General features: G+C 42.7%; 8 protein-coding genes across 12 annotated transcripts; 5 read left to right on the top strand and 3 right to left on the bottom strand.

Moving 5' to 3' along the window:
• Window positions 1-1,062: 1,062 nt before the first annotated feature.
• Window positions 1,063-7,785, bottom strand: LOC127778133 (auxin response factor 16). 3 transcript variants are annotated; one of them, XM_052304790.1, is made up of 13 exons: window positions 7,169-7,785; window positions 6,805-6,917; window positions 6,618-6,713; window positions 6,464-6,520; window positions 6,223-6,378; window positions 6,037-6,121; window positions 5,706-5,796; window positions 5,463-5,627; window positions 5,178-5,373; window positions 4,792-4,930; window positions 2,655-4,342; window positions 1,764-1,954; window positions 1,063-1,679 (listed from the first exon to the last, which is right to left on the bottom strand). In XM_052304790.1, exons 1-13 carry the CDS (start codon window positions 7,212-7,214, stop codon window positions 1,535-1,537), a joined length of 3,168 nt encoding a protein of 1,055 aa, XP_052160750.1. In that variant the 5' UTR covers window positions 7,215-7,785; the 3' UTR covers window positions 1,063-1,534. The 3 variants fall into 3 exon arrangements, with proteins under 3 accessions (XP_052160750.1, XP_052160751.1, XP_052160752.1); XM_052304791.1 differs by lacking the exons at window positions 6,805-6,917; window positions 7,169-7,785 and having other exon boundaries at window positions 6,464-6,516; window positions 6,618-6,710; XM_052304792.1 differs by lacking the exons at window positions 6,464-6,520; window positions 6,618-6,713; window positions 6,805-6,917; window positions 7,169-7,785 and having other exon boundaries at window positions 6,037-6,138; window positions 6,223-6,359.
• Window positions 7,786-20,766: 12,981 nt separating this feature from the next.
• On the top strand, window positions 20,767-24,097 carry LOC127777731 (3-oxoacyl-[acyl-carrier-protein] synthase I, chloroplastic-like). Its single transcript, XM_052304351.1, has 7 exons — window positions 20,767-21,300; window positions 21,956-22,387; window positions 22,473-22,646; window positions 23,037-23,150; window positions 23,234-23,335; window positions 23,444-23,510; window positions 23,593-24,097. The coding sequence occupies exons 1-7, from the start codon at window positions 20,860-20,862 to the stop codon at window positions 23,658-23,660; spliced, it is 1,398 nt and encodes a 465-aa protein (XP_052160311.1). The 5' UTR covers window positions 20,767-20,859; the 3' UTR covers window positions 23,661-24,097.
• Window positions 24,098-25,575: 1,478 nt separating this feature from the next.
• On the top strand, window positions 25,576-29,445 carry LOC127777721 (uncharacterized). Its single transcript, XM_052304334.1, has 4 exons — window positions 25,576-25,923; window positions 27,033-28,551; window positions 28,764-28,850; window positions 28,953-29,445. The coding sequence occupies exons 1-4, from the start codon at window positions 25,576-25,578 to the stop codon at window positions 29,000-29,002; spliced, it is 2,004 nt and encodes a 667-aa protein (XP_052160294.1). The 3' UTR covers window positions 29,003-29,445.
• Window positions 29,446-30,600: 1,155 nt separating this feature from the next.
• LOC127775521 (putative peroxiredoxin Q, chloroplastic) lies at window positions 30,601-32,788 on the top strand. Of its 2 annotated transcripts, XM_052301772.1 has the most exons (3): window positions 30,603-30,929; window positions 31,074-31,301; window positions 32,351-32,788. In XM_052301772.1, exons 1-3 carry the CDS (start codon window positions 30,723-30,725, stop codon window positions 32,567-32,569), a joined length of 654 nt encoding a protein of 217 aa, XP_052157732.1. In that variant the 5' UTR covers window positions 30,603-30,722; the 3' UTR covers window positions 32,570-32,788. The 2 variants fall into 2 exon arrangements, with proteins under 2 accessions (XP_052157731.1, XP_052157732.1); XM_052301771.1 differs by having other exon boundaries at window positions 30,601-31,301.
• Window positions 32,789-34,527: 1,739 nt separating this feature from the next.
• Window positions 34,528-35,928, top strand: LOC127777500 (uncharacterized). The gene has a single exon (XM_052304101.1). It carries the CDS (start codon window positions 34,707-34,709, stop codon window positions 35,328-35,330), a length of 624 nt encoding a protein of 207 aa, XP_052160061.1. The 5' UTR covers window positions 34,528-34,706; the 3' UTR covers window positions 35,331-35,928.
• Window positions 35,929-38,221: 2,293 nt separating this feature from the next.
• LOC127776305 (adrenodoxin-like protein 1, mitochondrial) lies at window positions 38,222-42,229 on the bottom strand. The gene is made up of 5 exons (XM_052302663.1): window positions 42,160-42,229; window positions 41,506-41,570; window positions 41,017-41,084; window positions 40,270-40,438; window positions 38,222-38,323 (listed from the first exon to the last, which is right to left on the bottom strand). The coding sequence occupies exons 1-5, from the start codon at window positions 42,212-42,214 to the stop codon at window positions 38,222-38,224; spliced, it is 459 nt and encodes a 152-aa protein (XP_052158623.1). The 5' UTR covers window positions 42,215-42,229.
• Window positions 42,230-42,596: 367 nt separating this feature from the next.
• On the top strand, window positions 42,597-46,459 carry LOC127776500 (nucleolar GTP-binding protein 1-like). Of its 2 annotated transcripts, none has more exons than XM_052302894.1 (3): window positions 42,597-42,740; window positions 43,929-46,020; window positions 46,112-46,459. In XM_052302894.1, the coding sequence occupies exon 2, from the start codon at window positions 43,953-43,955 to the stop codon at window positions 45,981-45,983; it is 2,031 nt and encodes a 676-aa protein (XP_052158854.1). In that variant the 5' UTR covers window positions 42,597-42,740; window positions 43,929-43,952; the 3' UTR covers window positions 45,984-46,020; window positions 46,112-46,459. The 2 variants fall into 2 exon arrangements, with proteins under 2 accessions (XP_052158854.1, XP_052158855.1); XM_052302895.1 differs by having other exon boundaries at window positions 42,597-42,744.
• Window positions 46,460-47,153: 694 nt separating this feature from the next.
• Window positions 47,154-49,537, bottom strand: LOC127776501 (uncharacterized). The gene is made up of 6 exons (XM_052302896.1): window positions 49,323-49,537; window positions 49,105-49,207; window positions 48,882-48,967; window positions 48,727-48,789; window positions 48,390-48,632; window positions 47,154-47,516 (listed from the first exon to the last, which is right to left on the bottom strand). Exons 1-6 carry the CDS (start codon window positions 49,434-49,436, stop codon window positions 47,421-47,423), a joined length of 705 nt encoding a protein of 234 aa, XP_052158856.1. The 5' UTR covers window positions 49,437-49,537; the 3' UTR covers window positions 47,154-47,420.
• Window positions 49,538-62,082: the final 12,545 nt, after the last annotated feature.

Below are 62,082 nucleotides of genomic sequence, written 5' to 3'. Positions count from 1 at the left end.
TACCGATGTGCTAGTATTATTTTATCACGTCAGTTTGATTTATATCTTAAAAATAAGTTTTGGAAAAAAATATTTTTAAAATTAAAATTAAGAAGGCTAAAAAATAAAAAAGTTGTTTGGGTGGGTAAGGGTGTTCGGTGTTCCGGAGGGGTAGGTTACCGGGTGGTGCGGCTGCGACAGGGTTGGGGTCGGATCGGGTCGGGTCTGGTCGGGGGTCGGACTAGATGGTTCTGGAACGTTGTGGAACGGTGCCGCTGCGCCGGACCACCTGATCCGACGACGGTCGCCTGCTGTGCACCACAGGTCCATTTGGAGGAGGTTTTTTATAGGCTTTTATTCAGACTATTGATCGGATTATCCGTTTGATTCTATAGAGATAGTTTAAATGAAATTAAGTATTCAAAAAATAAGTTTAATATGTAGCTTAAAACACGCAATAGAAGAAATTTCAAGGCACAGAGCAAATAATATGTTTCAATACTTCAATAAATGAGCTGAAAAGGATATAGGGCCTTTGGGACCTGAGTAGAGCGTTTGGTTTGCTACCATGCCAAAATATTGGTACTACCAAAATCTAGGCATGTTTTGGTAGTGCTAAAATTTTGGTTTTTTTTTTTTTTTGCTATTGGTATATTTTGGCAGCAAACCAAACACTAACAAAATACTATTCAAAGTGACAAACAATTTGGTAGGGTACATTTTGGCTTCAAACCAAAATGGCCTGAGAATTTGCAATAAAAGAATTGGATGGATCCATCACTAGTTCAGTACATGAACTCGCTAAGATTTGTGCAATTTATATGAAAATGGGTTGGCTTCGTTTGAATTTTTGGAAGTTTGCATTAGCACAAATCTTAAAGCACATATAAATGGCTTAGATTTGGTTTAGAGTACTGGTTCAAGCAAAATCATCTTTTAGTATAGCTATCTTTGGGTAAATTCGGATTCAATTATAAACCAGGATGTGAACACTGAGCACCCTCAACTGGGGACTCATCAACATTGGAATGAACAGAAATCGCTGCACATCTCTCGGGAAAAGAAAAAGGAAAAGGAAAACGATAGCCAAAAGTGCTGCACTATATATGTACTGTTTCTTCAGACAATAGAACGCCTTTGGCCATACAACTTTTTACTTCTGTAGTGGAAACACCAATAGAATCATCCGAGTATTACATTGGGAGATACAACAGCATGTATATACGGTCAGATTGTTTATGAACTTGTAAGATTACAATGAACAAGTCCCAGATAAACATAGGTAGCTTATGAAACTGAAAATCAGTTCTGTATGCCAAAAAGAAAAGAAGAAATTAATCTGACTATGAGGATAGGTTGCCAGTTTTAGTGTGAACAAAATGTCAAGAGCTCCATAACAAGGCGGTTCACTGAACATCCTCCGCCTAATCGAAGCATTTTGATCAATTTGTCAGTGAGTTGGCTCTAGATCCCTAGGTGTGTATTTGATCCTTGAGTCTCTCAAGTATCCTTAAAAAGAATGGTAAGGATAATTTAGTATTTACTGTCAGGAACCTCAACCTCTCCATGCATTTGCATCATCAGAGGCACTACAGGCCTGTGTTTGTGGAGGGACGCCACCAAGGTCACCATCCAAGCTCATCTGTTGTACTTCAGCAGCTGAGAGTATTTTGATGCTCTTCACACAGCCCACAAATTCCCTGCATATCAAATTTTCTAAATCATCAGGAGGGGCTAGCTATAGAATTGTATTGGATCCAAGAGGAGGGAAGGGAAGCACTTACTCCCAAGGGTCGTCGCCGACAAGAAGGATATCATTCTCATGATCAACATAGACTAGCTTCCAATCCATCCTATATGGATCTTCAAGTTGACCTTGGATACCAAACATGCATGCAAGATCATGCCTAAGTTCATCATAATCTCGATATCTTGTGATATCAATTGATCTCCCCACAGAACCACGCTTTTGAACCTTCATGAAGATAGTTTGCCACATAAGAGGACAGTTTGAGAATAAAGGATAATAGTTGGATCGTTAAGCCATTGTTTGGCATAGAAATTTGGAATAAATGATGATGCTCCAGAACATGAGCAGGAATGCAGGATATTTAGTTCTCGCTAAACCTGACCAACATATGTTCCCCCAAAAAACATGACCAACATAGACATGAAAGGCAGCAAAAATATCACAAACAACGTTTAACATTTCTGGAGTTACATTATTAGTATGTGCCAACTGATGTCAGGAATCATTGGTGGGTCATCTAGCTACATGTTACCCTATAGTTTGTGTCTGAGAAATGCTAGTCAATGCCACGCTCATCTGTGGGTCAGGGCCCACTTGTCATGTTCAAATTGGTTGTCAATTTTTTAAATCACAAACGATAGAATGACACATGTATCCGAAAATTCATTGGTCCTATTCAACGACGTTGATAGTTCACAAAAAAAAGATGCAGGCGATATCTAACTTAGTGATTAATTGATTACTAACAAGAACAATTCAGGTTTTCTAACTTAGCCCTCTGATCTTGAATCAAGCAAAACTTTCTCAAGCTAGACATGTATGCACCCAATAAGGTAGCTTTTGATATGTGCATTTTCACAATTTTGAAAGATCGCAGACAAATGTAGGTCCAGAATAAATGTGTCCTCAAAAGAACTGTACCAACCTTAGTGAAAGTTCTCATCCGTTGTGTTTGATTATTCCACAAACCTTGGCTTGGCATTCCGGCATCAGTAACAGCAACGTCACTTGAACATCCAGGCTTAAAGGACATGTCAGGCACACCAAATGACTGGGAACTGAATGCAGCAGATGATAGCTCATTCTCGACATCCCTGTGATCCCTTTGTCCAGAAGTCAGAGTGCACATGCCCTTTCCTGAAGCCATACCTCTTGACAACAGGGCATCTGGCATCAATGCGTCCACATTTTCCGCAATAAGAAAGTTATCTCTTGGATCAACTTGAACATTGTTATCCAAACAAACTGGAGGGAAGGAAAAACCTTCTCGTGGGCTCTCGTCTAAACAAAAGGAGGTAGCAGATGATGCATCAAGTTGATCAGAAACTGGATGTCGGTTATGTATAGGGACTGTTTCTTTGCTCTGTATGTCATTCTTAATTCGATTATCTGGCTTGCTTTGAATTTCCTGAAGTAAGTTGTCAATTTGTGGTGTTGCCACCATGTCAGTTAAATTTCTGCTTCCTTGGTTTGCCCTACTCAGCGAATTTATTGGAGAAATACGGCTGGCGGATGGAGCAGTTGAACTGGATGGATCCCCACTCTCAGCAAGTGCCGAATGTGATCTGACAAGTTGCTGGGGCGTCAAAGATCCTGTCATGTGGTTTAAAGGATCTTGCTGCAACGGTGATTGCTTGAGTTGACCAATAGAATCAGACCCACCAAATTGATGTTGCAAAATTTGTTGCTGTAGAATTTCCTGGCTTTTCTGAGACAATTGTTGAATCAACTGGGACTGATGTTGTGGGTTCAGCTGAGATAGCATGTTTTGTTGTTGAATCTTTTGAAGCAGCTGCAGCTGTACTTCTGGTTGTGACAGTTGTTGCAGTTGCAGTTGCTGTTGCTGTTGCTGACTCTGTAGGAGGGCCTGCTGATATTCGGCTGCTTGCTGGACTTGAGATGTCTGAGTTAGTGTGGGCTGCTGCAAAGAACCTGCAATTGGTAATCCTGTCAACCCTTGGCGATGAGTAGGTGACTTGGGTAAACCTAACTGTTGTAGCTGCGATGAAGATGGTGGGAAAATCTGGTTTAACATTTGTGCTTGTGAGGCAACCTGCCCACCTGAAGTCTGTTCTTTCAGCTTGTGCTGTTCCACTGAATGCAGACTTGAAGCAGCCTTCAACTGCTGTGCCGGTTGTGACTGCTGCCGCTGGAGATGTTCTTGCTGCTGCTGCAAGTGAATGGCGTTCTGCTGCAGCAACTGGGCTTGATGTTGCTGTAAAACCACAGAACTTTGCTGCGATGGCTGGACCTGCTGCTGTTGTGATAGTTGGTGTGGCTGCTGTTGATGTTGAGACATTACAGGGTGATCCACTTTTGAGCCAACCTGTAAATTAGGTAAAACCATATTTTGTGCCTGTGTGTTCAATCTTTTTGTTGGGTCCTCGTTGCTACTACCCATCACATCCTGCATAGCCAATGCATTGGAGTTCAAGTACGGTGATTGCACTGTTTGGGACGCAGCTGTTAGCATCTGAGGATTCTGTTGCATAGCCATCCATTGGACTAGGCTCAGACCTGGAAATAATGAACTTTGCACATCTTTCAGGGCAAAGTCATCAGCAAGCCATGGCATGGCTCTTTTGAAAGCACTCTCAACTTCATTTTCATCATCTGCAAGTTTTAGCAATTTTCATGTGAGGACCAAACTAATCTTAAGAAAATGCAAGCAAAATTTGCAAGGAAGTTAACTTGTACACAGGTAACAAACAACAAATCCACAGTTCTTGCTGATTATTAATATTTCAAGTTTATACACAATCAAGAAGCAACTACATTTAAGAGAATTGAAGTGTGTTTATGCGCTTTGGCTAGAACCTCTTGCTGTTAACAGATGCATCAAGTTCATATGCATGCAAGAAGCAAACCATTTTTAGTATAATGCGTATGCACGTTGGTGAAAATGCAGTGTTCTTTACAAGCTTAATGAGTTCAGCAAGAAGAGAATGACTGTATGATTGAAGCACTAATTCCCAAAGATCAAAATGATCTGCATATTACACTATTCCCTAAATAGTAATACTAGCTAATATATATATAATGTTGAGTGGAAGTATCTGTACCTGGCATTCCTGGCTGCTTAGGAAGTTTTGGCCTGAAAAATGGTGGTGGACAAATATAAAAAGGTGTTGCGACTGGTTCAATCTCCCATATTGAAACACGAGTGCGCCTCTCAGATGCTGTTGATTCATCCCAACCAACCTAACTTAGAAAGAGGAGGTGAAGTCAGGGAAGGTTTTGTATAATATGCTAAACAAACTTGCAAACAACAATTCTATAGGGTGTTAGGCAATCTTATTTCAAAGATTTCTTCAAAATGAGGTTGAATTTTCTAATTTAATACAAATAATTAATCCAGATATTTTGTTATTTCTTACAGATCATAGATGAGAATGAGATGTATGAATGTGACACATTGCAGAACTAAAAGAAGAAAAGAGTAGCGCACCTGAAGGTTTCGCCAATGAGAGTTCTTCCAGCGCACTGGATCCAAGTCACCAATACCTGTGATTGTTCCCATATATCTTCGAACCCCTGAATCCTCTGTCTCAAACAGCATTCTGAACCGCATTCCAAGAGATACTTGTGTATACAAAGCCTTGTTATATTTCGCTAAAGGAATGACAAATTCTGATGGACTTGCCCTATCAGAATAACAACAATGAGTTCATAGTCCCAAAGGGTAGCAGAGAGTGCATTGGGATAATGGGATATCAAGTAAGAACTATAATACCTTGGATTGTAGAAAATAGTAAATGGGCTACTGTTTGCAGCAGCATGTGCTGCAGCAGCTAGAATCCCAATGTGCATGCTATCACTTGATAGAACTGATGACGATAGAGCTGGTTGGGGTCTGGTAGCACGGCGTATGCCTAATAGAAGCTGAGATTTCTCATCCCTGCAAACAAAAGATGTAGAATCAATATTTCTTGAAACGATTTAGACAAATCGATGCACTTGAATTTCAGTGTGCTACCTTATAAACAGAACTGAATCACCAGCTAGAAGCCTTTTGGTGCTGACAAAGACGCTCCAACCAGTTGTCAGAAGGTGCCTCTTTGGTTGACCTGCGTGTCCATGTGAAGGTACAGTAGTATACAGGTAAGTACAGAATGCAATTGATTGATCGGCCACCATGTCCCAGGACAGAGACATCCTTAGCAGTTCAAAGAAAAAGCAGGAAAACTAGATGCAAAGTGCTAACTAAGTGTAAGTAATGGGTCTGTCAAAAAAAATGTGGCAATGAAATAAATATAAAACCAAGTCAATGTACAGATATTCTCTGAGCAGTTAGCAGTTTGGCATACCTCGGTAAATGTGTCGAAATTTCCATGAAATATCATGCAGATCCTTGGCGATGAGCTCTTGTGCTGGTGGTTGCATGGTAAAGTCCTATCGAACATGTTATCCTGGTAAGGCAGGTATTCACTGCATCTGATAAATGCATAGTTCCATCAAAATTACTGCAAGGGTTATGAAGAAACTCTGCATACTAGTGGTGGAAATATCTTCTCCGCCGCACGACGTGGCACTGAAAATCCACCATGGGTACTTGTGTCGCTCGCCGTCAGCGTTTTGCAAAAGAACTCCGCTGGTTGCTTGTTTTGCTTCAGGCCCAGTTCAGATGCCAGCATTGCATCTCGATCATACTAAAACACATCCAGAAAACATATTTCAATTTCACGGAGATAAATAGTGTGTTCCCATAATCAAATAGATCATCATCTTACATACTTTATTGACTGGTTGAAGTGTCATCTGAGCATAAACTTCATCAGTTTCAGAATCTGCCTGAACAATAAAAAACATGTTGCGCGCACCCAATTAGCAAAGATGAAAAAGGAAAAACACAACTATAGCATCAAAGTGGAAAGTACTATGCACATACATGTAAGGTGAGACTCAGAAGTTTGCAGATCAGCTTAGACGGAAGAGAGGGATAACCAGGGATGTTGTCCAGCTCCTTGTGCATGGAAGCAGCAACCTAAACAAAGGCATACCAGAAAACAAGAAAATTTTCAGAAACTTGTCACGATTCAGCACATTTCAGACAGTAAGATGACAAAATTGTTCACCTGCTCGCTATGACCCTGAGGGAAGTACACGACGAGACTGCCCACCGGCGGCAGCGACACAAGAGGCCCGGCACAAGCATGCCATAGCTCCGAATTGATGGCTTTCTTCTCCCCTGCTTTGCAAAACCCATGCTCAGTTGTTACAGCAGTGTATCCAACCTCACACTACACAGCACACGCTAATGCGATAAGATTCATAGGGAGGAGGAGGAGGAGGCCATGAGCAAGGTTTCACTGCAAATGTGCGCTGCGGCAACGATGATGGCCATGAATTCGGCAAATGCTCAAGCAAAACGACCTGAATTTTTCTGAACAATGCAAAGGAAGCAAGCACATGAGCAAAGAGCAAAAGGATTCTTCTCACCTTCCCCTGGGGCGGGAGACACACCGGATGATCCCTGATCCTTCATCCCGGCGAGATCCCGATCCAAATCTCTCCTCCGGATACACGAATATCCGCCTCCTCCACCTTTTACCAACTTAGCCAGTGGCAGCAGCAGCAGCTAGGATAGGAGAGCTCTCCCCCTTTCCGCCTAAAGTAGGCGGCACGAGGCGGCGGCGAGTATAATATTCGGCACCAGGGGAGCGCCACTGCGAAGGGAGCAAAGCGTGGCCAAGCCTGACGAGCCCTCGCCACCGCCGCCGCCGCCGTGCCGACGCGACAGGTTCTCGCCCACGCGGCCTCCGCTCATCACACGCCGCCGCCGCCGCCTCCCACGAGCATCAGCGGACAGTACACCCAGCCTCTCACTCCGGCCACCGGCCGCCGTCGGGAACAGCGCGCGGCGGCGTGCCGGGTGGGAAGGATGGTTCGGAGAGAGAGAGTAGAGAGAGGAGGAGGACGACGACGACGACGAAGCAAGTGGAGGAGGAAGCCGAGGAGGGAGACAAGATGGTGGGGTTTAAAAAACCCGGGGAGACGAGACGAGCGCCGCGGCGCGCGCGGCGTGCGTGGGGGCGCGCCGCAGCGGCGGGGGCGGAGCAAAGCGCAGTAAAAAAAAAAATGGCCGCGCCCGCGCCGCGCGCGCGCGCGTCGCGGTTGGTTGGTCGCTGCCGATTCGGCGGCACGGCCGCGCACGTAGACGTAGGCGGATCGCGACGCGACGGGGTGGTGTAGTACTGGTGTTCACCTAGAGCGACGCGTGCCGAGGGGTGCCGTGCCGTGGCGCGCCGCGCCGCGACGGCGAAGGCGAACGCGCGCGCACGTCACGGCTTTGGCACGGCGAAAGCGTGACGGGAACGCAGGTGTCGTGCGTGTTCGTGTTGCTAGTTTGTTACCGTGTTTAGCGATGAAATTTTGGGCGTGGAAGGGGAAGGAGGTGTTTTGTGGAGTGGAGTACTAATTAGGGAGGAACAGCAAGGTGGACAGGGCCACGTGGTACACCCTGCAACGGCACATGGTTGAGATGAGATGGAGAGCGGTCGCCTGTTACTGTTGGCCTTAAAAACTCTCTAGGTGAGTGTTGGTCCATTTCGGGGCAGGACTTCAGGATGCATGCATCCATGTATGTGAGAGTCATTACCAAGTGACCAACTGAGCATGAGAGCGACACCACACTATGCATTTTTTTTCATTCAAGTTAAGCTTCTAGATGACAGGATAACTTCTTGATAGGGTTATATTAATCAAGTAAGGGCATGTTTAAATACTCTATTAAAATTTTATAGACTGTCACATCGAATATTTAAATACATATATAGGTTAAATATATGGATTAAATATAAACGAAAAAATAACTAATTATAAATTATGAGACGAATCTTTTAAGCCTAATTGCGCTATGATTTAACAATGTGGTGCTACAGTAAATATTTGCTAATGATGGATTGATTAGGCTTAATAAATTCGTCTCGTGGTTTATAGGCGGATTCTATAATTTGTTTTGTTATTAGACTACGTTTAATACTTTAAATGTGTATCCGTATATTCAATGTGACACGCTAAAAATTTGCACCCATGTATCTAAACACAACCTAAACAAATACATTGGTAATAAGCTGCTAACTTAGGAGTTATTATATTAGGACTAGTACCATATAGTAGTGCATGTTGATGGATTGATTGTTGGTGCAGTGAAGTGGTGTAAGAGATGGAGATCGTCTGTTTTTTGGATCGACGCCCGTGGGATCCGGCCGGGGGCGCGGGCGCGGCGCCGGTGCGGCCCAGCCCCGTCGCCCTCGGAAGCCGGAACCACCACCGCCACCGCCTCGCGGTCGCGGGCCATCCACGGATCCGCTCCAGTCAACGACTCCGACGGCGATACGCACCCCCCCCCCCCCCCCCCCCCCCCCCAACACACACACACACACGCGCGACGCAAACTCACGCATCCCACCCCACCACCAGCTTGCTTGCCCGCGCGGGGTCGCGGCCACGCGACCGCGGCGGCGGCTGGCTATCGCGAGGAGTTTGGCGGACGCGCGACGGATGCCCCCGCACGCGGCCGGCGGCCTCACGTGCACGCGCAGGAAGCCGTGCAGGGGCCCGTGCGCCGATGCGTCTGCCGCTTTCCGCTAGCGCCGCATACATGTGCGCGGGGGTAGCTCGGTTTTTTTGTTGCCTCCTTTCCCTTTTGGCTAAGGGAGTGAGAGATGGGCTGCTGCTACTGGGAAGGCAATTTGACCCGTTTACCTATTTATCCGTAGGTAAAAACCCTCATAGAGTTAGATTTGTTTTTTTATTTAGTACTCATAGGATTTTTATTAGGTAAAAACTATACTCAAAGAGCATACGGGCATGGATAGTTACTACCTATACCCACTTCGTCCGTTTACTCGAAAAACCAACTAACATGTGGGCTCTTAGTCAAATAAGTATAAATATCACCATCTAGGATCGGTGAACTTGTAATGCTTGTGTTGTTGAACTTCATATAATTGTACACTTTCTTTAAATTGTGATAATGTCTCAATGCTTATGGAGACTTATGGTTGAACTGTTGAACTCTAAGTTGAACTGTAAGTCTGTGACGGGTAAACGAGTATGTGCCTGTGGGCAACCAGCATGGACAATGTTACCTGCCCGTCATGTAGTAACGAACATGTCCGCATACATGAATTACCTCACGGGCACGTGTATGAGTAGTCACTACCCATACCCATCGTGTCCGACTGCCATCCCTAGTGCAGAGTGGAGTCATATACAAATTACACCTCCACTACAAAATCGAGCTGTTGCAGAGACACGCGCGGATCAACTTGTGCTAGTAACAGCTCGAGTTCTGCCGTTGTTTGAATCTCGATTATTGGTGATCGATTCATCGGAGTATAAGTTGTTCGTAATTGAAGTCATGCATGTGACTCGTTGACCTTGCTGCATTTTTTATGTATATAAAATAATAAAAACAAAAAGATGTCTGTCATGGATGGTGTCTGTATACTACTCGTATCTATCGGTGATCAAAGTATATATATATGTTGATCGATCGATTGCACTACTGGAAAAGATTAACCGGCCGGGTCGGCACGAAACCTTCTTCGACAATGTGCAAAATAATGTACAGTTTCAGCCACAGCACGTACCACATTCTCTCCTTAATTAACTTGGTGTGTGTGAAGTTTAAAGCATGCAAGCACGAAGAATGCAAGTAGATTATAGGACGAAGTACTAATCATTGATCCCGTAAATTGGCCATAGGTACATACATTCATACACACGCCAGCTTAATGACAACAAATATAAGCAGGGCCGTAGTAATTAAACATCTCCTTCCTCCAAGCTTCCCATCACATGGATGCATGTATTCTGCACAAACCTAAAAGCCAAGCCAAGCCTAGCCTAGCTGGAAAACAGATAAGTACACAGTTTAGCATATCTTAGTACTGCCACTAAATGGAAAAGGTTAAGACTAATTAACCCCCGGTTCTTGGGCCAGCAAACCATGCGTGCGTACGTACGTCGTACGTATATATTGGTACTAATTGCGCTTGCATCCTCATTAGCAGCACTAATCCCCATCTGCATTTGTTAATCTCTCTGTTGCTCAATGCCAGCTGATCAATGAACTAGCAAAAGCCCGACAAACTGCCAAACGTTTTTAGCTAGCTAATTAACCACGCACCATTAAGGCTTGTAGTGGAATCTGCGTACAAACAGACGACAGCACTCCAGCCGAAAGCTAGGCCGCCCTGTCGAGTGCCGACCAAATTAAGCTCGATCAAATTGTTAATCTAGGTAGTACCGTACCTAATTAATCTGACCACAAAACAACAGAGATGATGACCAAACAGCTATAGAGTGAAGGGTCAAGACTGCACACATGCAACGATTCCTACCACTGATCACAACGCACGTCCGAGGATTTTGTCATGCTCTATACGTACACAATGCTAGTTTTACAATTTACAGCTAAGAGTACTCCAAATTAACGCTAAATAGTATGGTGTCTCTTAACTCCGCTAGAAATGGGCAAAAACTCTACTACCCAAAGTAGAGCATAATACTGACACATTTGTCCGTCATGCATGTCTAATTTAATTTATGTCCTTTTACGATACAGTAGAACGGTAACATAAACGAAATGTACTAAATTTGAATTTCGAAACTTAATTAGCTTTATAATTGATTTTGGGTTTTTTTTAATTTCAATCATACCTATTTTCTAGCTTTGGTTTTTGAACCGCTAAACAAAAATATAGAAGTTTTTACACTTAATATAGGGTGAATAGTTAAAGTGATCCTCCAAGTTTCATACAAGGATCAATTTAGTCCTTAATATTTCAATCTGTCTATATTAGTCCTTCAAGTTTTTATTTTAATTCAAATTTATCCTTGAACCCACATAACCAACAACTCTCTTAATAAATGACACTTATACCCCCCTCATTCACATATATAAGAGAAAAAATTGCATGCTATGAATTCTTTTTATAGATAATGCATAGCAATTTATGTAAAACAAAAACAAATTATGTACTTGCAAGTGTATTCGATAGCTAGCCATTAGGCTCAAGTTCATGTGCACATGTTGAAATAATGGGAAGTATATATGCAATGTTGTTTATTTATTTTGGTTTTCTTTTTTCTAGTGTATAGTTGTATACAAATTAAGGGCAAAATGGACATTTTCTAATATAATTGTTGACTAGAAATGGCCATATGGCATATTAAGTGTGCCCAAGGATGATTTTAGGCCAAAACAAATACTTAGAGGACCTATGTAGACAAAATGAAACTTGAAGGACTAAATTGAGCTTTCGGTAAAACTTGAGGAACTAAATTAACTATTCACCCTAAAATATTTGTATTCTTTTCCTTCATATTTCTCTACAGCTTATCAGTCGTAACTCAACTAATTAGAGCTACAGTTTATTGTAGAAATTTAGAAAATATGAGATCGAAGGGATCCTCTGACTTGTGCATTTGATATTTTTTTTAATGGAAGGTATAATTGCTATGGATTTGGATCAGGCGTAGTAACTGTAGTCCACCTCTAGCTATTAGATTTGAATCCAATGGTCAAAATATGTCCGGGTACTGTAGATCAATGTAGTAAAATTGTCGAGTACATTTACCTTACTAGCATCAATCATAGCTAACGATCTAGTCCGTTCATCAACAAAATGGGAAGCTCCTTTTAGGTTAATTTGCAGTTCCTATTAAAACTGCGTGTAATCCCAATTCAGTTGCTAGCTACTGCAAGCTTTACGCAGTAGGCACCCGATGGAGTCAAGCGTCAGAGACAACAAGAGTACACACATGCAATGATTCCTACGCTTGATAGCCGCGCACGTCCGAGGATCCTGTCTCCTGCTCTTCCCGCGCCGTGCGTGACACCAGCGAGAACGCCGGCGGCGCGACGGGACAGCGTGGACACCATGTCTCTCCATCCACCGTGGCCGGCGCGAGGCCACCGGCCGCTAACCGCGTACTTCCTCTGTCTTAAAATAAACCAACCTAATATGATATACAGCATATATGAGATTTGTTTATTTTGAAACCTCTCCGTATATAGCATACATGAGATTGGTTTATTCTGGAACGGATGGAGGACGTGAGTTGCGACATGGTTGGATTTGCGAGGTGCGAGCCGTGCGAGTAGAGGAGGGGGGCCGGTCTAGCGGCGGTAGAGCAGGGACCCGGCAACGGCATGTGCCGCTGCCCTTGCTCGCCATGGACGCCATGTGCCCCCCGCTTTGCTAGCTTCCTCGATCGCTTGCTTGCTCGCACATCGCGTCGTCGTTCGCGTTGGACCACGGCCTGATTAATTAAGCAGCAGTGGTTACATTAGATTATTAAGCGGCGTCATGTGTTCTTATACAAGCCGTGATTTGGGTTGGTAGCTTGGAAGTGATCGATGGCAGCTGCAATCTGATACGGATCAGTAGTATTTTTGGCCCTGGACTCGAGCTACTGAATGGATCAGGTAGGGGCCCAAAGCGTCAGGCAGGCCGTGTTCAGGTTCAGGTTAATTCAGGCCGTGTCTAGCTCCAGGTGCATGCATGCGATCAGCGTGTGACAGGGCTGTAGATTTGGACCTGGGATCAGCGAAAGCCAGCGACATCTCAACAACCACTTGGGCACTGCGGATTTTGGGGTTACGTCATGCTACTACTACTGAAATCTCTGGATCTTCACTGTCAGATTCATAACACTTTTCATTAAAGTATACTAACACGCAGAGATCTGATGCTGTCGACTTGACCAAAAGAAAATGAAAGAAAGTAGTTAGAGTTTACAGTGGCACAGTACAGTGTGTGTGCTGGGCAACTGATGCGAAATGAAAGCTCAAGGCTGTTTAGTACTACCTCCGTTTTTTTAAATAGATGACGCCATTGATTTTTTTTCACATATTTGACCATTCGTCTTATTCAAAAAATTTACATAATTATAATTTATTTTGTTATGAGTTGTTTAATTACTCATAGTACTTTAAGTGTGATTTATATCTTATACATTTGCATAAAATTTTTGAATAAGACGAATAGTCAAACATGTGAGAAAAAGTTAACGGCGTCATCTATTAAAAAACGGAGTGAGTAGTTACAGGTCCCCAGCTCGAGCTGCCAGGAGTAGTAGCTAATCTTGAGATCTCACGTTCCATCTCGTGCTGTCCAAATCGACCTACCTATAGCTCAGAGGTGGTTGATCGAGTGAATGCATCCATGACATGGCCATATGTATGATTCTTTACCTACTGTGCACAAGCTGCAATCACACAAAGTTCAGGGTTTACACTTCAGAGTGCTCCAAATACATACGCCTAGATCGATGCAGGCAGGCGTCTAGATCTCGATCGGTCCTGTCCTTGATGCCCAAATGAATGGATTATGGATGTCTGTCCTTTAATTGCACAACTACTAGTAGACTGTACTACATCTGTTAGGGCGTGTTCAGATGCCCCTTCTCCTAACTAGAGATGGCAACGGGGACCCATAACCCGAGACCCGATGGGTTTTTACTTCATTAGGAGGCAAATGTGTTCCAAATAATGTACCCATGGGTCTGTTATCGGGCAGAAACTTCACCCATCAGGTGGGCCGGGTCCTAGAACGTTTTCTACCCACCCGAACCCATTAACTCGTGGATGAAAAATACCCATAGGCCTCAGCCCAGCAAATATGTGCAGCCCAAGGCCCAACAACAACCCTAGGTATAAAAACCTCCTACCCACTTCCTCTCTCTCTCACTCCCTCTCCCTCCCCTGTAGCCTGTAGGGTGGATAGCCGACTGCTGCCCGCGCCACCTACGTCGCCGCACGCCGAGCCCGCGCTCCCACGCGCCCGCGCAGAGCTCGCCCACGCTACCCCGCCGCCGCACTCCACCACCGCACGTGCCGCACGCCATCCTCACGCCGCTGCATGTAGTACAGTCCCACGTGTCGCCATCCCGTGGGCCGTGGCCGGGGGAAGCTAGCTGGCGCGCGCACACGACGCTGCTGTCCTCGCCGCGCGCACAGAGGCCACGGCCGACGCCCGACGCAAGCCGAGGTGCCGAGGCCACAACCGCGTCGTCATCTCTCACCCCCTTGGCCTCTGTGTGACTGTGTGAACACTTGAACTCCAAAACATGTATATGTGGCTGTTGTTGACTATTTAGGCTGTAATGTTGTGTGCCATTGAATTGGTTGGAATGTTGCTGGATTGAGAGTTTGAGACTAGATGATGGATGTATCTTGAGAGTTTGAAACTTAATGGGTTATATTATATCATTGTTCAAATTATCAGTTAATTTGTTGGTTGTGCAATGTGGCCGGATGGTTTGTTTATGTGCCCTTTAATCCTAGTTTGTAAAAATCTTTGCTATGGTGCTACACTGGTGTCTAACTAATGGATTGGTGTGCTCAATTTGATAGCTCCAATGGGTATGGGTACCCAATGGGTACCCGTCACCCGTGCGGGTGTGGGTATGGGGGAATTTTTCACCCGTGAGCGGGTGTGGGTAATAGAGCAGGCGCATTTCATTTCAATGGGTGTGGGTATGGGGCATGCGAACCCGATGGGTACGCACCCGTTGTCATCTCTACTCCCAACCCCTCTACCTTATTTTTCATGCGTACGCTTTTCAAACTATTAAATGGTGTGTTTTTTCTGAAAGTTTCTATACAAAAGTTGCTTAAAAAAATCAAATTTTTTGAATTTTTTTTAACTAATACTTAATTAATCATGTACTAATAGATTGCTCTGTTTTTTATGTGGGAGGGTAAGGTTCCCAACCATAGCCAACGAACACAGCCTTAAACGTGTCTGGATTTGTCGCGCACATTCAGATTCAGATGTTAGAATTCGTGGGCTTTCAGATCTCATCGGCTAGGGCAGGCCCAGTCAACTTTGGTTCTCTCAGTGTAGGCAAATAGTCCATTTTTGCCTCCTCAACTATTGACCCAGTCTAGTTTTCGTCCCTTCAAATAACAAAATCAGATAACTTTCCCAAAAAAGAAGAAACAAAACCAGATCAATTTACATGTACGATTTTGATGGCCGCTTCGTCATACCTGTCTACGGATCACGTTCACTGTTCATATGATCTTCATATACTTTAGCGCTTAGAGCAAGACTAATAATTCAACAAACGGCTTATTTTATATATCCTTATAACTTATCTTTCAGCTTACTCATGTAGTGGTTAACTTTTTACTATAAATATATGGTCCATCTGCCTGTCTCATATATTTTTTTTGTTCATGTTCCTAAGCCGGCTGTAAATTTACAGCCTGCTTTACATCTCTCTCCTCTCATCTCTCATCCATCTCAGCATTTAGTCTTCTTACAGCTCTCTATTATGTTTGTTCTTATATGGTATTATAGCAAAAGAAAAAAAATAATAGGATTAAGATAAGGTCGACGTGCCCCGTAAATGCCACGTAGGACGAAACACGGTCAAAACCATGCAGAGAGGTAAATTGATTCAGTTTTAAGAGTTGAAGTAGCCTTGCATCTGGTTTTAGACCGGGGCGATTGTTGAGTGACGCAAAAGGGACTTTGCCCTTCGTGAAATGAAAGGAAACAAGTTCCCCAGCCGTCCTTTTTGGTCCGTGAAATGAACTCGGGCCTTCTGAATTCTGAACTCCCGTTCGTAGGCCCATTCGGCCGCTATGTTCGTTTTTAGCTGTTGCCAAAAAGTTCTTATTTTACCGTACAAAAAGTTTTTATTTTGTCAATGCGTTATTTTGGTTGATTAAGTTAGATTAAAGCTACGCAAATTACATTTTTTTCATAGCACTTCATCTCATATTTTCCTGAACGAAAAATTATTTCAACTTGGTCATGAAAAAGGTACTGTAGTAGATAGGGAAAGGAGTTCAAACCTGATCGTGAATTTAAAAAAAGGTTACACTTTCTCATAACAAACATTGCATCGTTCTAAATACGAAGAAATGTTGCACTACAGAAGGATTTGATTCTCAGCCGATCTCAGTCAACACTCAACCCAACATGATTCAGCGACCGAAATTCCTGGTCACGAAAGACTGAAAGAGGTACATTAATTAGTACAAAATTTATGCCATATTTGAAACATGCGTGGATTTCCTATTCCGCTTGGAATTGACGACGAATCGCCAGCAATTATAAATAAATATACAGTTGCCAAAACAGAAAAAATGTACTATTTCTTCATCTCTGAATCTCTGGTATCCCATAAACAAGCAGTACATGGTTCACGTGCTGCAGATTCGAATAATACCAGCTATACATGCATACTACATACATAGGCTGTGTTTAGTTGGATCCAAAGTTTAAATTTTGGTTAAAATTGGAGATGATGTGACTGAAAAGTTGTGTGTGTATGACAGGTTGATGTGATAGAAAAGGACTGAAGTTTGGATCTAAACTTTTGGATTTAAACACAGCCATATTTCTGAGGCCGTTCCAAAGTTTTTTTTCCAAACTTTCAACTTTCCATCACATCAAACATTTCATACACACAACTTTTCAGTCACATCGTTTCAATTTCAACCAAACTTCCAAATTTCAGTGTAACCTAGACACCGCCAAAGTTCTGATCTCCAGTTTTATTTTTGTTGGATTCGCTGGTCCATGGCGTCATTCAAAAGGCATAATTTCTTGGTGGTTTGGTTCCCTGGACCGATCTTATGACCGATTCACTGAACATTTAACTGAACATATGGTGCAATTAGTGTCAGTACTTCTGAACAATTAAGCGTTCAGTTAGCTGTTGATTTGGTGTAAAGGGATTGGGCGAACCATGAGGTCCCTGCAAGCTGCTAATCAAGTCGACAGTGGTCAATGTACTGCTGTTAACTAGTCGGCTGTGTCAATGACTCGATGTACTGATGTACTGATGTTACTATTACTGTAGTACTTTGACAACCTAAAGTGGACAATTTAGTGCTAGCACCTTTCTGGAGAAAAACGTGAAAATAGCTTTTGTACTATTAAGCATTGAGTTTGGCTGATGAAGTCTATGTGTGAAATCATTATCATGATTTTTATTTTGTGATAAAATAATTGGGTGTTGTGATGATTAATGTGATTGCAAAATTGGTGTTTCTGTTTGAAGTGCACAGGTGGTGTGACTTGGAGCTTCATGGCCGGCCTGACAGCACGAGGGTGATTAGACCCATCGTGACGGTCGGATCGACAAACTTTTGATTACAGTTGAATTCAGAGTGAATTATCTTTTCACAATAATTCTTCAACGTTTATGGTTTCTAATTGTCTCATATGCGTATCATATATTGTGTTTTTGTTAATATAAGTAAATTAAGGTTGTTTTTATATCTATGTTGCCAACTCCCTTTTTTCTCGTTTTCTCGTGTATGTTTTCTTAACTATTAAACTGTGTGTGTTTTTTTAAAAAAAAATCATATGAAAATTGCTTAAAAAACATGCTAATCTATTTTTCAAGTTTTTTAAATTATATGCTAATCCATCCTATCGTTTTGTATTCCCGGAGTAATGAGTTCACAATCCATACTCTCGAACACAACCTAAGTTAAGAAAGAACTTGCGCTTGAATATAACTTTTTTTTTCATCTGTATGCTTTGCTTGAGGTCATGAGAACATTGATGGTGATCGATGGGAATTGATGGGAGAAGTTGATGCCTAGATGATAAGGAGATCATGCATGAGGTCAGTACTGCTTTGAGGGTTAGTTTTGTTTCGAAAAAGATTTGCTTTTTGGTAATCCTACCACTGACCCTTATAGTAGGATTGGTTTTGTTTTGATCCTACAACATGTAGTAGGATTGGTTTTGTTTTGATCCTACAACATGTAGTAACAGTGAACAACGGTGGTTTTGTTTTGATCCTACAACATGTAACAGTGAACAACGATCTTGCAAAACCATAGCGAAGGTGAGAGAGAAAATGGAGCAGTACGTTATATAAGTGTTGTTGGTTTGGATACTATATTGTCTATGATGTAAAGTGGATAATTTTACGTTAGCACATTTTTAAGAAGCAAACGTGAAAATACTTTGGCACATAATAGTACTGATTAGCTTAAGTATTTGGTTGACTTGTAAGATTATTTGTAAGAGAGAGGAAGGAAATGTGATAGACTCATAATCATTTGGATATCTTTTGGAAAAACCAATTGTTTGGAGGAGAGATATGTTGATCTATGAAGATTAGTAGATTAAAAATAATCATCTATCTTGGTCTTGTCTAAATTGTAAACGACATGGTCAAAGAGGAGGCTACGGCTCTGTTAGCAAGTTTGGGTTCCCAACCCAATCAGTATTTACAGAAAACGGGGTGATCTATTAGCACGTGATTAATTAAGTATTTGATAAATTTTTTAAAAAATGGATCAATATGATTTTTTAAGCAACTTTCGTATATAAACTTTTTGCAAAAAAAATACACCGTTTAGCAGTTTGAAAAGCGTGCGCGCGAAAAACGAGGGTAGAGAGTTGGGAACCAGCTCTTGCAAATAGAGCCTACGACTAAAAGACGATCACTATAATAAATGAGGAAAAAACAACAGGTCAACACATGATATATGACCGTAGAGGTCGACGATTGCCATAGGCTTGTCGAAGGCATGACATGGGTAGCTCAAAGGTGTATGCCGTATGAGATCCAAATCTAATTAACTGGTCTTGAGTTGATTCTATCGAAGTCTACTTAGGTAGAGTGGTAGAGCAGTGGACGAACATATTGATGATGATAACAAAGTGCAAGGACGGAGGTGTCACTATATATAGGCAATTGTAAATTTTTGGGAATTGACATAGGCAAGAATTGCAGTTGAAACTAACGGTGATAATCTAGACAAGAATAGGCACCAATGACCTATACTACAAGCAACTACTATAAGAACGAAAAATACCATATGTGATCTAAACTATAGCTATGCAGTGGTTTTATATGTGTTATTATTATTTTTTACAATTATCAATATTAGACTTAAGACATATGTAAATTGATAAATTATTATTAGGGTACTAATGACAAGATGACTAATATAAGAAAAAAAAATAGAGACCGACGATAATAATTAGAAGAAATATGATATTAGAATAAGGTGAAACATTGGCTCCCACAAATACACTCATGATAGTAACTTCTTTTACAAATCCTCTATCATAATGGCACTATCATTATATGCACTTATATGTGGGATAATAAAAGTGCGGGACTCATGTATCAGTGACAGTAAGGATAGTATCATTGGGTGTGTTCGGTAGCTGTTTCTGTGGTAGCGCTTGGTTGTGTTACCTGCTGCCGCAGCTCTGCCAGCCGAACAAGCCCATTATGACAGAAGATCCTCAACCGCAATAATCTCTAATTTGTGTGGGTAATTTGGATCCATACCATTATAATTTTGTAAAGTTTGAGATATGCCATCGGTATCTCAATGACATGTAGGACCCATATGAGTCAATGACATGTGGGTCAGGATGGTATATATCAAATTTTGATTTTGCTATATCTCACTCGAAAGATTTTTTCTTATCTCTCACTCGATTTTCTCACTCAAATTTACAGTGCATTTTCTTGTAAGTTACAGTGTAATTTATGAAACTTACACTGTAACTTTTGTAAGTTACACTGTGATTTTTGAATCTTCGCATGTAAATTTTAAATTATGTATTGGATTTGGTCTTTTTCTTGAGGATATGGTAATTTAGTGTCCATTATGGTGTTTCTTAATTGCTTTTTGCCTTTTATTATATCTATCGGATTTTAATCCAAAGATTAAAAATCTGTGTGATACGATTATAAAAATCTTTCGAAAGATGTATAGGTACTCCCATCAAATTTTGTAAAATTATAATGGCATAGTTACAATTTTTTCCAAGTGTTTGTTTGTTTCAACTTTGAACAACACACTTAAAACACCAGTAATTGACTAGTAAACCCCTCATTCACCACCCGAACAACGCAAGGCATCGAAGAATCCGCCCCAATTTCTCGCAAAACTCAACGGCCCCCTCCGCTCCGCCTCCGTTACCTCCAAAGCCCCCCAAACCCCAACCCTCCCCCCCAAATTGTGGGCCCCACCCCCGCCCCCACCCTCCATACATACATACTCCCCACACACCCACACGCACGCCAGCCGAGCCCAGACCTCCACCATCGCCACCACCTCCGCCTCGTTTCCATCGCCACCACCTCCTCCCGCCGCCGCCGCCGCCACCGCCGCGATGCAGAGCCTCCTCCTCCCCACCTTCGCCGCGGCCTCCGCCGCCCCCCCGCGGCGGGGGCGCGTGCCTCCCGCCGGTCGCGCCTCGGTCTCCGTGCGCGCGTCCGCGTCCGCGGCGGCGGTGGCGCCGAGGAGGGAGACGGATCCGAGGAAGAGGGTGGTGATCACGGGGATGGGGCTGGTGTCCGTGTTCGGGAACGACGTCGACGCCTACTACGACCGCCTCCTCGCCGGGGAGAGCGGGATTGGCCCCATCGACCGCTTCGACGCCTCCAACTTCCCCACCCGCTTCGCCGGCCAGATCCGGGGCTTCTCCTCCGAGGGCTACATCGACGGCAAGAACGACCGCCGCCTCGACGACTGCCTCCGCTACTGCATCGTCAGCGGCAAGAAGGCCCTCGAGTCCGCCGGCCTCGCCCTCGGCTCCAAATCCATGGACAAGGTATTTTTCAAATGCACTAGTATCTTTTGCTTCCTCATGTTCTCACATCCTGTTAAAAGTTCTTAGCTAGTGGAGGTACGAGATTCCGATTCGTAGAAAGTGTCTCCTGTGGTTTAGCACTTTTGATAGATCAGATCAGCAGCTGATTCTTTTATGAAATGGTGGTGGGATTTTTTTCCCCATTTCTGTGATAGTATCTGAGTGAGTATAGTAGAGAGTCCTAGTATCGACTCGACAAGTGGAGTAGGCATTATTGCAATCCTGGTGTGTGTATATTTCTATTTAATTATCATAAAGAAGGTTGTTGAGGGTCCATGTATTTCTGTTGGCCATGGAAGGTTATAGGGGGCGTATCTGTTTTAAATTGCTGTCAAGTATCAATGCAATGCAGATGGATTCATTTCAAGTTTAAAAAGATTAGTTCAACACTATAGAGGTTTTGTCTGGAGCAAAACGAAAAAAAAAAACTGTTTTTGCATTTTACCATTTTATGATGTAGAAATATTTTCAAATCACACCCTTTTGGGCCCATGTTTCGTTGGTTGTATATAGTTGGCGATAGCTTCATCAGTTCACTCTGCTATCAATTTTTCATTGCTTGTACTATGGGTGAAAGGATACCTGGTGCTAATTAGTAAATGTTACATCGTTGCAGATTGAAAAGACTCGGGCTGGTGTACTTGTGGGCACCGGTATGGGTGGTCTTACAGTGTTCTCTGATGGTGTTCAGAATCTTATTGAGAAGGGGCACAGAAAGATAACTCCATTCTTCATTCCGTATGCCATAACAAACATGGGATCTGCCCTTCTTGGAATGGACATTGGTTTCATGGGTCCAAACTACTCCATCTCAACTGCATGTGCTACCTCGAACTACTGTTTCTATGCTGCAGCAAACCATATTCGCAGAGGCGAAGCCGATGTGATGATTGCTGGTGGCACTGAAGCCGCAATTATTCCGATTGGTGTCGGTGGGTTTGTCGCGTGTAGAGCACTTTCACAGAGGAACGATGACCCCAAAACAGCATCAAGACCTTGGGACCAAGACCGTGATGGTTTTGTCATGGGTGAAGGAGCTGGAGTACTGGTATGTTTAGTGAACATATTCAAGTTTCAGGTTTTCACTCTGTTAAACATCTTCTAATCATTTAGCTCTGCCAAATTAAAAAAAGGTCATGGAGAGCCTAGAACATGCAATGAAGCGTGACGCACCAATAATTGCGGAGTATTTAGGAGGTGCCGTGAACTGTGATGCTTACCATATGACTGACCCGAGATCTGATGGCCTTGGTGTTTCGTCTTGCATTAAGCAAAGTCTTGCAGATGCTGGCGTTGCACCGGAGGAGGTAATCCAAATATTACAACTTTAAAGAGCACTCTTATGTGTTAGTTCTGTCATCTGTAAAATTGTATACCTTTTTGATCTGGCAGCTGATACATAAGCTATGATTTATAATCTGTCATTTGGTTTTTTGTGGGGTGTTAGGATTCTTGCGTTTGTTATGCCAGCTATTTTTAGCACCAATTCCAGCGATATTTGCCCTGTTGGAAAAAGAAGGTTTTCCGTTTGATGTTCTAGAATTGATGTTTTCACCATGAGCTCTGGTTGCTATTCTGTATTTTGTTTACAATTAATCAATTGTTGTGTGTATTTATTGCAAATTGTATGGTTTTGTTTGGGCAAATAATTTGATGAAATTTCATGTGTATTTAAATCACAAACGTTTTCTTTGCAGGTCAACTACATAAATGCTCATGCGACGTCCACCCTAGCTGGTGATCTGGCAGAGGTGAACGCCATTAGGCAAGTCTTCAAGGATCCATCAGAGATTAAAATAAATGCAACCAAGGTGCTTTTATGTTCCTTATGTGTTTTACCTCCAAATTCAAGGAGACTATACATTGCCTTCCTAATACAATCTTCTGTTTGCAGTCCATGATTGGACATTGCCTTGGTGCGGCTGGTGGCTTGGAAGCCATTGCAACTGTTAAAGCTATAACCACTGGATGGGTCCATCCAAGCATAAACCAGTTTGTAAGTACCATTTTAAAACATCACTTGCTAATTTACCTAGCCTGCCAGTGGGAACCTGAGGCACATTATGGCTAGAAAAACTAAGGGCTACATTCTTATTAATCACAGAACCCGGAGCCAGCTGTTGAATTTGACACGGTACCTAATGTAAAAAAGCAACATGAAGTGAATGTTGGTGAGTAACAATGCATGCGGTTTACTGTATTACTCCGCCATCAATTTCCTCTTCCTCATATTTGTTTTGTGTTGCTATACAGGTATCTCGAATTCCTTTGGATTTGGTGGACACAATTCAGTTGTAGTATTTGCACCATTTAAGCCTTAACTTGCTGCATGTTACACAAATCTTGGCCAGAATAGTAAATGTCTTTTCAGGAAGTTCTGAGTTATTCTGCATGTCTTTTCTTTGGGTGAAGCAACTGTTGATTTGACAGCCGGCAACGTTACAATGAACTGGATCTGAGATTAATTCCATTTTAGGCACTCCCATCTTCCATTGAAATTGAGAGAGCTCTGTATAACGTTGTTTTGCATAATTTGCAATTGATTCTACCTACTTCTGTATAATGGAAAATGTGGGAATTTCTAGAGTTGTCATGTAGAAGCAAAAGTTAGATCTCCTGTTCCATAGAAATGCTTGAGCCAAGGAATTGCTTGTCTGTAATTTGTATCTGGTCTAGAAAAATGTTCTCTTCAATTTTTTTTCTTGTCCAGTATGCCAATGTCCGTCTAGTGGAATAAAATGTATTCAGTTTTGCTTAACTTGCTCGGCTAATAGCTTGGTTCGATGAGATGAAATATTCTAGATTTCGCCCTGAATGTGTACACTTTATTTTTGCGATTTGATGTACCTGGAGGTCTGCACAAGAATCTTTCGTTTTTCAATTCATTGCAATTTATAAATGTGATTTTTTTTTAAAAGTAAACTGCGTTGGTGTGGTGTATAAAGTATACTTATGGGTGGTGCTTATTCTGTTCAGTGCGGGTGAACGTCAAAAGAGCATAACCGAGTAATCTTCTTCCAGTATAAGGAGGAAACACGGGTTTTTTGCTTCGAAATGGAATAGTATATGTATTATTCTATTCGGTAGTTAGAAATGGAATAGCGTATGTATTATTTTTAAGAAGTGGAATATTATTATTTGGTGGCTTATTTTATGAACAATGAATGTTCATATTTATGAACCAAATCATACGCTAGAAATACCTATATTTATGGACATGGAAGTAGATTGCATATTTGCATCCACGGATCCACCTTGTAATTTGGGCACAAATTTTTTCAGTAAATTTAAGGAAACCTCAGGTTTCTTGAAACAAACCATAAAACCTATAGTTTCATGTTACGTTTTTTTTTTTTGTGAAATTTACTCTTAACCTATTTCTGAAATTTTGTCAGTATACTGTATACCTGTGTGCGGAAAGAAAGAAGCCCATTTCTGCCACTCTGGTCCAGCAAAAGGAATAAGTCCACTTTGACTCCCTCAAATGACCCAAATCTAATTCACGATCCTAAACCGCAAAACCAGATATGTCGACCTCAAACCGGTGCAATTTGACTCCCTTGACGGTTTTGAAGGGCGATTTTGCTGACGTGGCGGTGTTTCCCTAGTCTGTGGGTTTGACGTGGCGCTTAGGTGGCATTTGAATTAAAAACATATATGTGGGACCCATTTGTCATTCACACACATAAAAAAATGTTTGACCACATATTTGTTTTTAATTCAAATGTCACCTAAGCGCCACGTCAACGAAACCGTCCTCCAAAATCGCCAAGGGAGTCAAATTGCTCCGGTTTCAATAGTTCGGGGGTTGAGATATCCAGTTTTGCGGTTTAGGGTTATGGGTTAGATTCGGGTCACTTTTTTAGGGAGTCATAGTGAACTTATTCCCCAGCAAAAAACCTCACACGAAAAGCCCACTTCAGCCCATCAAACCTCGGCCCAACGAAACCTCGCTTTCTCTGCCATCGCCGCGCCTCGCCGGCCGTGCGCCCCACGACCAGTCGACCACGACCCCGTCCGCGACTCGACTCCAAATCAAATGACCCCCTCACGTCGCCTCGAATCGATCGCTTCGCTACACTACACACACGCGACGCGCGTAGTCGCGCGCCGCGAAGCCCCCCCCACACACAGCTGTGACACCGCCCGCCGCGAGAGCACACGACGCCGCCCGCGACGCGACGCGACGCCGCCCACGACGCGCGCGCTCGCTCGATCGCTCGCCGGCGTCGAGCCATGCGGGGTGGCGGCGGCGACGACGACCTCTGGGCGAAGGCCGCCGAGCTGGAGCGGCAGTTCGAAGGGTACAAGCGGCGGGTCGCCGAGAGGAGGTCCTCCTCCGCCGCCGCCGCCGCCGATCGTCACGACGGCGACGGCGACGGCGGCGCGGTGGAGGAGGTGGAGGTGGTGGCGGTGGGGAAGGGGAGGAGGTACGACGCGTACGTGCGGAGGAGGGACGAGAAGCTGAGGCAGGGGTGGCGCGCGCGGATGGAGCGCAAGGAGGCCGAGATGAAGGCGCTCTGGGCGCGCCTCGACGTCGACCGCCGCCGCGACGGCGACCTCGCCGCCGGCAATGGCAAACAGGTAATTATAACTCTCGCGTACGTGCTTTTTTATTTTTCCCCCCTTCGTGTTCATTGACATTTTTGTTGGACCTTTTCAGCTTCAGAAAAATTCTGACGCGTATCTTCATATTCAAATTTTAAACGTAGTGAAAATTTTACGCAAATTATTTTCTTCGTAGTAATCAGGAACACAAACAAGTATGTGATTTGATTTCACGCTTTATTGGAGATGAAACAGGGCGTCACGTTTAGCGCTTCGTGCTGATCGATCGCCTGATCCTTGTGTTGCGTCCAACTTTTGTGCCTTTCTTGTGATTCGTTGTTAGGCGTAGTTTAGTTCAGCTATCGTATAGAGGAACCTTTTTTAGGTGAGAGGAATGGCATGTTCATCACATTTCGTTGTTCCATTCATATATAATATTATTAATTAACCCATTTTTTTCAGAAAAAAATAGTACTAGTATTAATGAGTATTTAGAGAAGTGCCACAAAGACCGTCAAATGTACCTCTTCATTCCATTATCATGCCAAGCTGTCCTTGTATTTTTGAAAAACAAGTAGAAAAGTGAAACCAACCCAAGCTAAATGCCAATGGCCAAACCGTGGTAATTTTGATCATAGTTTTTGCTGAGAATGCTTGTTCTTTATAAATAAAAAACGATATAAATGAGATTTAAGGATTGTTTGGTTCATACTTAGCTTTGCCGTATCCAAGCTTAAAAAATTTGTGGAATAGCAACACAAAGTGTGGTTAAAAATTAGTTGGTCATAAGTGTGATATGTTTAGTTATAAATTTAAAAGTGTGACATGTGGATCCTAAGAATAAGAAAGTGTGGCATTGACACTGTTGCAGTAGCGAAAGGAACACATGATTAAGAAACCGTTGCATAACTAAAGTGTGGCATTGTAGAGTGAGGCAATCAACCAAACACTGTTACTCATAATATTTCAATTTGGCATTTTTTTTGAACAACAAAAAAAAGTGAGCAAGTAATTTGATTTTATTAAAAACAAAAAAAATATCCTTGAGCAGAGTCAATATGTCCAACAGTTTCCGTAAGAAAAAATATGTTGAACAGTTAGTATGAAAAACAACGGCATGAACAGATCCCATCTTGTATGTGCAGCAAAAGCCCGGGAACTTGGAGGCGAGACCAGCCGCCTCTCCCGCCACGCCAAGAAGCAGCTCGGCCACGAAGGCGACCCTCTCGCGTCCCAGGACGACGCCCAGGACCACCACGCCATCGCCGGCCGGCGCCGCGGCGAGCCCGAGGCTGTCGTCATCCAACCCCGACGCGCGACGGCGAGCGCCGCCGCAGGCGGAGCCACCGTCCACGCCACGGAAGGAGAACAGGGTGCCGTCCGCCGCGGCGGCGTCGACGGTGGCGGCCACGGCGACGCCGCGGCTGAGGGCGCTGTCACGGAGCAGGAGCTCGCTCAAGGAGTCGGCGTCCTCCGTCAGGGACAGCCCGAGGCGGCCGCCGCCGCCGCCGCCGCTGCCGCGGCGTAGCCACGACGGCGACGCCGGGGACAGGCCGAAGCAGCAGCCGGAGCCGGTCCATGCGGCGACCACCACCGCTGACGACGCCGTGGCGCCCGCGGCGAGGAGCTGTCAGAGTCAGCAGCAGGTCGTCCTCGCCGAGATCAAGGCGGCCGCCGCGTTTCGCCTCAGGAGATCGGGCAATGGCGCCGCGCAGGGGCGGCAGCCCGCCGCCTCGCCGCGTCCGGTGATCACCAGACAACTCGACGGTCGTCGTAGACCATCGGACACCGGCAAGATGAACAGCGTTCAGATCTCCAGAAACTCAGATGTCGAAGCGAAGAATTTCAACTTGGATGAAGGCATCGGTGAAGATGATGATGATGACACGGCGCAATCTTCAGTTGAGATTGGCAGTTTGAAGATCACTGGCGACTCCGACACTGAGCCGAGCTACGTCTACATCACGAAGGACATCGACGACGAAGCCATGAACACTTCTCAACCTCAACCATTGGCTGCTTCTGATTCAAATGCTGAAGAACCAGAGTCTCTGGCGCCTCATCAATCCGAGAAGGAAACCAGAGATCTCGAGGAGACAGCAATGGCGGCATCATCTGAAGCGACGGCGAAAGAAAGACCCGCGACTGACCGAGAAGATGACTCGCCGCAGAGCTCCGATCAGTCGTTCTACTCGAACGTGGACTCCTCCTTCTCCCACAGGTCGGAGCTCGAGCTCGCCGCCTCCGCCACCGACTCGCCGCTGCACGGCTCGCCGTCGAGCACCGGCCCCTCCACCGAGCAGCTGCTCGAAGCCGACGCCGCAATGCTGAGGAAGAAACGGGAGGAGGAGGAGGAAGAAGAAGAAGACGAGGCGGCCGCCGGCGAGATCAATAGCCTTCTGATCCCGAGCACCACGACGAGCAGCAGCAGCAGCGTTGCTTGTCCGGTCACCGTGCAGTCGCCGATGGAGGCGGTGGCGGGGTTCAAGAGGTTCCTGACCTTCGGCAAGAAGAACGCCGCCGCCGCCGCCGTGGCTCCGCCGGCGGATGATTCCGGCATCGGCCATGGATGGCCGTCAGGCGATTCCGGCGTCAGGCTGAGAATCTGCTCCTCCGATGCTGCTTCAGATGATTCAGACAACAGCTATGTCATCCCTGCACACGGTAATTCAGTAACTGGATTGTTACAATTTTCATCAAATCAGATAACAAGTGCTCCCATAAAATATTCAACAAAAGGAAGTTTGATTTAGTAGTATTGAAGTGAATACATACTAATCAGAAATGCAACAAAAAGAAAATCACCATGTTGGAGAAGATTGATCTGTCCACTGTATTCTGTAAATTTATGCAGTAACAGAAATGGTTATGTGCAGTTCGATCCTTGCAAAGCTGTGTGCCTTGTTCTCCTGCAAGGCCTGTACTACTGAAGGAGCTCATTTCATCGGCAAAATCCCCACGAGGTTAATCCTGCTGACATTTACTGAATTAAATTTTGAATATGTTTTTCTTTTTGCTTTCATTCTACTCTGCTTAATTGTGCTCCCTTTGCTATGTCGTTGCAGCACATCGTTCGTTCTTCTCGTTCTCATCGTTCAAGTCCAGAGGGTACTGATGCTGGCCATTGGTGATGCAGTGAGCAGGGATAATCGGTGCTGATCCTTTGTTTGCCGAACATGAAGAGGAATTCTTTCAGATTACATTGATTTATTAGTAGATAAATGCAAATAAACATGTATGACTATATGAACTGACTAAGGAGCTTTTAGAAACCACTTGCTGAGAGCACCTTATGAACCATGGTAGTAATATGTATCATGTTTTGTGTGTGTGTGTGTTTTTGTCAGATAATGAATATGTTTGTGTTCTTGCACTTAAAACTTTCTATACATAGGGAAATACTAAAAGTGTTGTGGTAGAGCCACAAATGTATGACTCCATTTGACAATGTATAAATCATGACATCAGATTTAAATCTTAAAATATATGGATATGCTTTCATTACGGATTTTACTAGGGCCCTGTTTGGTTCATGGGACTAATCCATTAGTCCCTCCATTTTAGTCCCTTTTACTCCTTAAGAATCTAAACAGGGGTGACTAAAAGGGACTAAAAGTGCATATTGGGACTAAAATCCATTAGTCTCTTTTGAAGGTACTTACAGGGACTAAAGTAGCAACCACTCTCTTCTTTCTCCCTCGGTCCACGTGCCTTTAGTCCCTGGATCCAAACAATAGGGGCCTAAAGTTTTTAGTCCAAGGAAAGGGCTAGGTTCATGTATAATGAAAGAAGAAAAGAAGACTATACAATTTTTACTCTGCTAAAAACACCGATAAGTTCCAGCTGCTTTTGGATGATCTAGATCACGCGGAGATTTGTGTAACACATAAACATTATCATTCTTCCTTGTCCCCTCTCCTTACTCTTCTCCCCACACAACGTGTATTCACGCTAACATCCCCACCCATTGACACAGCCTCCCATCCTTGAGCGTCGTTCCGCCTCACCAATGATGCCAATGGCGTCGACGATCCATGCTTGATCGGCCTCTTCCTCCACCCCCACTCCATTCCCCCCATCCCTCACTCCTCTCAAAGTCCAAGTGGTAGTGAGATGTCCTATGTCCTACCCATCTTTCCCATCTCCAGCAACTCGTGTTGTTGAGACGCCGTTGTTGTTCCTACATGCTAACTGCTCTAGATCTGACACCATTGCTCCTAACCCGCTCACACCCTCTTATAGTTGTGTTGCTTCACATTGTCACCTGCCCCTATTGCCGTTGCTTACATGTGTTCGTCGCTCAACATTGGTGCTTCACATCGCTGGCTATCTCATTAAAGCTGCCCTCATCGTCCTTCCACCCTGTCTAACCCCTCCATCACCTCCCAATTCCAAAACCCTATACCCTCTGTCGAGGTTCCGACGTTATCGTTGTGTCGAAATGTTATGTTGCCGGTGAGTTACCCCCTCCTCTCTCTCCTACCCATCCGAGCTTAAAGATGACTCTTTAACCATCAAACGATGTGACTAAGATTTCGCTGAAAAATAGCGATCCTAAAAGTACATATTTATACACGTGTTTATATCGTGCAACGTTATATCATACTACTTTGCTAGTACTTAAAGTGATACTGAGGTAGACTGCAGAAAAACCGAGAGCTCACTATCAGCAGCAAAGGGCAGCAAGGCGTGCCACGTAGGCACAAAACCCCCCCTTCTCCTACCTCATCCTGATATCCCCAAACCACCAACCAAACACACACACCCAAACCCGACGAACAGCCGCAGCTGCAGGCCACGCATCCTCGCCGTGAATCTCCCACCGCGCTCCGGCGATGGCATTCGCGGCCTCCACCGCCTGCAGGCCGTCCCTGCTCCTGCCCCCGCGCCAGCGCTCGTCGCCGCCGCGGCCGCGGCCGCTCCTCTGCACGCCCTCCACCGCCGCCTTCCGCCGCGGCGCCCTCAGCGCGACAACAACGCCAACGCCGGCGCGCGCAGCACTGCCGTCGACGACGGGGAGGAACAGGATCGTCTGCGGCAAGGTGACGACGACGAACAATTACCCCTCCTCCTGTCGCAGTCGCAGGAGCACGATGATGCACGCCGCCGCGTGGCTGCTGCTGCAGCAGCTGAGCCCAGCAGCAGCGCGCGTGGCGCGGGCGGCTGATGACGATTCGTCGGTGCAGGTGAGCAAGGGCAGCGCGGCGCCCAACTTCACGCTGAGGGACCAGGACGGGAGGGCGGTGTCGCTGTCCAAGTTCAAGGGGAGGCCGGTGGTGGTGTACTTCTACCCCGCCGACGAGACCCCCGGATGCACCAAGCAGGCCTGCGCCTTCCGCGACTCCTACGAGAAGTTCAAGAAGGCCGGCGCCGAGGTCATCGGCATCAGCGGCGACGACGCCGCCTCCCACAAGGTCACCACACCCTTTCTCTTTCTCTGCACTTATAGTCTTATTATACACTTGAGTGAATTCTAATCCCTCGATAGAATTTCCTTTCGTGCAACTTTTTTCTTAAAAACAATCCAATACAAAATGTTGTGAAAAATTAAAAAAAGAAGATAGTTTATAGAATAGTGACATTTATCGATTCATTTAAAATGAAGTTTAAATTTGACCATTAGATTAAGAAAAAAAGTTTAGATGTGCACAATAGCTACTATTCATATTTTGAATTTTTCGTTTTTTATATCTCGTTGTCAATGTTGTCTAAGTGTTGCTAAATTCTTCTAGAATTTATCATAACCATTTGGATAGTTTTTATACTGACGTACTCTCTTAAAATCGAAATAGTTTCCTTTTACAATGGCTAAATAGTTTCCTTTTACAATGGTTTCTACCAATAGTATAATCAACGTATGATTTTTTTTTAACTTTTATTTTTTAGCTTTAAAAATAGATCCTTCAAAAACTTATTTCCAAAATCTAAAACTTTTGGCCACACCAGCCTGTCAAACGGGACAAAATAATACTTACACGCCACACATTACGGGCGTGACAGTTATGTCCTGCCATGCTAGTGAGTGGCGTGGCCAAATAACGCTGCCACGCCAGCTAGACCAGCGTGACCAAATAACAATGTCGCGCTAGACAGACCAGTGTGACACTATTGTTTTGCCACGTTAATCCGACTAACGTGGCCAAAGATTTAGATTTTGTAAATAAGTTTTGAAAGGGTTTAGTTTTAAAATTAAAAAGTTGAAAAGTTTAAAAAGTAAGAAAAAATTGTATGCATAGGCCGTTCATCAATCATATATATATATAAATAAACTACTTCTCCCGTTTTAAAATATAAGCATTTTGTTAAGATTCATAGCTAGAAAATATTTATATTTTGAGATACAGATTGTATCATCTTTTAATAACTGGTAATATAGTTCTGTAAATAATTAGCGATGATCAAGATGACAAGATCGGTTGTACCGGTGATAATAATGCGATGGAAGTTATTGATGGATGTGTAGGAGTTCAAGAAGAAGTACAAGCTGCCGTTCACGCTGCTGAGCGACGAGGGGAACAAGGTGAGGAAGGAGTGGGGTGTGCCGGCTGACCTGTTCGGGACGCTGCCGGGAAGGCAGACGTACGTGCTCGACAAGAACGGCGTCGTCCAGTACATCTACAACAACCAGTTCCAGCCCGAGAAGCACATCGGCGAGACCCTCAAGATCCTCCAGAGCCTCTGATTCTCTTCTTCTTCCTCCTCCTTTTTAAACTACAATCTCTCATGTATGATCCATCACAGTATACCGAGAAATTAATCCATCTGTTAATCTCTTCTCGATCGTTTTTCTCCCTCGGCATGTGTATAGCTAGTGTATCTGTAACTCTGTGAGTATATATACAGTCAAAATCGGTGGGCTGCTAGCTCTGAATTTTGCCGTAAGGCACTCTGATTTTCTCTACTTGGATTAATTCACTAATGTTTTATACCCTCCGTCCCATTTTAAGTATAGCCATAACTTTTCGTGCCTAATTTTAATCGGTCGTCTTATTTAATTTTTTTAAAAAAATTAAAAACATAAGTCACGCATAAAATATTATTCATGTTTTATTATCTAATAATAATAATAATACTAATCATAAAAAAATTTAAATAAGACGGATGATTAAAATTGGGTATGAAAACTTATCGTTGTATTTATAATAGGAGGGAGGGAGTAGTTTTGTTCTTTTTATGTGGAGCCACCTCTAGTTGCTGGATTACTGTCGGATAAGTACGAGGGGTTAATTAGCGTCATCTCTGGTGTCCTGTATCGACTGTTGGAATCGTGCACGGCACGAGCTCAAGCAGTTACGGTTCTTTCTTTTTTCGCAGTAATTAATTAACCTGAACCTGCAGATGGCGTTGTGGTAAGATGCAACTTTTTCTTTTTCTTTTTTTCTGTTCAATCTGCTGGCGTTAAGCTGGTAGTAGTAGTTGTGTGTGTCACAGTGTGCATGCCCAGTTGTTCGGGCACTACCAGACACAGCGGTCACCGACCTCCATCACCGGCAACCTCGCGTGCGCCTCATCTTGCAGTTGCAGCACGGATCGTCGCCTCCTCGTCGTAGCCGAAAGCAAACGCCTCGTCTTTGTGGAGGACATTTGTCACGTAAGAGTGCTCCTACACGTACGATTCAGTTGTACAAGTATAGATATCTAACTATAAATCAATCAAATGAGATAATGTTTATATATCCTATAGCTGTTTATAATCGAAGATCAAATTTAGTTGTACATAAGTCGGCGGTTGGATCGTATGCATAGCAATTTTTGTCAAAAATTGTCTAAGGAACAAATGTTATACTACTTCTATGAAGGGATCAACACGGTCTAGAATAAGCCTCTCTACACGATCTGCGAGTGTTACCTTGTGTTCTTAGTAAGTAGTAGTATAGTGGGATGGAACAATGGATAAATGCATAGGCCTATTGAGCTTTTAAACCATGTGATTTTATTTTAAAAGGACTTTTAATGTATGAACGTTGTAGAAAAGAGTTCTAGATCCACTATTAACTTTATAATGTTAAATTTATTCGTATGTACCTTCAAATAATTATCAAAAAAATAATTATCAGAAATTATCCAGCCATATTGCCATTCAACTTATTTAGCAAGGAAGAACGATACAAAGGACGGAGCCAAGCATACAGTGTTAGTGGTTGACTATTCCTCCTAAGTGGTTAAATCAAATATTCGGGACACACGTCTTACACATCAGCATTTGCTAAGCATACATTGTCAAAATTTCGATGTTTCAGTGTGCACCTCATTTTACACCGTAAGAATTTTTTTTTATAAGCACCAATTTAAGCACTTGCATTGGAGAACAATTAATTACTACAAAATCTTGAATATTTTGGCACGAAAATAATAAGATCACTTATAGATATATCATTCCAAGTCATAGATTGCTAGAGAGATTAGCGTAAGTCAACTTAACGAGAGAGAAACAAGCTAACACCTTAATTTTCTGTATCATAGGTAAATTTTTCCCGTTGAATTTTAATCAACGGTTAGAGTCCGTCTACAAAGTTATCTGGCCTAAAAATAAACAAAGACTAAAACAAAAAAGGCAAAATGTGGAAAAAAAGTTTAGGCATGGCATATCCATGGCAGCATCTACCATCTCCTTCCAGCTGATACCCAGCATCTTCTTCCTCTTCCCCCTGATCCCCTCCATCCAACGGCCCAGATTCACTCATCCGCCGCCTCCTCCCCGCCATTAAATACACTTCACCTTCTTCTTCCTCTCCCAAGCAGAGCCCGCGACGCGAGCAGAGCACGCGCGCCAAGATTTTCCGAGAAGCAAAGCCACGCCGTCGCCGGCGGCGAGATCGATGGACCTCCTCGAGCAGCCGCTCGAGGCCGTCGCGTTCCGCCTCTACTCCCTCCCGGAGGCCGCGGCCCCCGCTGGCGCCGCCGCGTGGACCTGCCTCGCCGCCGTCCTCGCCGCGGCCGCCGCCGCCGCCGCCGGCATCTGGCGCCTGCGCGCCGCCGCGCCCGTCGTCGCCGCCATGGGTGGTGCTTCTTCTCGCGAGGATGGTTTGGAACCGGAGTCGTCTCCTGCGACGGCGGCGTCCGAGCAGGCGAGGTCGTCGTCGGAGAGGCAGCCCGAGCCGGCCTCGTCGCCGTTGCCGAAGGAGACGTACACGGCGTACTTCCACGACAGCTGCTGCGTCGGGTGCTGCGACATGGACGACGACGACGACGACGGCGAGGAGGTGCTCGAAGAGGAGGAGGAGGACGACGATGAGCCGTCGGAGACGACGCCGTTCGAGTGGGAAATTGTTAGGTCTCTGCCTCTCAGCCCGACGGCGGCGGCGGAGGTTCGCCGGTACAGGGACTCGGCGCCGCTCGGCGGAAGCGTCGTTCGGCTGTGGAATCACGTCGCCGGCGGGGGCGTAACGGCGGCGAGCCCGAGGCGGAGGGGACTAGCCGGCGGCGTTGTCTCGGCCTTCTGAGCATCCAAAGGAGTAATAAAAATCAAAATTTTATTTATCGACTGTTGTAAAAGTTTGTAGCTTTAAAATGTTCAGCATTGTACATATGGCTCCTCCCTTTTAATTTGCGCAAATTTTGCAGATTCACGGCTGCAAATTCGGCACAAATTCAGCTCAATCCCGCCGTTACTCATTTAATTTAGCTGCAAACCGTAGCTACACAGCGAATTTGCAGATTAATACTACGGCACGAGTCGATCGAGTAGTAGGTAAGGAGACGAGATTACAAGTGCAAATGCATCTTTATTGCTTTACCCTCACGGCTGAATTGCCGATGATGGTGAAATGCTCTCGACGCGACGTTTCTTGGCAGCCACAAACAGTCCAATTGACTCACCTTAACTCTCAATTTTTTTTAGAGAAGTGTATTTGTTATCCGGCCTCTAAGATTCAATCGGATATATGCAGCTATTTTATATTAGGAACTTAGCCTATCATAAATAACCCAATCTAAAATTCGCTTCTATGAAGATTTAAACTCAGAACTTTATGATACTACTAAGGTTAGTGCAACCAATAGGCTACATACCCTTTCACACTTACCTTAACTCTCATGTCTGAACTCATCAAAGTTGTTTACCCAGCATGCTTCACCTACCTTGGCAGCTTTCCAGAAGGCCCTTTCTGTATCAATCTCACTCCACTTAGGCTGTGCTTAGTTCGCAATAAATTGGAAGTTTGGTTGAAATTGGAATGATGTGACGGAAAAGTTGAAAGTTTATGTGTGTAGGAAAGTTTTGATGTGATGGAAAAGTTAAAAGTTTGAAGAAAAACTTTGGAACTAAACACGGTGTTAAAACGGAGTGACAAATCAATTGTTAACTAGTACAAACTCAATTGCAAATTCATGGACCCTGTTTAGATGGGACTAAAATTTTAAGTCCCTATCACATCGGATGTTTGGACACTAATTATAAATATTAAACCTAGACTATTAAGAAAACCCATCCATAATCTTAGACTAATTCGCGAGACGAATCTATTGAGCCTAATTAATCCATGATTAGCCTATGTAATGCTACAGTAAATATTCTCTAATTATGAATTAATTAGACTTAAAAAATTTATCTCGCAAATTAGCTTTTATTTATATAATTAGTTTTGTAAGTAATCTATATTTAATACTCTAAATTAGTATCTTATTTAGTTAAGTATCTAGTCTAACCACCTCCAATTTGGCAGTTGGATCCATGTCAGGACTCAGGAGACGCCATTTGTCCCATCACAAAATCCTCGCTGCTACTGCCTCTGAAACTTTTTGGCACACTTGTCAGCCGTGGCGAGGCGGCGTGCCCGTTTGATGGCGCCAGCCCAGTATCGGCGATTTTCGCAGGATGGAGGCGTGCGAGATCCACCTACCACGTATAGTACTACGCCTCCGCACGGCGGATGCGAGTAAATTTCTTGCCATTAGAGATGGTTGGCGCGCGACATTGTTGGTTGCTTCGAGCTTGGGTGTGTTCTAGAGCTTGGGCTTCAATGCTGCCGTGCAATGGCGAATCGGGGACGCTCGGATCAAATGAGAGGGGCCACATGTGCTTCCCATAAGATTTTTTTTTTCTCTCATGTAGAATTGAAATACTCTAGATTTCCTATAGGTTCGATTGTGAAATTTTCTGGTCATAGCATGTTCTAGACAGCTAGTAGAAGTATGGATTATCTGTGCCACGCTTTCAGAATTCAGAACATATGGTTGCTCCGAAAATTTTTTACATCAGTATTGTCTATGGTATTCTTTTTGAAGTTATTTGATAGTTTCTTTTTACAAATATTTAATTCACAGCATTTTCTTTCTATCCATAATCTACTCTATCCGTTTCGACTCGTCGTTTTAGGTTTAACCTAAATCAAATATTTTAATGCTTGACCAATCTTTCTCTAAATTCATATAGTTTAATATCATAAGATTAATATTTTTGATTTATCACGAGAAAATCAAGGAGGTATCAATTATTCAGTTTGAAGTTAGATCACGTCCTTAAGTTTGGCAGGTCTGATGATGTTCATGACGAGATGGGAAGATGTGGTTAAGGCAGAGTAAGAGCAAGTACTATAATAGTTGATGTGTTGTATTTGAAAACATCATTTAGAATTAATTGATGACGTGGAAGAGAGAAGTGAGAGAACTTACAATGGAGGCCACTGGTACTAGCGGTCTCAACGTGCCAAATAGGATAAGACTACATGAAAGCCACACAATCTACAATAGAGAACACTATTGAGTACTATATTTTATGTTTCGGCCCCTGGTTATTTATATGTCAGCCCTTACAATATTTATTATTATAAAATTAACAATTTTAGTCCTTATAACGACACAAAAAAAAACATGGATACCCCTAATCTACATATGGACCCACTGTTAACCTCCCACCATCTCCTTTTTCGCGTTGCCTCCTCTTCTCTGCATCCCAGTCCGCCGCCACCGCGGATTGAGGCGGCTCCCTCCCCAGCCACCGTGGATCGAGGGCGGCTCCATCCTTAGCCATCGTCGTGTCCTCTTCTTCGGCCGTCGACCGACGTCCATGGCCGCGTCTCGGTGGCGGCGCGGATGAGCTCGCTGGATCCGGACGCGGGCTCACCGGATCCTGATGCTGGCAACTCACCGACTCCTCGGAGGTGTTGGCGGCACACGGTGATGACCTTGGTAATGGCGGCAGCGCACGGCGACGAGCTTCGAGGAGGTGATCTCTCTTCGACGGCGCGGAGGAGCTCGCCGGCTGCTGGGATCCGATAGGCCCCCCCCCCTCTCCTCCTCCAAGCTATTTGCTGAAGCCATTGATTCACCCAACCCATGACCTAGACCGTGGCTCTGAGCTGAGGCGGGTTGGGTTTACTGTGACCTATGCAGGTCACGCAACTTCCTCTTGCGCCATGGTCCTCCCTGCCACATCTGCCCACCCGCCTAACTTGAGGCCCGAGACCACTGTCCACGGTGGAGTGTTGTACATGACCTGAGAAAAGAGAATGTGAGCTATCCCTCATGTAAGGAGTAATGTCTACACAAACTCCAAAATAAAAAAAAAGAGATGAAACAAAGGCTGGGTTGGACAAATAAATAAAATAAAACTATTGAGGTTAGTATGCTAAAGATAGTGTACATGTGATGTACTGTACGTATCACCTCTTATTTTATATCGATATATAATTAGATGCGACACTTGACTTTTCTATAAAACTTAATTAATCACCACAGGCAGAACTTTCTAGAGATGTCACTGTGCCAGGGAAGGAAATTATGCTGCGTGACGGTAGCAAAACGGGGACCTAACCTGACCGACGCTGTGACACACGCCGGGCTACTCCAGATAGGTCCCTTTGGCTTGACATCACATTCTTGTATCTTGTGCCTGGGCTCATGGCTCATGTGAGCAGAGGCAGCTGCCCCCGTTTCGCGTAGCCACAAGTAGTGCGTTGCAACGAGCCAAATGCTGCAGTGGCCCAGGACGGTGGAGAGCGGAATTGTGGCTCTCGGACGGTTTGGTCCTCTATCGGTGGGGCGGTTGATCGGTAGCAGCAGCACTGTGCATGTAAAGCATCGCTGCAGACGTCGCTGCAGTGCTTGACACTTTGACAGACAAATCGTCACTCTAGATTTTCTACGTTTTGATTCTTTTTGAAAAATAACTTATTTTATGAATAGGCTTATGGAAAAAAAAACTTATTTCAGAAATGAACCATTTTTTTTACGCTAGGATTATTCGCGCCGACGTTCAATGTCTTAACGGTTAACGCCGATGACAATGGCGCTGACACCTTCGTCTCCCATAGTAGCTAAGTTGCTCTTGTGAATGGGGTCAGCGCCAAAAAGATTGGTACCAAGAACATGTTTGCAAAAAAGAAAAAAATCCAAAAAGATAAAATGTAAAGAGTAAACTTCACAAAATTACAAGTATTTTGCACAATTTATCATAAAACTACAAATCTAAAAGTTTGGTTCACAAAACTATAGATTTAGTGTCTCCGTATATCACAAAACTATTGGTACTTTGTACAAACTATCACAAAACTACATATTTAATAACTTGTTTCACAAAACTATAGATTTAATGTATTCGTTTATCAACTACACATTTAGTGTCTGCACTTATCACAAAATTATAGATTTAGTGTCTCCATTATCACAAAACTACAGGTTTTAATGGAGACACTAAACATGTAGTTTTGTGAAACAAGTTTTTAAATATTATGTATGCAATTTTATGATATACTATTGTACAAAGTACCTATACTTTTATGATAAATGAAGACACGGAATTTGTAGTTTTGTGATAGATCATGCAAAGTATATGTAGTTTTATAATATTTACTCAAATGTAAATGTTTTTCTTACAAAAGGTCCTTAGTGCGAAACTCTTTACAGCCAAAGGACCTCGGGCTATTGTGTGTATGTTTTTGTGTGTGTGTGTGTGTGGGGCGTTTGAGGGGGTCAACAGTCCAGCACTAGCACTGTTGGCGCCAAGACAATACTCCCTCCGTCTCAAAAAAAAAAAAAAAGACAAACCCTGGTTTCCGTGCCTAACATTTGACCGTCTGTCTTATTTGAAAAAATTATGAAAAAAAAATAAAAAAACAAGTCACACATAAAATATTAATCATGTTTTATCATCGAACAACTATAAAAATATGAATTATAAAAAAAATTCATATAAGACAGATAGTCAAAGTTGGACACGTAAACCTAGGGTTTGTCTTTTTTTTTTTTGGGACGGAGGGAGTAGACTTTAGCGCTAAGGTCGTCACTAACGCTGAAAAAAGGGTTTATTTCTGGAACAAGTTTTTTCTATGGATCTATTTATAAATAAATTTTTGAAAAGGGCCAAAATATAAAAAAAATCCAGCATCGTCACTGCTCTGATGCAAAGATACGATACAGCTCGTAGTGGTAGTACTACCATACGAGTATCTCGGTACTGATATGGCACTGGCACAATAGAACAGTTGTAATGATGAATCTATAACCTTCAAGTTCGATGTCATTTTCATGAGCAACTTCTAACATGGACATTCCAACATGGACACTGATAGTCTGCTCCGTGCCATCCTTGTTCACAAATATTACAGAGATTATGTGCAACCCAGATAAAATTGCTCGTCAGAAAACTAATCAGTTATTTTGGGCCAGCTATTTCCTACAATCCTATGTGGAAAAGGGGCAGCCCCTAATAGGACAACAGAAATATAGGGGGTGTTTAGATCTAGGGGTGTAAAGTTTTGGCGTGTCACATCGGGTATTATATAGGGTGTCAAATGGGGTGTTCGGGCACTAATAAAAAAACTAATTAAAGAATCCGTCAGTAAACCGCGATACGAATTTATTAAGTCTAATTAATCCATCATTAGCAAGTATTTACTGTAGCACCATATTATCAAATCATGGAGCAATTAGGCTTAAAAGATTCGTCTCGCAAATTAGTCGTCATCTGTGCAATTAGTCAATTTTTAGCCTATATTTAATATTTTATATAGGTGTTCAAACATTCGATGTGACATGGTAAAAAATTTTAAGGTGGGGTCTAGACAGGGCAATAGATGAAAATCACATAAACGATCTGGACCCTTGTCCCAATACACAAATGTTGCTAGATGCTCAAATTTCATGCCATACCACAAAAAGGAAAAGAAAGGAGAGAGAAAACACACTTACTTCTCCTTGTCCTGACTGCCCTCATGATGATCGCTACTAGTTGTTGCTGTGGAAAAGAGGATGTTCTTCTGAAAGTTATAGAACAGTGCTTATTAGTCATTACATATAAGAACATTTGAAAAATGATAAATCATCTCCTGTGGAGGAACAAGAGAAAATTGCCCAAAAGTTATGATTGGTGGTCGAAAATGTGTAGGTAGATAAAAAAATTTCTCTCTACATTTGTCGTTTCAGATTTCATAATGCACAATTTTTTTTCAGTGGTCATTTCAGATTGCACATGCCATATCTAGAAATCATCTATCGGTAATTCGTTAATTTGTATTGTCAGATGCAAATCATGTATATAATATAAATACAGTTATGTATCAATGACTTGGCCGAGCCGAGTTCTAAGCAAAAGCACATACAAAGGGTATGCAAATTTTTTGTCCGAATTTACCACTAGAAATCACAACAACAACCATATAGTATAATTGAACTAATCGCTGGGGCTAAATGCCGGCTGAGTTGACCCCGATAGTAACTGGTTGTACTGCTTGGCAATTTTCCTGCTGCAAAAGAGAGTAACAACAACAACAACAATAAGATGGCACCAAAATCACCATTAAACTAACCATACATTATAATTAAACGCAGGAGCATTTGAAAACCACACATTTACTCAACAAAGCGCCTATGAACTCACTCAGAAACCGGCCAAGGAGCGGTAGATACCACAAACCCGTTTATATAAATCGGTCACTCGTTAATCATTTAGGACAAGGTGTAAACTCATCATGAATATAACTATAAGTATTTTTTTTCACTTGCTTCCAGACCGTTTAACCAATCAAGGTAGAGAAATAAAGGGTCTGTTTGGAGAGCTTTAAAATTATGAGAAGCAGCTGCTGAGAAGCTAGCTGGTGAGAATCTGGAGAAGCTGGGAAATCCAGCTTATGGCTTCGAATCTAGAGAAGCTGGGAAATCCAGCTTATGGCTTCTAATTTATTTTCCAGATTCTACACCTACAGATTCTCAGAATCTGGGTAAAAAACTGGACTGTTTAGAGAGCTTTGGGCACCTGGGCAACTGAAGATTATAGAAGAAGCCGCAGCTGCTAGAAACTCCCCGAACATACCCAAGGTGGGAGAAGGCAAGTACCAGCTCTATTCTCGCGAGGAATCCGCGCCCCGAGCTGGGAGATCCTGGACAACATCGCCGCAGCCGGCTTCACTAACCAACACCACCATCTACCGAACCCTAGCAGCAACAATCCACGACCGTACACAAATCAGCCAGAACCGCGGGCCAACCAAGTAACCGAACACACCCAGGGGAGGGGGAGGGGAGCAAGCGAAGAGAGACGAACCTTCCGGTGGCCGGTGGGCAGCGGCGGCGGCGCCGCTCTCCTCCCTTCCACGACGGCGGCGAAGTGGGAGGACGACGAGACAGAGAGTGTCGCCGCCGTCGAGGCTGGAAGCTTACTCGTGGGCCGAGATTTACCGGGCCTTGAGGCCCATTAATTGGGCCCATTGAGGCCCACGAAAGCCCACCACCCATCACCGCCACGAGCTACAAGAGCCTCGAGAGAAACCCTCCCTAAAAATTCTCTCCCCTTCCACCTCCCCCGTCCGCCGCCACGCAGAGAGGGGACGCCGCCGCCGACCACCTCCAGGAGGCAAGGCATCGTATCCCGGTGCTGATTCACCTGCTCCCGCTCGCCTCCGCCGCCGTCTCACGAGGTAGGTAACGCCCCCTCCGTTGCTCTACCTGCTCATGCGGGTGTGTGCGCTATTGCTGCATCTTGGTATTAGTCGATCGGATTTTGCGTGGTCGTTTTCACTTGATTCTGTAATTAGCTAGTGTGGAAGTAAGTATTTGATATTCTGTTGTGCGGTCTGTCTCTTGTGTTGATTACTTGTTACGCTTTATTCAAGCGGGTGAATCAGATTTGATGGTTTGATGGAAAAAGGATGTGATTGTTGAGGCACAGTATAGTATAGCAGAGGGCTAGCTGCTGCTAAGATTTAACTTAGCTATGGAAGTTTGGGAATCAGTGGACTCTAGTGCATAATTGTGCTTCCGTTGCTGCCATATTGCTTACTGTCTGCTACATTTGGGCAAACTTTTGATACTGCCAGCTAAATGCTCGCCCTTTTGCAGTGAGTTAGAGAATAGACCATTCATCCTTTATATGGTTCAAAATAAGCAATATGTTTATATCAGATATGTTGTAATTTCTTTTTTTTACAGTGGCACTTGATAGTGTTTGCATGTGTTAATTGTGAGATCTACTTGTGCAGTATATATATACACGTTGCTTCGAAGTTCGAACATCTTATACTTTCCATGTTAATGGTGATTTTTAAAATCCAATTATGTAAAGGTCTAGAGGATAACAGATAAAAAAGGCATGTATGTGGACTGCAGTATTAAAATGTTCAGGGAGCAGTCCATAAAAAGTTCCACTGCATTCTTTTGAAAGGTGTATAGATAAAAGAGGGAGAATTAGCTTGCTGGCGAGTTGGCCTATGATGTTTGTACAAGTTTATATGATCTCTCAGGAGGCTGTTACCGGTGCTTAGTTTTATATGTGATTTGTTTGTGGTGTATTGTTACGTTGTGTTACTGGCGCCTTGAAGTGCTTTTACAGCCTTTGCTTGCTATCTGTGCTAAGCACTTTTAAGTTGCAAAAATAAACTGGGGGTTACATCTTGTCTAATATTTTCAGATTTACTGGATAATAATCAGGACTTTAAATTGCAAGTGCTGTAGTAAATCACAGTCTGGTGTTTTCTGGAATTTATTCTCTGTTATTTTCAATTGAATGGGTTCCTATGCTTGTTCCCAATTATCTCATCTCAGAAATTTTCAGTATTGCATCCTGTTATCCTGTATTGATTTCATATCCCCTGTTGTTTGTATGACAGGAGTAGTCATCTGAGCTAGTGAAGATGGTGCAGTACAATTTCAAACGAATCACTGTTGTCCCTCCTGGGAAGGACTTCATTGACATCATCTTGTCCCGCACCCAGAGGCAAACACCAACTGTTGTCCACAAGGGATATTCTATCTCCCGCATTCGCCAGTTTTATATGCGAAAGGTTAAGTATACACAGTCAAACTTCTATGAGAAGCTGTCCACTGTTATCGATGACTTCCCAAGGCTGGATGACATCCATCCTTTCTATGGTGATCTCCTACATGTTCTGTACAACAAAGATCATTACAAACTTGCCTTGGGCCAAATCAACACTGCCAGAAATATCATTGCAAAGATAGCTAAGGACTATTTGAGGCTGCTCAAGTATGGAGACTCACTGTACCGGTGCAAGTGCCTGAAGGTGGCTGCCCTAGGTCGCATGTGTACTGTCATTAAGCGGATCAGTCCTAGTTTGGCATACCTGGAGCAGATCAGGCAGCACATGGCGAGGCTTCCATCTATAGACCCAAACACCAGGACTTTATTGATTTGTGGCTATCCAAATGTTGGGAAGAGCTCTTTCATGAACAAGATCACAAGAGCAGATGTGGATGTCCAGCCTTATGCTTTCACAACTAAGTCTCTGTTTGTTGGTCATGCTGATTACAAGTATTTGCGCTACCAAGTGATTGACACTCCAGGGATCCTTGATCGGCCTTTTGAGGACAGGAACATCATAGAAATGTGCAGCATCACTGCTCTTGCCCACTTGAGGGCTGCTGTGCTATTCTTCCTGGACATCTCTGGTTCTTGTGGGTACAGTATTGCTCAGCAAGCTGCACTTTTCCACAGTATTAAGTCTTTGTTCATGAACAAGCCTCTAGTCATTGTGTGCAACAAGACGGACTTGCAGCCTCTTGAAAATCTGTCTGAGGAGGACATGAAGCTGGTAATGGAGATGAAAGCGGAGGCTATGAAGACTCTAGGTCATGGTGGAGAAGCTAATGAAGAGGGTGTTTTGTTGACTATGAGTACTTTGACTGAAGAGGGTGTGATGGCTGTGAAAAATGCTGCATGTGAGAGGCTTCTTGATCAAAGGGTGGAGATCAAGATGAAATCAAAGAAGATCAATGACTGCCTAAATAGGTTTCATGTTGCTATGCCAAAGCCTCGTGATAACAAGGAGAGGCCTGCTTGCATCCCTCAGGCTGTTCTGGATGCTCGAGCAAGTGCTGCTGCTGCAAAGGAAAAGAAGAAGCTGGAAAGGAAACTGGAGAAGGACCTCGAGAATGAGAATGGAGGTGCTGGGGTCTATTCTGCTAGTCTCAAGAAGCATTACTTATTGGCTGACGATGAATGGAAGGAAGATATTCTGCCTGAGATATTGGATGGGCATAATGTTGCCGATTTTCTGGATCCAGATATACTGCAGAGGTGTGAAGAGTTGGAGAGAGAGGAGGGTCTTCGCCTCGAAGAGGAAGCTGCACAGGAAGCTTTCCAGATTGATGGCCATGAACTAACTGAAGAGCAGCGTGAAATCTTGGGTCAGATTAGAAAGAAGAAGGCATTGCTCATCCAAGAGCATAGAATGAAGAAGAGGACTGCAGAAAGCCGTCCTATTGTTCCTAGAAAGTTTGACAAAGACAGGACATTCACAACTAATAGAATGGGTCGTCAACTTTCATCCATGGGTTTTGATCCTAGTGCAGCTATGGACCGAGCCCGCAGCCGTTCTAGAGGTCGCAAGCGTGAGAGGTCACTTAGCAGAGCTGCTAGTGATGGTGATGATATGGATATAGATGGCCAGCAATCCAGCAAGAAATTGCGCGCGTTGTCGAGGTCCAGGTCTAGGTCAAAATCAAGACCACCTGAGGAGGTTGTTCCAGGAGAAGGATTCAAGGACTCTGCTCAGAAGAAGAAGGCGATTAAGAAAGCTAAGGATTCTGTGAGGAACAGGAACAAGGAGGCTCGTCGCGGTGAGGCGGATCGTGTCATTCCAACTTTGAAACCAAAGCATCTATTCTCTGGAAAACGTTCTATTGGCAAGACAAGCAGGCGATAAGTAATTCAGCACTGCTGCTTAGCATCACTGGTTTCAGGTAGGTTGATGTGGAGCACTACTTAAACACAGAATTTATCACATTAACTCTATTAGTCCAGGCTGATAACTCACGTTCTACTCATTTGTAGGAAGAGCAGTATAATTGCAGTTCGGTGTTGGGATTAGGGTGAAGGAAGGCCTGTTTATCCAATCTGCAGGACTTGTTCTACGCCGTTATTCATACAGTCTGGTGGATTGGTGTGTATCGCGTCTCATCCTTCGACTGAGACATAATTTTGTTAGCATATGTTTCAGCTTTATGCTACATTATATATGGTTTGGCTAGTATTAGTAGAGTGGTTTACTTTCGTTGAATGGTACTCACTACCATCAATATCTTATAATTGTGACTTTGTTATACTTATATTCCAGTCCTGTTCTACTGTACCGATGCTCTACTGTTTGAGATGCAATGTTAAACTTGTTGAGCTGGAACATCTTGATTAGCACTCTCCAACGCTTGAGCTGCTACCATTTTCTTTCTTTATTTTTTTCTCCCGGAGTTCCTTTTTATTTATTTCTTTTGCATAACCTCAGAGGCCTTCTGTTAATACCGTCAAAAAGAGAAATTTGACAGTGCATTCATTAAGTTCCCTGTATGTTTCTGGTAGTATATGAACAAGATTTGCATCAGCTAAATCCAGCAGGAAGAATATGCTTCCAGTTACTGCCTCTCTGGATGTGAAAGCAAAACCAAAGCAGAACGAAGCAGCTAGATTTAGGCCAGCTACCTGAATCAAACAAAGACAATGCGTTCCTATCACTCTAGGGCGGCAAAACAAAAAATGATTTGTAAATGTGTTCGTAACGATCTAAACCCAAAGACTGAAAAAAGCCCTTAAAATCAATTCTAAATTTAAAGTTAAAAATTCAAATTTTAAATCAATTCTAAATTTAAAGTTAAAAATTTAAATTTTGGTTAATAAGCGTAAGCAAAAAGATGATGTTATAAGGATCCAAGGTTTTTCTTCACCAGAAGAACGGACATATAAATGCTGCGAGTTTGCAACGATGTGATGACTGATGACGGCTGCTCCACACTTCCACAGAAGTTGGAAAAATCTGCACCCTTGATTTCAACTGCACAACCCAAAAACCACACGATTCAGAATTCAGAGGGGGGACACTGTAGAAGCTCACTACTCCTGTTTCGGAAGAGTTCCCCAGATCTACAAATTCAGCTCATTACGATCAATGATCAAATAGAAACATGTTCTTACTCCTAAATTAATTATACGCCCTGTGTTCAACCAAATTCTGGAGCGTGTTCTCTATTTATAGTACAGCCATGAACATAAAGAACAAATGAAGAAAAAGAAAAAAATGTCAGTCTTCGTGGCGAGCACTGGGCGATCAAAATCTTCTTCTGGTACGTTGCTTCGGCTGATCAACATCCAACTACACGTTGTGGCTCGCCGGAAGCGGCCTCTGCTTTCTCCTCTTGCCGCCGCCACCGCCGGCGGCTGTGCTCGCGTCCTGCGACGTCCATGGCGCCTAAAGACATGACAGAACATTATCACCAGTTCACCTCGTATCCAAAGACAGTATACTAGTAGTAAGTATGAGTATTAAAGAACACTTGGCAGCTTCAGGATTATTTAAATTGATGTCATTTTAAACCATAACATTATTTAATAAAGTTGCTAAATCTGTGTATCTGTTTAGTTTTTTTTACTAAACTCTGATACATACATAAGAAATACTGTTAAAACCCGACAATATTACCAAATTACCAAATTTCGGTATTAACAAAATTTGTTTATTTTAGCTAAAATATAAACAGAGCCTCAATTCGCCTCCACATGTAACTTTACAGCAACAGCAGCAGCAATAAGATGCTGAAGCAGACATAGCAAGATATTCTTTTAAGATATTCTTTTAGAGAAGTGTATTTTTTACCCTACCTCTACATCCAACCGGATATATGCAGCCTTTTAAATTAGAAAGTTAGCCCATCAAATAACCAATCTGAAATTTGCTCCTTTGAATACATCGAACCAGATATATGCAGTTTTAAATTAAAAACTTATATTTGAACTTAAGATTTAACCAGATATATGCAGTTTTAAATTAAAAACTTATATTTGAACTTAAGATTTTGGGTTGCTCCTAGATAACTGTATCCATATACAGCAAGATTTTGATGAATCTTGCAACGACACGAACGATCTGGTGAGAGATGCTCCCTTTTCTCAAAAACCAGATCACTGACTGGTTGGCACTTGCCAGCTCAGGTATGGATCCAGAAGTTTAACCTGAAAAATTCGCTTTGGCCGACCATGTGTCCATGCATGTCAGCGATCAGCAACATCTTCAGCCATGGCAAGAATAACAGCAGAGCTTGATCTCGATCACCTCGAAATTTACCTCGAAACAGAAGCCCGAAATGCCCAGCAGGCCGCTCAAACCGGAGTCCATGTCCATCGCCGCCGGTGAGCACCGCTTGTTCACGCCCTTGCGTGAAGTCGCCGCCGCCGCCGGCGATCGTGCATTGGCGGCCGCCGGAGGCGACGGCCATGACGGCGGCGGCGGCGTCGACTGGCAGAGGCCGGCGTCGATGTCGTCCTGGAACATGTCCACGAACAGCTGCTGCAACTCCTCGAAGCTCTCCTGCGCATTTCACCAAAAAAAAAAAAAAAAAAAAAAGCCGGTGAGCACGAATCTCGAGGCGGAATGGACGGTCCAGATGCTTCGTGTTGCTAACCGCAGGCGTCGCCTGGCTCATCATCTGCGCCATCTCGCCGAGGAAATCGCCCATCCCCGACAGCTGCGGCCAAAAAAATTAAACGAGAGGACAAAAATTCTCATCAACGCGTCCTCGAGAGGAACAGATCGAGAGGAGTAGTAGCAATTAATTACGTCTGCTTCGTCGTCGTCGTCGTCGCCGTCGTTGCCGTCGTAGACGCCGACGTCGTAGAGGAAGCGCTTGTTGGAGTCGGAGAGCACTGCAAAACGCACACGAGACAATTAGCAAGAACAACAAGAAGAAGGAGAAGGAGGAGAAATGTTGAATCGATCGTGAATTAATTCGTGATGCGATCGATCGATTGGCGCGGCGAGGAGGAGTTGATTGATTGATTACCGGAGTAGGCGCCCTGGATCTCCTGGAATCGCTTCTTGGCCTCGTCGACGCCCGCCGCGCTCGCGCTGCCGCCGGCCACCGAGCACCTGTCCGGATGCCATATCTGCGCACGTAACGCGACGAGTCGTAATAAACTAGCTGATCGATCGATCGTCGTCGTCGGCGGCGGCGGCGCGGCGGAGGAGGAGGAGAGACGGAAGACTCACTCACGTACGTACCATGGCGAGCTTGCGGTAGGCGAGCCTGAGGTCGGCGTCGGTGCACTCCCTGCTGAGGCCGAGGACGGCGTACAGGTCGGCGTCCGCGCCGCCGCCGCCGCCGCCGCGGGCCATGTTGCGGATCGATCGATCGAGGAAAGGAAGGAAGGGTGGGTGTGGTGGTGGTGGCGTGCGGGAGCAACGCTGTCCACTTGCAGCTAGCGCGGGAAGCCTCCAGAATCTTGGCTTGGCTCTCGCGCGCGGAAACTGACTCTTCTTCTTTATTCCTCACTCTTTATACCGTCAAAATTAAAACGATTAGCTTAGCTTAGCTGTAAGTACTATTTTTCTACATGTACAAATTTGTACACACACTGCTCTTTTTAGGTCCGATTTAGATTCCAACCTTTTATCTTCAAACTTCCAACTTTTCCATCACATCGAACTTTCCTTCACATGTAAATTTTCAACTTTTCCATCACTTCGTTTCAATTTCTTCAAACTTCTAATTTTAACGTGGAACCAAACACAGCCTTACATTTATACGAAATATGTTTACACTAACACACCGCTAGAGCTCGCTCTCTCACTAGTCACTGCTCTCTGGAAGAATCGATCACTGGATGAGTACTTACTGAGTGTTTGGGAGCAATGGATAGGAGGAAATTGAGAGCCTCATAAATTGACCTAAGTCAAAGTAAAATATAAAATTTGAATTTTTGAAATTGACCTATAAGTTAATTTTAAGATATTTTAACGTAATTTTTTTAGCGCTAGCTTTTAAGTAGTTAGGAACAAATATTTAAAATTTTTGCCTACAATTAAATTTTTATTTTCTAATAAACCTTTTTGGTTTATTAAGAAATATAGGCAAGCGATGAGGCTTTGAGTAGATGCATAAATTGAGATGAGCTATTAGCGTGTAATCAATTGAGTATTAATTATTTAAAAGTTGAAAAATAGAGTAGTATGATTTTATACAGTAGCTTTCTTTTTTTAAAAAAACAAACCGTTTAATATTTCGGAAAACATACGCATGAAAAACAAGACAAATCTTCAGCAAACGAACACAATAGATCACTGATTTAAAATGCACACAAATGTATTCACATGTCATTACCTTTCTAATTTTTTAAGTATAATTCTAAAAGTTTTCACACTTTAAATTGTTGAAAGATCGACCAGCATGCACACCGGCCGAACGGAGAGGCTTCACCGGTACTTTGCGTCGAGTGATCGAAGTACGTACTCCATCCGTAAAAAAAAAAAAAACAAATCCTTCTAAAAAGACAAACCCTAAATTTTCGTGTCCAATGTTTGATTATTCGTCTTATATGAAATTTTTTTTTATAATTAGTATTTTCATTGTTATTAAATGATAAAACATGATTAATATTTTATGCGTGAATTGTCTTTTTAATTTTTTTTTAATTTTTTAAATAAGGCGGACGGTTAAATGTTGGACATGTAAATTGAGGGTTTGTCTTTTTAGAAGGAGGGTGAATCACACAAAATTCACGAGATATTTTTTGGAGTCGCGCGAGGTGGACTCTGGAAAGTTCTCGGCCGGCAGCGAACACATCCGCCCATGCTAAGCTATGCTTTTGTGTGTCATCTCATATGATCCGTAGTACGTGGCCGACCGGCTGCCGAAAAGCGCAACCCCCTCCTCGTCCTCCTCCCGACTCTCTAGAACCTTCTCCTGCCGGTCTACAAATACAAGTCTCGCTTATACTTCTACAAATGTGAATCGTTTATCAGCAATTTAAAAATAGAGTAAATCTCATAAAACCACAGCTACAGTGATAAAAATACCAGCTTATTGCAATATCAGTGAACTATTTCAGTTTGCTGCAACAATAGCGTAGAAAATCTATACTATTATAAAAATTGAAAATGTTTTTGCCAGTATTTTGGTACGTCATCCGTGTTTGAGTAGGTTTTTAAGTTCGTTCGCTTTTAGAAATACAGATTCGTATTTTAGTTGTATTTTAAGCTCATTTGCTTTTGGAAATACAAAAGGAATCGTATAAGAAATATCATTAAAAAAACCCGCATACTAACTTGAGATGAAATACGGACTCTTGCAGCTTATGATTTTCGAAAAAAAATATCTAAACGAATTCTCACAGTGAATTTTACCCTAACTAAACCGTATAACAACAATAAAATTAAAATAGCATATACCCGTTGCAACGCACGGGCATTTTTTCTAGTTATCATAAAATTATAACTTTTACGTAACATGTTGCTACAGTTATCACCTACATGTACTGTAGCAACATATCGCGTAAAAGTTGTAGTTTTTTAAAATTTACTCTCAAAAATATTTTGAAGATAAAATTTGTATATGTCTATTCTAATGATTATAAAGCAAAATGATGTATATCAAACGGTAATGAAAAATAATTAAAAGTCAACTTTAAAACAAAGTTTAAAATTTAACTTGTAAGTATAAGCAAAAGCTAAACAATTATTATAAGTATAAGTATAAGTGAAACAATTGGTTTAATACTATGCACTGCGTGCTTGGTGTATGCATATGTTTACTACAATCACGTGCTCATTCTACTCTAAAATAAGTTAACCTAATATGAAATGTCATACATCATAATTTTATAATTTTATAAATCTGGATATGTTGTTTTAATACTTGTTAGTAAGGAATTGTATGCTAATTTTAATACTACTGTTAGCGTGTATTTGGTTTGAGGATAAGGTAAGATTGGTCAGATATATATAGGCGGGTGTATCATTGTAGTGGTGTGTGCACATGAACCGTGTAATGGAAAAAAATAACTATCACATTTTTACTGAAGCTATAAAAAAATGGTTGTGCGCATTTTGGCATCCATCAGTAAACGCCATTGCTACTGTACTTAATGAAGCAATAAGGGCAAGTACTATAATGCTCCATATACTGTCCCTAAATATACCCCATTGGATTGAGTAATGAGGTGGAGGAGAGAAGTGAGGAGAGAGATGGTGAACCACCCCTAAATGAAGAGGCAACCTCCACACAAATTTCAAGAGGGGTGTGAGAGTATAAGAGACATTGGTATTTGTATACTAGAGATGACATATTGTATATGTTGCCTCTTAATTTATGAGTGAATGATGTGGATAAATTTAAATGTGGTAATCACATCTATCATAATACTTGCCCTAAACATTGATGAATAATATGTGGTGGTTCACGAAGAACATGTCCACGGAGGCTGGGCGTCGAGCATGCCTGCCCAGGTAGGAACCAGGAAAGGTTTCCTAATCAAGCAAAAGCGTAGGACGATGACGGGGAAAGCAATCTGGACGAGTACGCCACAAAAGCATCGAACTATCCAGAAACCGTTTCTGACATTGACTCGAAAAAATCGTCCGGGTACAGAGCACACTACAAGACGTGGAACTGGGCCACCTCCAAAAAGTTTTCTGGGTTTTTGTTTGTTTATTTATGTGATTCGAGAACATTCCTGCCGACCGTTTCAATTTTACTACATATACCCACGAAAAAATCTCTATAAAACAACTAACAGAAAAAAAAACTGTAAAAAAAGACATTTGTATACCTGCAAGGACTTGCATTTGTTAGTTTTATAGGGTTAGCTGAAACATAATTATGTTTACTAGGGAAATTAATTAGAAATTCTATAAACCATCGAAGACAATCTTTCCGTGGTTCAATTGGGACAGAAATGCACAACCAAATTGCAGCAGTCATGGATACCTTCACTAGAACAGTTTAGAAGGACCTAGAAACGTACTGTGTGACACAAACAGCCATGTCGGCTAGAGCTTAGCTGACCACATTTTGCATGCTCTTCCTTACTTTTGACCCACCCAGATTTATTTGTGTCACATGCATGCATGCAAGCACTTACTAATTATTTTTTTCTTAAAAAAAAGGCTATGCCAAATTGCCAATTGCTCTAGCTGCCAAGTTGCCAACCACATGCTGATCATGCATGAATATCCTGTATTGTCGGTGTGATACTAATTAATTGAAGCCACAGTCTAATTAAGCTGCCGTATACGAAACAGAGACAAAATGTTATAGTAGAGCCTCATTGACCATATTTTCTTATTAGAAAATAAAAAATAATTTATAGATGAAACTTTCATATATTTATTCATAGAGACTTAAAAGCTAATGTAAAATAAAATCACGTTGAAAATATCTTAAAATTAACTTCAAATCAAGTTTGAAGATCCAATTTTTAGCTATTGCTTTGGTTTATTAGGCTAACCTATGGGGCTCTTAATCTATGTGCTGAAATGGTGCGTGAAAAAATTCACAAATTTACGATCAAACCCTCACACAGACACACAATCACACTGCCTTAAGCTCAGCTCGAACCAGAATGACAAAATGTGCAAGAAATCGCTATGGTCAGCGGACCTCCAGGTACGGCCTTGATGGGCTGGGCCGCAAAATGAGCCCACCATCTGATCTGCCTCCAAAACCATTCGCGCCATGCCGTTCTTTCCTCGATCCTCCACATACGCGGCGTATACCATACCGCCGCCGCCGGCGACGACGACAACGATCACTATCACGAAGACGAAGAGAAGCCCCTGCTCCCGCCGGTGAGCGCCGCGGTGGCCGGGACACGGAGCGGGTGGTGACGCCAACGGCCAGGGGCGGATTCACAATAGGGCGGGAGGTCTTGAGACCCCATTACCGTTCTCGGGACAGTGGAGACCCCCATAAACCCCCAATAATTTTTTTTCCGTGATAGTGGAGAACCCTATAAGTCCTCACTAAAATTTTTTCCATAGATTTATAGGATGTGGAAACTGAAGGTTCAATTTATGTTGATGTAGTTTATTCAGCCCCACTACTGTTTTTTTTTTCTAGATCCGCCACTACCGACGACAGTGGACGTGGGTGCGGCGGTGGAGGCAGAGCGGCGGCGGTTCGTGGTGCCGACGGCGTACCTGGTTGGTCATGCCGGTGTTCCGGCGGCTGCTGGAGAAGGGCAGAAAGCGGAGTAGGAGTTCGGGTGAATTCGAGTACAGCGACGGCGAGCTCACCATGTCCATTCCCTGCGACACGGATGACTTCAAGTACATCGTCGTCATGGACACTCACCAGAAGGGGCCTCGTCGACGACGGTGAGCGACCACGCCGCGGCGTCGCCGGCGCCGCCTACACATCATGCACACATGCAGTTGGGCTTTAAGCCCACGACTAAATTCAGCACATGAATTTTGTTGATTTCTTTTTTTCTTTCCTTTTCGTTTTTCTCGAGGGATTTTTTTTCCTTTCTTTTAATAAAACAGAATCGCTAAATTTCCATGGCAAGAAAATCGGATGAGGAACTTAACAAATTTTAGACTGATTTACGATTCGTGCCAAAAGGGTTCGAACCCGGATCTGTCGATTGCATAGCAATATAATCGACTAATTTTGGAGGATTTTCACACAATTAAAGTGACTCTTATACAATCCTCCATTTTAAAGAGTCCGAAATCTGCAGTAATTCCAGCTGATGGGACCTGCAACATATGCATACGTGATACAGTCGTAACAGTTGATCTGATCTGGCGATGCATTTGCTCTCCACCACTCGTCAGAACAGAACATCTCTCCTGTGCAAATAATGGAGGTTACGTTTCACTAACCACTCGAGTAGTTTCATCCCAGGATATAATTAGCCCTAACAATAACTACGTCAACTATTAATCCTGGATAGACCGATCGACGCTCACTCGAGCTCGTTGGTTTCTATCCGTTTCTAGACGCTTCACAGACGCTGGAACCTACACTGTAGCTCCTACAGGTGACGGATAAACGACGGAGGTGACAGGCCTAGGCGTCGGCGTCAGGTGGCCTGCCGGCCGGCTTGCCGGGGGCGCACGTGGCGTCCGGCTCGGCCACCGCCGGCGACGCAACGGCCGGCCCCGGCCGACGGCAAGACAGCGACGTTCATCTCTATCTCTCCACTGCATCATACTACCGACTCTCATGTAGAAGTATAAATTTAAATTTTAAGAATCAATCACTGCTAAAATCTAAGTTTAAAATTCATCGTTTGGTATTTTTACCGCAGTTTCTTTTTTATTGAATTTAAAGTTACATATATATAAAAAAACCTCATCCTTCAACTTTTTTTCTAATAAAGTTGGTTTGACATATGATTTTATTTTGATCTAACACAAACGCTCACAACGCACGCGCACTCCTCCTATGAATACACACGCACACTCTATCCCTATGAATATATCTAAAAAATGTACTAGTATATTTTGAGATTAACGAAATCACCATGGGGGTAGCTAATCGATGAGGCTGACCACCTCTTCCTGTGTTTTGAGTGTTTATTTTATGTTGAACAGAATATTGAACGGATAAATGGTTTGTAGTAATAATCTGAGAATATAACATTTTAATTAATATTATAACGTTAAAAATAGTTTTGAAACAATATTTTAATAAATTCATATAAAACTAGATCGCCCTACATTATATTCTCCCCAGAACGAATAGGGTGGTAGGAGTAGAGAACAGGAGAACAGGTACTTCCTCCGTTTCACAATGTAAGTCATTATAGTATTTCTCACATTTATATTGATGTTAATGTAGACATATATATCTATCTAGATTCATTAATATCAATATAAATGTGAGAAATGCTAAAATGACTTACATTGTGAAACGGAAGGAGTATATAGTAATACAACTTGTCCATCACCAGCCAGATGCAAGGTCGTGGTTTTAAATGGCAAAAGTTATTCCTTGGACGCATGACCAGATTAGCTATGATGTATCGATACATTAGTTTTGTGGGACTCTTGCACTCTGCGTGGAAAATAGTCGGCCCTACAACAAATTCGATCAGGGCCCTGCAGATGAATCCATTGATTAATTTGATTCGTCCATCCAACCATTTATTTCCTGCTTTTAATTTGTTCCACACCTTTCGTTCTTTTATTGTTTTAGGAAGGGATGAGCTTTCATTGATTGGAACAGTTCTGGTTAGTATAATCATCATGGTTAAGGTTGTGGAGGAATAGAAAATTTTGGGGCTCATTCACATCCCCATCCGCATGATTCTTGTGCTTGATGATGGTGTAGATAACATAAAGATCGTGTGGTTTTAATTTTTTGTATTATGCAGATCGAAGACATACGTGCACACACCAAGAAGGCCCGAAACCACTTTGATTTATATAAATCTGACACATCAATGAAAAAGTTTGTTTGAGATGAGATGAGTCCCTAATGTCTTCGATAAATGAAGATCTCTTCAACCGGCAAAACACATTTGATTAAAAAAATCCTTCTAATTAGCGAATTCCTTCTTGACCAACAATGACACTTTTGCCGGTAAAAACATTTTCGATTAGCAAAAACCCTTCAATCTGGGAAGGCCCCTTCGACCAAAGAAGACATCTTGCATCAATGAAGATCTCTTCGCAGATTGAAGGCTTCTTCGATGTATATATACATCAACAGAGAAGGTCAATGGTTGGGTTCAACCTGTGAGGTCCTGTAACAGGAAATGACACGTGTACCACATAAATTGGTCTTTTTGAAGGGAGAATTGTGTGATTTCTCATGTAAACCAAAGCTAGGCCAACAAATAAGCCTAGAAACACTTAATAAGGTGTCTGATTTTAAAATAGAAAATTACTAGTTCACTTGCTATCTCTCCACTAAAGACATTGTGGAGTTTTCTATCAGTTATCTTTATCGGGGCTAGCTGGCTGCAGTTGCGTTGCTACATTACACTAACTAGGCCCTCTCAGGGCCTCATCTTTTCACTTATGCTTATGCTTATCAGCCAAAATTTGAATTTTCAATCTTAAATTTAAAGCTGGTTTTGAGGTTTTTTTATCGAAGTTTATTTTTCAGCCTTTACTTTTAGATTGCTAAGAACACATATATAAAAGTTTTATTCACAAAATACTTTTCGTTTGTAAATATGCCGCGAATAAGCGAAACGACGGCTCTATCAGTTCTTGTTTTGATCGACAAGTTTGACAATATAAATGCCTTTTAGGATGGGAGATAGACAATCTTTGAAATAATTGTGTTAGGTTATACAAATCAAATACCAACACATAAAAAAAATATGCAATGCCAAATCTAAACTCTATGCATTATAATGTACCTTCTATGTTTCCGAGAATATGTTTTTTTAATCAAAGCATATGTATTTTTTTCCCCATGGGTAGTTGTGGGAAGAGCTTAAGTATCTGAAAATAATTTTATGCCAAAATACATTTGGCAAGTGATGAAGTATTGTACAATGCACAACTATGAATTTAAAAACACTCCCACAAAAGTTTCATCCAAATTAAATAAGCAGCATATTGAATATGAAGATAATGCTTCTTATTGTGGGGGTATACAAACATGATTGGAATTTTTCACAAAATAGAGTACAATTAATTTTATAAAAGTTATCATTGATTGCAAGTAACGTCTATAAAAAAATAGTTAAACAAAAGGATAAAAAAAACTACTATTATTCAATTCTTAAATAATTGATAACTAGGACTATTCAATTCCATACTTTGACAGTTTCTTTTTTAAAAAAAAATAAATGTTTGAGAATATATATTGTATTATTGAAGTATGTAGCATCTCACAAATATAACTATACAACTTTAATTTATTAAATCTAAACATTTAAAAGTAATCTGTGGTCAAAGTGATCAGATGGCAATAGTCAGCCATACAAGTTTGTTCTCTTTGTGCACGTTTTGTTTCAACTGATTGACTGAGTAGTAGTATTTTGTAGGGACGCTTAACAAAATTATACTCTACCGCTAATTTGTTTTGGAGTTCCCATGACTACTGTACACTTTGATCAGTTTGAAGCGACAAAGGGAGTACCATTTGTTATTCTCTCATTGCTGGAGCGGTCAAATTTGCAACTTTTGCAACAGTATTCCATTTGTACTTACATGAAAGTTACATATTTTCCAACTAGAATAAAGCATAGATCTAGAATAGCCCAGTTTGGTTGGCAATTAGGAGTTGGCAAGCGCAAGCCCTCTTCTTTTCCCAATTAGCCTGCTTGAAGTAGCTGCTCATCATCTTCCAAAAATTTAATTTTTTTAGAAACCCAAAAATTAAATTTTTGAGGAATTCTTTTTACTTTTTTAAATATGAGCAAAAATATGTTGATATATTGATAGTACTAAGTTATTGAGAAAAACTAATATAAAACGATACATAGATAGTCCCTTCTTCCAAATCTAGCACACATATACATGCAAGTTGTCAATGTCGCCAAGATTACATGCCACAATCCTGTCCCTAGCTCACAGTTGAAGGTTGTCGACGTTTGATGTCGTGATTTTAGTATTTGTATAGTATGGGGATCGTTGGTACTAGGATATATGCGAGACTTAGATAAAAGAGATGGGGACGAGGATTTTTATACAGGTTTGGGCCCCTGAATTGTCAGGTAATAGCCCTACATCCGGTTGGCCGAAGCCGGTCGTTACTCTTATTCACCATAATCATACCAGTACAATATTTGGGGTAGCCTATCTAACTGTTGTCGATATGGCAGCCATGAAACCATCCCGTAGTCGAGAACATGGTAGTCTTCCTCCTCGAGTTCGTACCCGGCGAGATCAGAAACAACGCTAGATCCTTACAGCCGGCCTCTGTAGGTACCGGATAGGGTCAGTCCAGGCATATCTCTGATGTCGATATCTGGCGGCTTGTCTTGGCGTATGTTGGCCTGTATGTTAATCTTGTGTCTTGATCTATTGTTCTATGTCCCCTCTCTTCCTAGGGGGCCTTGTATTTATACCCATAGGTGTCCCCTTGTCCAAGTAGAATTAGGGAAACCAATATGGATACAATCCGAGTAGTACTTGTCGTTTCCATGTAGAACTCTATTCATCATTCCTTATGTGGAACTCCTCCTATATCCAAAGGCTGTTTCCGTATAAAACATGGTATGTGGTGGGTTCTGCCGAGATTTAGTCAACTACTATTAGGTATGTGGTATCCATAACCCTCATAAAGGTGATGTTCGTTTCTTCCAGAGATAAAAATAAAGTCAGGGTGCACAATATAAAAAAACCATTAGTGTATAATTAATTAAGTTTTAATTATTAAAAAATAGAAAACTAAATTTTAATATGATGTTTCAAAGCAATTTTTGTATAAAATGTTTTCGTACGGAATACACCATTTAGCAGTTTTAAAAAAGTGCTTACGAAAACATAGATAAAATCTACTACTTCGTAAAAAAACAAACCCTAGGTACAAATCTAGACAAGTATATATCTAAATTCGTAGTTAGAATTAATTTTTTTTTTGGACGGAGGGATATATCTTAACCAGAGAAAAAGAGATCATTGTACTCTTATATATACACAGTCACACACATGTCTAGCTGATGCTCAGCAGTCAGTCATATCCCTATCAAACATCTCGAATTTTCGTTAAAAAAAGGCGCATTATTAGCGCAACTTGACGCCGCAACTCGCCCTGAAACTCACATGAACTATACAATCCACAGCCCTGATCCTCAAAGCTAATTAAGCTCCCCATTAATTATCTCGACGACGACGACGCGCGCGTGCAATGCATGATCATCCCCATCTGCCCGCCGCCTCCGGCCATCTCCACAGCACGCGCACACGTCGTCGATGACGACGACCGCCGGCCGGTTGCCTCCGCACCACGGCACCCGCCGCCTGCCTCGCCGGCCGGCGCAGATGCCCTCCCACCACCGTCGCCGCACGCGGCTGGATTATCACCATCATTTATCAAACTGTATTATTATATATTATACTCTTATCTCATCGATGGTAGATGCAAAGTATGCTTTAATTTCGTCATTGAGAATTTCGTGATCATGATGGTGTTGAATAATGTGAGATACAGTTATACAGTACTCCAGCTGTCCTATAAAAAACAATCTAGTATCGAATGTGAGACACTCTAGTATTACAACCGTGTGTAGTTCTTTGGCTAATTTTTTTTAAAGTATACGGACACACATTTAAAGTATTAAACGTAGACTAATAACAAAATAAATTACAAATTCTGCCAGTAAACTACGAGACGAATTAATTAAACATAATTAATCCGTCATTAGTAAATGTTTACTATAACATCACATTGTCAAATCATGGCACATTTAGGCTCAAAAGATTAGTCTCGTAATTTACATGCAAACTATGCAATTGTTTTTTCGTCCACATTTAATGCTCCATGCATATGTCCAAACATTTGATGTGATATTTTTGATAAAAATGTTTAGAATCTAAACACACCCTATGTCCAGATTTGTACTAATAGAATATATCACATTCGATCACTGATTTTTTTTGGGATGAAGGGAGTATGTGTCATTGTTTTTCTTTTTTATTTTTGCTGAAAGAGAGAGATTGAGAGATTGGGATGGAGTTAATGGTGCAGAGTGATACGGGAACAGCTGTTGGGATGCTTAGTAGGCAACTCCACGATGCAGATGATGAACATCTTATCTTAATTTGCCGCCCGCATCAATGCACATGCGACAGGCCCATGCTGCTGTACCGGTCTCTTGTTAGTTAGCAGTGCTAATTAGTTACAGTACTACTGGAGTTAGTTTTCTGACCATTTCTTGGACAGCTACAGCGAAATAATTCAAGCTCGATCAATTGATTGGCAGAATGTTTACTGTAGAGTTAAGGGTTATACACCTTGATTATTACTATCTCCTGTTACTCTTTTTTTTTTCTTGAGTTGTCATGGCCTTTTGCTGTCCGGTGGCGTGGATCATGTGAAGGAGAAGAGAAAAAGCAAGGGATACTGGATTTGACAACACGAACAGTCACGGTTCAGAGTTGCATTTCCGTCTTCCTTTTTTCAAGTAGTATTACAACGTCCGTATACCACTCCATACTTATAAAATAAGTCATTTAAGATAATGTTTAAGTCAAACTTTAAAAATATAAATCATAAATAACTCTCAAATTGTTAAGTTTAAAAATATAAAAATTATATGTATAGATTTGTCTTGAAAAATACTTTCATAAAAATATATATATCACTTTTCAATAAATATTTTTATAGAAATAAGAAGTCAAAGTTGTGTTTTGGAGACGGTGTCGCTGTCCTAAACGACTTCCTTTACGAGTATGGAGGGAGTACTAACTTTTTAATTTTTACAGTCGATTCTACAATATAATAACTTATTGATCAATATTTTCTTATTAACTAATCATAATCCTGCAATATTCAATTCCCCGTCTATTTTCATTTTTCAATAATCGTAATCTTCTCCGGTTTAATTTTATCTACTCTTTTAACACCTATATCCAACTCTATAAATCTTTATATTGTGGAACAACGTAATAGTATTCCTTTTGTTTTAGCAGCCGTAGTCTTTACGCGTGTACTTGGCGCCAACAGCTAACGCGCCCCCAAGACGTGGTCGCCGCCTTCGCCGCGCTCCCATTGACGCGCGCCGCGCAGCCACGGCCCCAATCATTGCGCGCTCCCCGCGGCGCCCGCGTCGCGTCCCGGCGCGCGGCGCCGGCGAGCAGCCGAGACACGTAAAACGCCTCTGAAACGAATATTTCTTGCTTGCGTCGCGACGGCGTACGTGTCGCGTCGCTCGCGTGTGCTGGGTTGCTACGTACGGAGTACTCCGTACTTAGGTAGAGCTGACCACGAAACCTGCACGTTGCCAACCGCGACAAGCATCGATCGAGTACGTCGGTGTCATCCACGGCGGCGGCGGCGGTCGCCGGAATGGCGGGGTGAGGTGAGCGGCTTTGGTTGGTCGGCTTGGCGAGGGTCACGCGTGGCAGGCAGCGG

The sequence above is a fragment of the Oryza glaberrima genome, chromosome 6 (genome assembly GCF_000147395.1).
Source record: "Oryza glaberrima chromosome 6, OglaRS2, whole genome shotgun sequence".
In the NCBI taxonomy this organism is placed as follows: domain Eukaryota; kingdom Viridiplantae; phylum Streptophyta; class Magnoliopsida; order Poales; family Poaceae; genus Oryza; species Oryza glaberrima.
This window is presented reverse-complemented; position numbering and strand designations above follow the sequence as displayed.

Excerpts from the sequence above, each read along its gene's own strand:
- LOC127778133 (XM_052304790.1), bottom strand. The coding sequence starts at position 7,214 with ATGAAGGATCAGGGATCATCCGGTGTGTCTCCCGCCCCAGGGGAAG. Across the intron at positions 6,521-6,617 it reads TTCTGAGTCTCACCTTACAT|GCAGATTCTGAAACTGATGA; the intron begins GTATGTGCATAG and ends TTTATTGTTCAG. Across the intron at positions 4,343-4,791 it reads TAAGCAGCCAGGAATGCCAG|ATGATGAAAATGAAGTTGAG; the intron begins GTACAGATACTT and ends TAAAACTTGCAG.
- LOC127777731 (XM_052304351.1), top strand. The coding sequence starts at position 20,860 with ATGCAGAGCCTCCTCCTCCCCACCTTCGCCGCGGCCTCCGCCGCCCCC. Across the intron at positions 22,647-23,036 it reads CTGGCGTTGCACCGGAGGAG|GTCAACTACATAAATGCTCA; the intron begins GTAATCCAAATA and ends TTTTCTTTGCAG. Across the intron at positions 23,151-23,233 it reads TTAAAATAAATGCAACCAAG|TCCATGATTGGACATTGCCT; the intron begins GTGCTTTTATGT and ends TTCTGTTTGCAG.
- LOC127777721 (XM_052304334.1), top strand. The coding sequence starts at position 25,576 with ATGCGGGGTGGCGGCGGCGACGACGACCTCTGGGCGAAGGCCGCCGAG. Across the intron at positions 25,924-27,032 it reads CCGCCGGCAATGGCAAACAG|CAAAAGCCCGGGAACTTGGA; the intron begins GTAATTATAACT and ends TTGTATGTGCAG. Across the intron at positions 28,851-28,952 it reads ATCGGCAAAATCCCCACGAG|CACATCGTTCGTTCTTCTCG; the intron begins GTTAATCCTGCT and ends ATGTCGTTGCAG.
- LOC127775521 (XM_052301771.1), top strand. The coding sequence starts at position 30,723 with ATGGCATTCGCGGCCTCCACCGCCTGCAGGCCGTCCCTGCTCCTGCCC. Across the intron at positions 31,302-32,350 it reads ACGACGCCGCCTCCCACAAG|GAGTTCAAGAAGAAGTACAA; the intron begins GTCACCACACCC and ends ATGGATGTGTAG.
- LOC127777500 (XM_052304101.1), top strand. The coding sequence starts at position 34,707 with ATGGACCTCCTCGAGCAGCCGCTCGAGGCCGTCGCGTTCCGCCTCTAC.
- LOC127776305 (XM_052302663.1), bottom strand. The coding sequence starts at position 42,214 with ATGTTGTCCAGGATCTCCCAGCTCGGGGCGCGGATTCCTCGCGAGAAT. Across the intron at positions 41,571-42,159 it reads TCCTCGCGAGAATAGAGCTG|CAGGAAAATTGCCAAGCAGT; the intron begins GTACTTGCCTTC and ends TCTCTTTTGCAG. Across the intron at positions 41,085-41,505 it reads TCAGCCGGCATTTAGCCCCA|AAGAACATCCTCTTTTCCAC; the intron begins GCGATTAGTTCA and ends TATAACTTTCAG.
- LOC127776500 (XM_052302894.1), top strand. The coding sequence starts at position 43,953 with ATGGTGCAGTACAATTTCAAACGAATCACTGTTGTCCCTCCTGGGAAG.
- LOC127776501 (XM_052302896.1), bottom strand. The coding sequence starts at position 49,436 with ATGGCCCGCGGCGGCGGCGGCGGCGGCGCGGACGCCGACCTGTACGCC. Across the intron at positions 48,968-49,104 it reads GATCCAGGGCGCCTACTCCG|TGCTCTCCGACTCCAACAAG; the intron begins GTAATCAATCAA and ends TGCGTTTTGCAG. Across the intron at positions 47,517-48,389 it reads TTTCGGGCTTCTGTTTCGAG|GCGCCATGGACGTCGCAGGA; the intron begins GTAAATTTCGAG and ends TCATGTCTTTAG.